The 72,089-nt window shown below is 41.4% G+C and overlaps 5 protein-coding genes across 8 annotated transcripts in view; 4 read left to right on the top strand and 1 right to left on the bottom strand.

The window, feature by feature from the left end:
- The first annotated feature begins 27,044 nt into the window (after positions 1-27,044).
- Positions 27,045-30,841, top strand: LOC124404700. The gene is made up of 5 exons (XM_046879029.1): positions 27,045-27,068; positions 27,200-27,419; positions 27,543-27,695; positions 29,002-29,597; positions 29,927-30,841. Exons 1-5 carry the CDS (start codon positions 27,045-27,047, stop codon positions 30,839-30,841), a joined length of 1,908 nt encoding a protein of 635 aa, XP_046734985.1.
- A 4,378-nt stretch (positions 30,842-35,219) lies between these two features.
- Positions 35,220-36,862, top strand: LOC124404699. The gene is made up of 2 exons (XM_046879028.1): positions 35,220-36,494; positions 36,590-36,862. The coding sequence occupies exons 1-2, from the start codon at positions 35,220-35,222 to the stop codon at positions 36,860-36,862; spliced, it is 1,548 nt and encodes a 515-aa protein (XP_046734984.1).
- A 430-nt stretch (positions 36,863-37,292) lies between these two features.
- On the top strand, positions 37,293-38,663 carry LOC124404697. The gene has a single exon (XM_046879027.1). It carries the CDS (start codon positions 37,293-37,295, stop codon positions 38,661-38,663), a length of 1,371 nt encoding a protein of 456 aa, XP_046734983.1.
- A 455-nt stretch (positions 38,664-39,118) lies between these two features.
- LOC124404696 lies at positions 39,119-40,226 on the top strand. The gene is made up of 2 exons (XM_046879026.1): positions 39,119-40,060; positions 40,161-40,226. Exons 1-2 carry the CDS (start codon positions 39,119-39,121, stop codon positions 40,224-40,226), a joined length of 1,008 nt encoding a protein of 335 aa, XP_046734982.1.
- A 27,020-nt stretch (positions 40,227-67,246) lies between these two features.
- Positions 67,247-72,089, bottom strand: part of LOC124404135 (neurogenic locus notch homolog protein 1) — an 8,220-nt gene continuing 3,377 nt past the window's right edge. For all 4 annotated transcript variants that reach the window (XM_046878029.1, XM_046878032.1, XM_046878028.1 and 1 more), the window contains exons 3-7: positions 71,974-72,089; positions 71,643-71,816; positions 70,685-70,938; positions 68,144-68,366; positions 67,247-67,778 (exon numbers count right to left, since the gene is read on the bottom strand). The exon at positions 71,974-72,089 is cut by the window's right edge and continues 10 nt beyond it. In XM_046878029.1, coding sequence (XP_046733985.1) covers positions 67,414-67,778; positions 68,144-68,366; positions 70,685-70,938; positions 71,643-71,816; positions 71,974-72,089 — 1,132 coding nt within the window. In that variant the 3' untranslated portion in view covers positions 67,247-67,413. The remainder of the gene's footprint in view (positions 67,779-68,143; positions 68,367-70,684; positions 70,939-71,642; positions 71,817-71,973) is intronic.

Genomic DNA, 72,089 nt, shown 5'->3' with positions numbered 1-72,089 from the left:
GAATGAAGCCAACAGACGAAGCTGAATATTTGAAAGAATAGAATAAAAATTAACACTATTTAGTTCATAGCGATTTTACTGAAAAACACTGCGCATGTAAAATACTTGTCTCCTTCGGAAGATATGTTCGTATTTATAACGGAAGGGCGCTCGAGTGCAAATATCGCGAAAATCGATCCAAAAATAAGGTATTTGGCCTCCGTTCAAAAGAAATTGAATCGGGCTGGTATAATATACCAAATAACTTACTTTGTGCACACTCGGCCGCTCTCCCCGATCTGATACACGCGCGCTCAAGATGCGCCTCACAGAAAAGGCGAAGAGACGCGTACTTAGCACCCATCGCTGTGCCGCTTACCCCGTCACTCACAATCAGTCTGGCCGCTGCCGTGTAGTACTTTCGCCCGGCCGCTGCCGTGTAGTATTTTCGCGCAGCCGCTGCCTCGAACCACTCACTATACTTGGGCCGGCAAACGCATCGGCTTGCAACTCGTTACCCACTGCCTGTACGTTTTTGACACAACAAAATAATAAAACGTGACAGTGTCGGGTTATTCTTTAGTTTCAAACTAGAAATTACGGGTAACACCGTTCATTCGTAATTACGCTAATAAATCCAAAATTTTCAAAAAAAATTCCTACTCAGAGTTTTTGAATCAAATAATTTGATTCAAGTAATTGTAATAATACGAATTTGCTCATTGAAAAAGATTTAATTCTCAATTAAATTTTAGATAAAGAGAAGAACTGATTCATTATTTAACGTCCCGAATAAAGAGAATGAAAATAAATTCCCATTAGAATTCTTTGAAATAAAGAGTGAGAAATAATTCTGAAGAATAAAAAAATTCTTACTGCCATTTCTTGGAGTACAAAAAAATAATCACGTCAAATTTTTTGAATCAAGAAATAAAAAACATCTTGAAATTGAGACTTTACTGCTACATTCAAGTAGTTACTGGCTTACTTATCAACGCTAATCTGTACAATTTACAAATAAAAAAATTCATAATTCGATATGTGTTTTAGGGGTAGCGTTGACTGAGGATATGTCCTCAGTCAACGGGGATAGTCAACCAGTTCCAACGAGCGGCTGTCGAACTCACGGGTTGAACTAGACTTGTTGAACTAGACGAACTCGTCACCTACGCGTAATTACACGTCTCTGTTCTCTAATTCTCTACGCAGGAAATGAGCGGTCAAAAAAATAGTAGTATCAACGGACAAAACCACTTTAGATTGATATCAAGCACTGTTGAGTGTGAAATTCTTATTCGTAGAAAGTTGATTCGAAAGTTTGATAAATGTTGGAATCGATAGTAATTAGAACTTAGAGAATAAAAGTCTAACCGCCGCCCTAGGCTTGCGCGCAAAAGCCGCCCTTTTCACGCAGACATGGGATAGGTGAAATGAAATAAGATACCTGACGGATCAAAAATGATTATTATTTTATATTTAGCTAAAGCTGCACAGCGTGAAATAAAAAAAAAAATTATTGCCCTGATTTTTTCTGTGAATTTTATACAATCTAGGAATAAAATCAACATGATATTAGAAACCATTCCCCTTCTTACATTATCACGACAATATGAGAAACTAGCGCCAATGCGATATAAAGTGAACTTTTAGAGTCATATAACACCCTAAGTTTTTATAGTTACTTAACATTTTTTGGAAAATATTTTTATAATCAGCATCATTTGCGTTGCCTACAAATTTAGAAACAACAGTTTTGAAGAAATTTCAGGAATATTTTTCTGAGCTTGTCATGGCAAATTACAGACATTCTCAATCTCTGCATCTTCATATCAACGGAGCAAACATGAATTCACTAGATTACTCTTTTGATGATGTTAGAAAATTATCTCTTCATGTATGTATGAATAACAAGAAATCACGATGTGATACGTAAAAACGGAGTTGATATTCTGAATCAGCAGACTTAAATGTTGCAGACCTGTGTATTTAATTGAAATGCATTAAATCTTCATGAACTGTACAATTTAGTAGAATTAGTAACTGATATTAACAATTATGAGAAAAATGTTAAATAATACTGTTTCCGGTAAAATTCAAATATTTTTAGACGTCATACAGTATTTTAAAAATGTATTTTCAATCACAGAAATGCAAAACTAAAGTAAGTACTATAGCTGCATCTAAATATTATCTACATATTTTCTGATCGGAATCACATTTCACGCACATTGTTTTTCACCCAATTTGGAACAAAATTTCTGGTTGCCCCATGAAATTGAAAAAAAAGGTGGAAAATACAATTAAATATACATATCCACCAATTTTATAGTTTTATTACAATGTCAATTTCGTATTTTAAACCACAAATAAACTCTCGACACTCTCGACACTCTCGTAGGTAATAATTTTATCACCTACTTCATCTACAATATAAAATACCCCGATCACAGCATTCACTGTTCACAATCCACTGAAAAAACAATAATGATTGACTACACGAACAGGCAATCACGCGGTCTTTCTACTATTTAATCACGTCTAATATCATCGACCATATGAGCATTTTAAATTGTTTCACGATTTGCGAAACGCAATACGCTCCTGGAGAGAAAAGTCTCGCTCCTCGCACATGATGCGAGATCGAACAGGCCGTGGCCCGTGACAATCAGCGCATACATTGTTATAAATATCGAGTTTTTTCGAACAACAATCTGGAGACATTGGCTTGAAAGCAACTGGAAATATTTGTAATGCACATACGAATGTGTTTAGTCGATCAATTTAATTATTTTTCAGGAACATTTTTATGACATTAACTTGAAAGTTTTTTTTATTTCTTTAAGAAAGATTTTGTTAAATGCATTTCCATACGTGTGGCGCTCAGCTATTTCCGTGTACCAAATTTACTTACGAGTTGAAAAAAAGTATCACTTCTAAGTTTTGCCGCCCCCTGATTTCTGCCGCCCTAGTCTATAGCCTACTCAGCCTATTGGCTAATCCGCCCCTGACAGGTGGAATAGATCTACATACTTGTAGAGAACGTTGATGAAGATATACCTATATCTTCCGTCAGGGATGAACAGGTTTTAGCTGGACCCATAGCGTAAATGCATACATTGTATGTGACGATACGGTGGTGTCAACTGATGCGCCCGCCGGCACGACTTTACTGGGTGCAGAGGCTAATTACATAGTTTCAATTTCATTGCAAATTTCGGGCTACAGTTTTTGCTTTGCTTCACCCGTTTTCAAAATCATGTATTTGCACATCTAATCTCCTGAAAGTTGAGTCTTTCGAGATGTATCAAAATTTTAAATTGCATTAGTTTGAGTCGAGGTTTGAGTAATATCTAGGGTGCAGGTTTCTGATGTTTCTCAGATTATTCGGATAGCTCTGCGAACAAAAACACGTCTCCGACATATCGATGGTAATAGCCAGCGTTCATAATTTTTTTCAAAGATCAGCAAGGGATTATTGGACGCAAAAAACTCAAAGCTTTCGGAAGATTTTGCAACCAATCATCAACTTTTTTCGACTCGTCAATCAAATTCCAAAGCCACGTGTGTGTACTTTTTGGGCTGACACGCTTTTCACTGAACAATAATAAAAACTTATCACGCGCACTTGTAACTCTTAATATCCCAGAAAAAATATTTTCATATGAGAAGGAAGATTATGGTCTGCGACAAAGTGATCTGTATGTTTAATTACGAATACGTACAAACAAATTCTTGGGTTATCCTTTTGCTATACTACTTTCGATTGCCGTTTTCGGTACTCTTTTTATTCTATAGGCGCTCACAAACCTCGTATTTCCTTTTGAACAGTTTCTTCAACTTTTTCAACACCACCTTTCGAACCCGTAACGATTTAGTCAAATTTCACTTCATGAAATTAAATAAATGTGCAACAGTGCAATTTACAATGAACCTCATCGTAGATCCATTTTAATTATTCGTTTTCATATTTGTTGAAGAACTTGCGTAATTTTTCACAATTAAAACCTAATGACCGCTTCTAAATTTTGGGAAAAAACTCATGAAATAGGTTCAGCCTTCGAGATATCTTCATAAAGCTTGTGGAAAAGAGAGAGAGTCTTTCAGAATTTTTTGGATGTTTTCAAAACTTGAAATATTGAATTTGTTCAATTCACAACTTTGGAAGTGCACAACAAACCGAAAAAGTTTTCGTAGGGACATTCTTGAAACGATTAGAATTAAAAATGAAGTAGTCTCAAATATTTCCAAAATGTTTGTATCTCAAAGTTGACTTCCTAAAAAAACTCTGAAAAAGTAAATTGAACATCTTAGAGATGCCACTGTCGCCTATAAAAGATTTGATATATTCAGGTATGTATGTACTGTAACGTGGCATTTCAGAATGGCTCGTTACAAGGCTAAAAATCTGAAGGAAACTACCGAAAACGCGTCGCTGGCGGGGTACTCCAAGCAAGCTCGATACGATATAAGCGAAAAATACTAGATACTAATGTTTTCTGTACAAATTTTGTAATCCCGCGCCTCAGCGCAAGCTAAACAGGTACCGCAACCACGATCATCGAGGGATCAACGCGTTTCTTTGATTCACCGAATGATCGACAACTACCGAAAACTACAGTTCCAGCTACCTACAAATTCAACTACCGTTCCGTAAACATGAATCTCCCGTACAACTTTGAATGCCTACTTTGTCGGATGCCGTAAGTTCGACATTAAGGGCAGACCGCAGCCTGTCGTTCACCGACTTACCGGCCAGGAGCCGGACCGAACCCAAAACACTACGTCCAAAGTTGATAAAGCCCTCGTTCTGAGGATCGACGCAGCCTTCCTGTCAGTAAGGGCTACAATCATTGTGAGTCATGGTCCACGGACGATGAGGTGCTGTAAGCCGCCGTGTGACTGCATGGTCTTCGTGATATATCGTGGGCAGTTGGCGACTGCCTAGACGACGAAGCCGGTGGAAGCGAACAATGTGGGGTTGCACTCCATCCGGTAACCTTGCGGAGGTAGCCTACGTACCTGCCTTCGTGGAGGGAATCCCCAATGACAGGCAACCTGGACCGTACAACGCAGCAGACGAAGAAAAGTACGTGTGATGTCAACTACGCTCATCTAGCGGTAATCGTCGACAACGCGTAGCCGATATTCGCCAGAGGGATGACCCAATTATGGTGGGGATTGAATGACCACCGAAGGGGAAGAAGAATCACCTGACGACACCGGCGAGATCGCTGATCCGGACTCCGAACTCTGCCTATTCTACGCTCAACCCGCCAGGAGACAGCTTCGCTACCACCTCGCTCTCGTTTAGTTAGAAATCCTTCAACCTTCCTCTTATATTCTTCTACTAGCGCTTATTCCTTTATCGCTATCGCTATCGTCACCTTTTTCGTACCTACTATCGTTTTGAATTTAGCTTCGCTCCTTCCTTTAACTTCAATTCCTTCCTTCTCTCGCTTTAGCTTTCTCTAAGTCTATTTTAAAATAAACTCAGTGTTACCTATTATCGTCGCCGACTAAGGTAAGGCTTTTCGCCTCTGTATCGTACCGTTACGAAGTTGCTCTAATTTCTGTTTCTCGTATCGTATCTTAATTATCGTTTTGGTTGCATCGAATGATGCCAGTTTTTTTGTGAATCATGGTCGACGGACATTGAGGTGCTGTAAGCCGCTGTGCGACTGCATGATTTACTTTCGTAATTAATTTCCGAAAACTATCGTGAGCGACCTCGTAACTACCGAATAACTATCTTTTGTATTTCTGAATTTCTTTGCTTAATGCTTATCTTTTGTATCTCTGATTTTCTTTGCTTCTCGTAATTTTATGCTAGCATTGCTTGTGTAATTTCTACTGTCTATTGCTATCGCTATCCTTACTTTTCTTACTAGTATTGCCTATCGCTTTGTATCGTATCGCTATTTTTGTATTATTTGCTTTGTGCATGAAATTTCGTATCGTATATCGAGCTACTTGGAGTACAGCTGAGCGTAGATTAAGCCGCTAAATACTACCACACCTTTTTCTATCGCTTATTATTTGATTTACATTTCTTATTACCTTATAGTATTTTCTTGCTTCCCGAATATCGTATTTCTGTGTTATCTTAAGTTGCTTATTGTAACCAGGTGTATTTAGTATATTATTTTTACTCTGCGATCCCGTCTCTAAATCTCTCAACCTCGTATAATTTTTGTATTCTCTCTCGTTACTATAATTTCGAATTTCCTTGTTAATTTAATATCGTAAATTTGACTGTTGTAAATTATCGATTCACTCGCCGTGAATAATTCTCTCGTATAAGCTACAGATATTTGTGAATTGTGTATCACTGTCAATCTTTCTCGCTAATTACCGTTTTATTATTATTATTTTTTTGAACTATCGTTCTAAGCTACCGCCAATTCTGTCAACTACCGATTTTCGCGAAAGTTCCACTCTTTCTTTAATTTAACGAATTAACAATTCTCGTAGTGCCGCTTTTGAAATTTGGGTAAAATCACGTCGCCCAGTGACGTCTGGTTTAAGTAGACTTTTTGTATTATATCGCTTCTCTCGACCTACGATTAATTTCTTTTGTTAACTATCATTTTTGTGCGACTTATCGCTTAGCTTCTTTTATCGAAAATCTTGTAAATCCCTCTCGTTGACTAATTATCTTTTGTTAACTTTCTGTAACAAATTGACTAACCTACCGCTTATGAACTGATCAATAATATACGACTGATTGACTTGTTAATTTACTTGACTCGAGCTTATTTCTTGATTTCTTTATTTCCTTATTTCCGTAACTGTTGTAACTGCCTTTGGATACCGCCACTCTACCAGTTCGTGTGAGTACCTGAGCCTAGCCAGCCATACAACGGGTTCTCTAATTATTATTATCGTATCGTATCTTTTCCTTTTCTCTAAAAATTGACGCTGAAGCGACTGGCGCCCAACGAGTATCTTTTCGTATCTGTAAATATCGTATCGAATAATTGGAGAATCGCGGCGTATATTATATAATAATTCCGGCGTACATATTTCTCGGACAGGACTTTCTCAACTTATCAATTTCACGATGATGACGGTATGTTACCAACGTTTTGCACGTGATAGTTGTTGATTATGAAGAACTTTTTTTACTGGCCTGGTCAGTTACTTGGTCGATAATACGTGAAACTGCTAATACCCCCAAACCCGCCCAGACCCGCCGAACTGTTACGAAAAATAACCCAGGGTTATAAGTCTTTACATATCCTCAGTCAACGCCTGAGGTATTGCAGCTGAGAATCGTAAATTATAGTTTAATGTGAAAATATATGTACCATATATGTTTGAGCCTTATTAATGAAATAATGGTGAATATTAGAATTATTGATCTAAGGGTAATGCATATTATGATGGTAATTGTGTATGTAGGTATTAGCTAAGCATATGGTAAGAGCGCGTAAAGCTCTCTTCGCGTCGATAAAGATAGGATGCAGGGAGGGCGCCGCCGTAGTTACCGGCTGGAACGTAACACCTCACCCGTTAAGACTCGAGCGTCCTCGCTCGAAGTAAGCGAGTGCTGTTATACCGACGTGAAGTTTCCGTAATTCGATTTGCTTATTCTGAGAGTAAACATGAATCATTTTATAACATTTTACATAGAAGTTGTGAATTCCCTAAAATTATAAAATTAACAATGAATTTTGATTAATTGTAAAGCATAATGTAGAAGATGTTGATTAACTAAATATAAGTGAGTATGCTTAGAGTGAATATAATAGTACTGGATATCTGATATTTACGATTATTCTATGAGTATATACGATTAAAGTAAGTAATATTGATATAAATGTCAATTATTATTCCACGATTAAGATATGAATTATATAAGGTTTGAAACATTGAATGAATATACTTAAGAGTGGTAATTGAAATTTCTTAATTTTATGAACTTTCCTGAGTTACTAGAATTCGATAAGATATTTATTGTGACGTGGCATTTTTTGATGCTCGTTACAAGTGGCTCCCCGAACCTTAGGCGGGACCCTAACAAGGGATTTCGCGACAAGAATGATTATCTAATTCGTAAATAGCGCCAGGACAAGGGTCACGCATCCGAAACACTGAGAGGGGACACTTTACAGGCTAGCGAATTGAGTATTACAGGGTCTTTTTGTTTAATTTTGTTTTGAGTATTTGCGACACCAACCAGGGAGATAGACGACGAATTCTAGAGTGTGAAACCGGCCGTAAAGAGAGACCTGAACGAGGACTGAACATCGGAGAGTCCAACGACCAATCTGCGAGCCGCGACAGCGGAAACCGACGTTAGCAATAAGCTAGAATTTAAGAGTCGCGTAATTTGATACCCAATAAGATACGTCAAATTTCGGAAACGTATCGCCTCGGTTTGAATTTTGGCTCGGCGTGACGGAGGAAAGCACTTGCGTCCTGGTGTTGAATCTAGCGAAGGCTGCAAAAATTTTGTAAAGATAGTTTTTTGGGTTATTGAGAGTTGAGCGAGTGGTGTTAAATTTTTGGGATTCGCGAAAGACGGGACTATTGTCCAATTATCGTGACGAAGATTTTCTGGTCTGGATTCATTGCGGTAAGCGCTATTGCTTCTTTGCGGACAAATTTCGAGAACGGTTTAGGTCGGCGCACCGGGTAACGGTTGGCCATGTTGAATTGCGTCAAACAATACTCGAAATTCGTTTGCCGATTTCCTTGGTTGGTGGCGGGAGCTTGATTTTTTTTTTTTTTTGCGATAGCGTATCGAGTCAATTTTGGCTATTGTATATGTTAAGTAGAGTCATTCGTTTCGTTATTTGCGAGCAGCCCAAATTCCGCAGCACAGGGTCAAGTCGCGTTCGCGTGTTTAGAAAGTGTCACCTCTCGTGTAGGTCGCGTATCGCTAAGTGTGAGCGCTCCGTTTGGCTGGGTTATTATTTCTAGTCTCCTTAATTAATTTATTTCGGAAGATAGTGAAGTTTCGGATGCGTCGCGATTAATCGCTTCGATTTAAGTTGTTAAGTAAGAATTACTGTCGAGTTACTTGTAGGGTATGTTTTGCGATTAGCGCGATAATTCTGTTTGGGTTTGGCGAATAGCGCCGACATTTATAATTAAGAGAAGGACGATCACGAGTAGCGTGTTCGTATCGTTGTCGATTTTCTATATTTTGATTTTTGTTTTGTTGATCTCGTTGAGACGAGGAACGCGACTAGCGCACGTAGATTTAAAGTCTAGTTAAGATTTGATTTTTTTTCTATTTTGTTTGTGGAATCGCAGAAGGCGAATTGAGTATCTGTTTCTTTTTGTTTTGTATCGCTTCGATTTTTGAATATATCATTTTATTTTATTTTGTTAAATTCTGTATCGGGTCGAGTGTCCGTTCTTTCCCTCGGCAAAACTACCCATCAGTAGATAGGATATGAGAGTTCTGGATTCTAGTTCCAATTTCCGCCACCAGTCCCCCTATTCCTACAGGCCGGGGCGACTGCAGCGCCGCTAGGGAGGAGGGGGAGGAGCGAGGGGGTAGCGTGGGTGGCGGGGGGGGGGGGGGGGGGGGGGATTCCTGTCGGGTCTTGTTCGACGGCGAGAGGCTCTAGGTTAGATAACGCTAGACCACTTGAAAAAATTCCTGGAAATGCTTCCTCTCAGCTCATGCCGATCATAAACGCAGTGGGATAGGGACGCAAGGAGGAAATTAAAACCATGAGTAGTAGAACAAGTAAAGTTCTGCGTATAGATTCCTGTTACCGACACTTACCGACATTTTCCCCAGACTCAAACCTTTTCCCCGCGATGACGTCACGGTCCGCTCTACCGACCGAAGATCAAAATGGCGCTACCTTTTTATCGATCGAAGGTTTGACCTTACCGACAGTGTTATCAGCCGAAGGTCAAAATCTTGCTGCTTTACCGACCGTTTTATCGACCGAAGGTCAAAATCACGCGGCTTTACCATTGGTCTCGCTGTCATCCCCCCTACCGACGGTCGAGGTATAGCGGAGACGCAAACCCTTCTGTTCCCAACGTACCCATCTCAGGAATGTTTCGGTTAACCTTGAGCGGCTTGCAGTCTGATATTCGACACCCTACATTCCTCAAATATCAGCTCCGAGAATTGTTTTCGATAACCCGATACCAACCACCTAACATTCGACAATTAATAGTTCCGAGAATGGCTAGGGTGAACCACGATATTTGACACCCTACATTCCACAATTATTAGTTCCAAGAATTGTTTTCGGTAACCCGATATCAACCACCTAACATTCGACAATTAATAGTTCCGAGAATGGCTGGGGTGAACCACGTGACATTCCGTTCCCACGATATCGAACCACGTGTCATTCTTATCAAAAGTCCGAAGTCTGAAGTGATTTTAACCATGTGACATTCTCTTCCCCTCTCCACCAAATTTCAAAACGCAAGTGGGGTAGCAGTGTTATAAAAGTTGGAACCGCAAAGGTCAGCGTCAGTTTGAAGCTGTTCTTCATGAAAAGTACTCCGCAACAACAACAACGTGAATTCAAGAAGCGTCTACAACTTTTAATTAAGAATATCGAAGAAGTAAAACAACTCCTAAAAATCAGATCCGAACTGCATCAACTCACAGAAGATTTGAAGCAATACGACTCAACAGTAACCATCATCATGGACTTCACAAAATTGAATGAAATCGCACGCTTGGAGACTTTCTTGCCATTGAAAAAGCTGGCAGACCTTGACGAATACTACGAGTACGGAGTAAGCAGTGTTCGTCGAGTGAAAACGAAGTTCGGCGACAAAGTATTTGCAGACTTGGAGGATTCCTTTACCATTTTTCTTCCAAACCGGTTGAATAAAGCCCTCCAAGAAGACGAAGAGCTGTTCCAGAAGGTGACCACAGCCAGTAAGGATGCACGATTGCGCATACGCTACCTTGGTGGACCGTATGGCCAACTTGAATTTATTTATGTATGATCTACACATCACGTATATCCACTACCTTGTAAAAGTCATGTGTTCAATAAAAAATTAAATGAAATTATTATGCGTTTATCATTTAGCGTAAAACCTTCCTCCTCCTGATAATGATATTAGTATGGGAGAAATTATACTCTAAACAGCGAAAGGTGAGGTATTAAATTAATGCATAAATATTTTAAAAAAAGCTTTATTGAAATTACTTTATAACATTAGTACAATAATTTTATTCAACAGTATCGTAACCAGGATGATATTTCCGCCAGGAATGCGGGATCGTTCTTGTAGATGCTTCTGCGCAGTAGCACAAATCGCTCACCGTCACCATCCGTACAACATGGTGATTCAGTAACCAATTTTGGAGTAACATGACGTTTCGAGCTGCACAGTTTGCGTTGGGTATTGTGTGCTCGTCACATCGTACATGTACAGCTGAAGTTTTTTGAATGGTTTGAAGCGATGGACAGCCTAAGTCCAGCAAATCGATGATTTGAACTTTGGGGACAATTTTAAGCAGCCAATCTCGTTTTTCTTCTCCCTTCACGTACACCCTGCGAGCTTTGCTCAGCTCGTATTCAATTGTCCATTCCACTTTCTCGAACGGTATATTTCCACAGCTCCAAGGTAGACCGTGAAAATTGCGTTGCAGCCATGAATTTTGGCTTTTATATTTGACGTGTAGACAGTCCCATTCGTAAGGTGGCTTGAAGAGAAACGTCGATGGAGGTGCTTCCGAGTAGATTGAAATTACAGCCAATTCTTTCAACGTGAAGGTGTTGTCGCAAGGTCTACGGAAGCCTTGTATGTCAACGATGAGCTCCATGTTTCAACTGTGAGAGGTGGTGGGAATTGGACAGCATTTATACCAACTTTTTCACCCCACCACTGAGTGGGTTGTATTCAACGATTCGATCGTGAACAATCAAGCAGTACGCCGATGTTTCAGCGGGAAAGTTGGCTTTAGCTTCAAATTCAAGGCGGATGTCAACGGGTCCGTACTTCAAGGATTTGTTTTGTTTTGAACAGTCAATAACGAATAAGGGAGCCTTCTGAAGAAATTCACTCCTTGTCAGCAACGGCTCGGGGTTCTTGTCGTAGCAGGTAGCTTGGAAGTTTGCGTACATCTCGTACAAGAGTGCGTACAGATTACGACTCATGTTTAGGTTCAGGTTACCGTACGGATAAGATTGTGAGTTTAAAAACAGCTTGACGTCCGTGACATTGCGATGATCGAAATGACCTGCGTTTTTGCCGATCTTGTTCTTTCGACTTGTTTGGAAGGCCAAAATTACATATCGAGGTTTTTCAAGCTGAGTGGAAGTTTTCACAGTCCAAACGTGTTTCGATGTAGTGGGAAGTCAACGATATTCGTACAATTCCCAACTGCGGAAGCTCATCGAAATAGGCGGGTCTTTCTCAACGAAATTCAGCAGGTCAACTTTTTTCTGATCCGCAAGTTTCAAATACGGTACGAGCCATTCCACTGTATTGATCACGATTTTGTATTCCTCCTCTTGACTCTGCACAATCGCGTTTACATCAGTTTTGGATCTCGTAAAAATCAACTCGTGTTTGGCATTGACAACGTTCTTGCGCTAGTCTTCAGCGAAACCCAGTATCGAGCTGAGCGGTATCAATACGTCAAAATTACCCTCGGCATCGGTTAATTTTTTCTTCTCTTCCACGTCAAGCCATCCTGCGTTCTCCATTAGCCAACTCTGACCAGGGTTCAGAGAAGCGTAACCCTTCATTAGACTTGTCAAGCCAACATTCTTGCTTCTGTCGATCTCAACCGCATTAATTTCGTAGCGAATTTCTTCAAATAAATGACAGATGGCGTTGTTTACGAACTGCGTGTTCACAGTCGCTGTTCCATCAGCTTTTAAGAGTCTTCCGTGGATATGGACCGAACTTTTGCCGGGTAATATGCATAAATCCTGATGCTGAACGGTGATTCGAATTTCATCGCTGTTGTTGAAAGTTGACGAGGCGTAAGGTTTGTGAGCATGAATTTCGTAATGTGCAATGGATTCGTCGAAAATGACCAGTGTTTGAATGTTTAAGATTTCTTCTTCCATGGTACGTAGCAGACGACGAAACAGCAAAATCGGATTCTTATTTACCGAAATTTCCTTTTCCAAAAGGTGTCAGTTTCAAGCCCAGAGCTATCAGGAACTCTACGTTCCGAGGTGTTAACGGTTCGTGAATCGATCGATGACTGACTTGATCGGGACATGTCGACTTACTGATATACCTATTCTTTGGATGTCTGTTATAAACGATACCCATCGTTTATTGCGATTTGATGTGTAGTCTCACAGTTATAACTTCACCACGAAAATTAACCAAGTCTCCGTCTTGATCCACTAACCGAAGCTGAACGTGATCTATGGTCCTGACGGTGATCGAAAGGTAAATGACGTGCGACGGCACTTCCTCGATCTTATATCCTGGTGAGACGGTTGGAAAAAATTCGTGAATAGTGTGTACTTTACGTCCATTGACATAGGCACCCGTTGTAATGCTGCACTCAACTCGCAACGCGTTGACCTTGAGTATAGTTACAGGCACGTCTGATTCGTGAGTTCTATCAGCCTCCAATACACGTGGTGTGAATCCCAAAAGTTGAGCAATGGAATCGTTCGGTTCAAAGTTTAGACTGCGGTTGCATGTGATTTCGCTGCGTAATGTGTTATTGTTGGGCTTAATGTCGAGCCTGATGCTAGTATTTCTTAGCACGTTTTGAAGATACTTCTCTATGTCTTCGATCTCGTAGCTGCCGGTAGGTATAGTGATCACTCTATCAGCCACGTAAATTTTATTGTGACCAACATCAACGTTGGGGTTTGAATTAAAGGTCAAAAATTCTACCAAACCAAGAGCATAACTTTTATCACAAGCAAGTTCAATTGGAGGTAAATATTGCGCTTCGAGAATCGAAGAGGTTCCCGAAATTGTTAACGTTAGTGAATCATCCATGGTTGCGAGTGATAGACTGGCTGTGTTGAATTACGCACCATACTTATATAGCTCACCGCTCAAAAATTTCAAGCACAAATGTCCGCATTCAAATGTATCATAATCCTGGTACCTTTCATGATTGTATATAACCAATACCGAGATATTTGATGAGGTCCGAGGGTGGTTGAAGGTTACCGAAACTGTCAAAGTAATCGATACTACTGTCACGTTTCTTGTACGCAACCCAGGGTGTTCCCGGACCCTCTTTGTCGTCAAGGTTGACTATAGCTGACTCGTTTTTTCGTAGACCGTTTTTGGGCATTTCGTTCCGCATAAAAACACCGCGGAAATACGGTATCTTGAAGATTTTTGCATATTTCAACAAGTCCCAATCGGTCAACGCTCGACGTGGTAGCTTCGCATCTAGTTTTTTGGAAGATGGAGGACCGAGACCCGTTTTATACGGTTTCAAATGAAGTCCTTTACCCAAAGCGATAGCTTCCGTAGTTTTGTTGTGCCGTTTGCTCTCTTCCAGTTCTCGTTTAGCAGCGCTCGCATCGTTCACAGCTTTTGCTATACCTGCCACACCACCAGCTATCGCGCCTGTGGCACTAAGTCCAGCGAAAATAGGAATCAAGAATGGTAGAAATCCACCAACTTTTGAAGGTACCGGTAGAACGCGCGGTGTTCGCACTTTACATTTACCACCTGCTTTTTGAACAGCGATTTCAGCCCCCTTGAGCGCAGACTCGATAGCTACTTTTGCATCGTTGCTCGGAATCATAGATCGTTTCGCAGCATTTATAATTTTTCTTAAGGTCACGTTTTTCAGTTTTCGAATTCCCATTCCTAGTTTCGATTTCACTTTCATTGTATTAGCTACCGCCCAAGCCGCTGCTTTCTCGCTCAAATTGGCGTTCGGTGCGAAGACCCGTTTCCACGCTTTTTCAGCCAATACCCTATCAGCCGCGTTCCTGACATCAAGATTTTCTGAGAAAAGAAAGACTTTTAGGCTCCTGGCTTTCTTCAAAGCGTTTTTCAGTCTTGTCACAGCAAGTAACTTTGCGTCTTCTAGAAAACTCTCTACGTCTTTATGTTTCAAATTGGTGATGGATCCGGTTCGTATTCTTCCCTCGAAAGCAGACTTCAATTCTTCCCAGTGTACGCGATCGCTTCGTCTTTGTTTCCGCGTACCGTCACCCGTTCTCCGAAGACGTTTGAATTTTTCCGCCAGCGATTTCAAGAGTCCGATGGTTGTGATAATTTTCGTTTTCTCACCCATCGTTGAAGCCTTTCGCAGAATTTTGTTTAAAAGCCGGATATTTTGCGTCCCAAATTTAATCCATTTCTGAATCTCCGTTGGCGATGATTTGTTCAACATTTTGTACGCAGATTCCATAATGTTGATCAATTTCAAACATTTCGCGGATTCCATCTTTCTTACTTCTCACGTGCTCTTGACAAGTTTAAACATGAATGATCGTTTGCTGTAATGGTAATCCTTTTTATAGAGCGAGCTATACGTGTGTCTATTGCGTGTGGTGTCGTGTCATTCAGTGAACATGGGGGCTGGCATACGATATCACATTTCTCCGTTTGCAAAACATAAACACAAGGTTCGTTACATTAGAGTCCTGGAGAGGTATTTGGTGGGGAGAAAGAACGTCACGTGGTTGATATCACTTCGGATTTGGGATTTTGATAAGAATGTCACGCGGTTGATAACACTCCGAACCTTGGACCCGAACAGAACGTCACGTGGTTCGATATCGTGGGAACGGAATGTCACGTGGTTCTCAAAACTATTAATTGTCGAATGTTAGGTGGTTGATATCGGGTTACCGAAAAAAATTTTAGGAACTCTTAATTACGGAATGTAGGGTGTCGAATATCAGACTGCAAGCCGCTCAAGGTTAACCGAAACATTCCTGAGATGGGTACGTTGGGAACAGAAGGGTTTGCGTCTCCGCTATACCTCGACCGTCAGTAGGGGGGATGACAGCGAGACCAATGGTAAAGCGGCGTAATTTTGACCTTCGGTCGATAAAACGGTCGGTAAAGCAGCAAGATTTTGACCTTCGGCGGATAACACTGTCGGTAAGGTCAAACCTTCGATCGATAAAAAGGTAGCGCCATTTTGATCTTCGGTCGGTACAGCGGACTGTGACGTCATCACGGGGAAAGGGTTTGAGTCTGGGAAAAATGTCGGTGAGTGTCGGTAACAGGAATCTATACGCAGAACTCTCCTTGTTCTACTACTACCATGCCGGAATATTTGGAAATGTGTTTATGCACCATTATGAACCATCGCAATAACCTTATGCAGAAATTTACCAAGCGGTTCAGTCTTGGCTAATCGTCGCAGAGTCGGATTCTCACCATCTGGGTGCAATAATTACTGACTGCTGCTACGTTTTCTCAAAAGGCTTTTCCCGAACAACCCTTTTCGTCAGGTCCCATAAACACAAATCACCCGGTCAAGAGTCTAGGGATCAGAATTCATCTCTATGCCGCTCGAAGCTGCTTTTCGCCAGCTGATTCTCCCACTGGGTATCTTCAACGTTTTTTTCACTGATAGGGGAGGGGTAGGCGTGTGCAGACTCAGACGTGATTGACCACAATTTTTATCTTGGAAGCTGCTGCTGCTGCAGAACACGGAGACCCCCCTCCCTCCCCCTCAGGATCCTTCGACATAAGGGCAACACATCCATTGCAGACTCATCAGTCTTACACAACACGTGGAAGTTCAGAATATCATCGTCACCAACGTCAAAGTTATGGCCGCCAAAGCATACATGGGACTCGTCGAGCAGATAAGGGAGGCGTACAATTTGTTGCGTGAGCAAACTCCTGGAGAAGGAAGTCACGTTGTCTTTAATCAATGGATTGGTATTGGAGTGGCAAATATACAAGTTTTGCGAGATATTCTTCAACAGCCGAGAATGAGTGTAGGGGCGAAACAGCAAATCCAACATAAGATCTCCCTCATACAATCCTGGGTGGCAAAGATCCAGCAGCAACAGCGGCAGCATGACCTGGTGACAGGCGGCAATATCGGCAGTTCTGCGGGTGTACAGTGGGATGATGTCGATAGCGCTTTTGCTAACCGGATTCGCACCGGCATTGTCACCAATTTTGGCCATAAGGATTTGGCGGTCTTTTTGAGCGATGCGCGGCAGATCATCGTCGGAAAATTGAAGCTGGCACAGCGTAATGAGGGGAATGTGAAGGTCAACATGATATTGACATGCGAATTTGAACACGTCAAGCATGACGAGGTCGCTGTGGAAGTTAAAAGCTTCAATACATCCAACGTGACGATCCTCCCATCGAGTGATATAGACGGCTGGTTCGCGGACGCAAAGAACAAACTGCTCGTCAAGGTCGAAGATTTCGAACAATGCGATTCCGGCTGGAGTATGATCGAGATTTTAAATATTGCCGTAAATATCAACCGATACCAGCCTCTCGCTGCAGGAGCTTCAACATTCGTTACGCTACCCATGGACATTCAACGCAAGAAGGCAGTTGTCAACGTCGAAAACGAGGATGAAAGTTGTCTTCTGTGGACCGTTACCGCAGCTCTCCACCCGGTCGACATCAATATTAGCCAGATGCATAGCTATTGCCGATATATTCGAGAGTTGGACTGCACAGGCATCAAATTCCCCGCTACTCTGCATGACTTGGAAAAGTTTGAGAAATTAAATAATTTGCGAATCAATGTATATGCAATAGAATCCGAAACTTTTTCGCATCGTGCAAAATCCGAGAAAAGCATCATCGTGCCGATTTATTTGAGTAAAAATCAGCATAGCGCAAACGTTGACACGATTCATCTTCTAATGCTTGAAAGTAACAATTGCCCCGAGCATGATATTAACCGCGAATTCACACCAAGATTCCACTTTGCTTGGATCAAAGATCTCGCGCGATTGGTTAGCAAACAATTGTCTCAACATAATGGCCGGCTGTTTTTATGTGACAGATGCCTGTGCCACTTCGCTGTGAAACACGCTTACGAACACCATCGGCAGGATTGTATTATGTTGAATAAAGTGCGCATGGAATTTCCAAGATCTGAAGATTTAAATTCAAAGTTTAAAAATTTCAAAAACAAAGGCACTGTCCCGTTTGTTGTTTACGCCGATGTCGAATGTATATTAAAATCCGAACCTGTAGACGAATTTCAAAACCGTAAAACATATGAAATTCAAAAGCATATCCCGCACAGTGTAGCATACTACGTACATTGCGCGTACGATGAGACCTTATCGGAGTTTTACGGTAAACGCGGCACCGATTGCGTAGATTGGTTCATGCAGCAGCTTAACGATTTATCGGTTAAAGTAGAGTCACGAATCAAAAATATAATTCCGATGGAGTCTCTCACCCAAGTGCAACGCGAACGTCACATGCGCGCGAAAAATTGTCATATCTGTGAAAAGCCGTTTACTCCTGAGGAGAAAAAGTGCCATGATCATTGTTACTTCACGGGTAAATATCGCGGTCCTGCGCATAATCGGTGTAATTTGAATTTCAGCGAGTCGCATACAATTCCAATAGTTTTCCACAATTTGTCCGGTTACGATTCACATTTTTTGATTAAATCTCTGGCCTTAACTTTTCCCGGAGCGGTTACACTGCTACCCATAAATAAGGAAAAATATATATCCTTCACGAAGCAGGTTGATGGGACGATGATGCATTTGAGATTCATCGACTCGATTCGGTTTATGGCTAGCAGTATTGATAAACTTTCTTCATATTTAGGCGATGTCGATAAACGTATAACATGTAAATTTTACAATAATCCCGCGCAGTTCAGCTTGATGACCCGCAAAGGCGTTTTTCCTTACGAATACGTCGATTGTTGGGAGAAACTCGACGAAACTCAATTACCTGCAAAGAATCATTTCTACTCACATCTCTGCAATTCGAATATCACAGACGCCGATTATGAGCACGCTCAAAATGTCTGGGAAGAATTCCGTTTAGAGTCTTTGGGGGCCTATTCCGATTTATATTTAAAGACTGATGTTTTGTTACTTGCTGATATTTTCGAAAATTTCCGGGTTAGCTGTTTTAAAACATAAGATTTAGATCCGTTGCACTACTACACGGCGCCGGGGCTTGCCTTTGACGCGATGCTTAAACACACAAAGGTGAATTTACAACTTTTCGATGGCCCTGAAATGGTTTTATTTATTGAAAGAGGCGTTCGAGGAGGCGTAGCGCAATGTTCTAATCGACACGCTCACGCCAATAACAGATTTATGGGCAAAGATTTTGATCCGAACAAGGTGGAATCGTATCTTATGTATTACGATGTGAATAATCTTTACGGTGCGGCTATGAGTGCACATTTACCAATCAACTCGTTCGAGTGGGAGCATGATCCTATCGATATAACAACTCATTCGGACGATTCGCCGATCGGTTACATCCTGGAGGTGGACTTGGACTATCCTACAGAGCTCCACGAGGAACACAAAGACCTACCAGGACCTACTCTTCTTTGTCTCGCACAGGCATACTTGCCTCCGGCTCGTATGCGTGGTCACCTACGACTCATATTGCAAATACTTGGGATGGAAAACTTAGTTTTACATCCTTGTTATAAGCGATGATATAAAAATAAATAATATCATTTGGTCATCACGTTGGCTATGCGGCTCGGGAAACGTGCTTGACTCTGAACGCTCCTATCAATCGCTTGAGCAGATGATGTCATGGATGCTGGTTTGGATGTTCCCGCTCTCATTGTTTGAGTATGTATTGATTGTTCGATGCATAAAATTTGAAATCGTATATTTGAAACTTCGATCCATTCAATACGACCTTGGAGGGGCGGCGTCTGGGTCTGAAGAAGGACTTCCCGAGGCGCCAAACGGGTATATCTACACATTTTATAGCAGGTAAGGTGCCGACTTGCTCCAGGTATGAATTACTTCTGGTCATTGCTGCTCAGTAGCTAAAAGGCCCCCTGATTCGGAGTTAGATCTTTCAGCCTACCGAACCCCCTGACATTGTGGGTTAAAATAAACGGCTTAGCTGATTGATGAAAATCTTTTTCTATTTTAAGGCATTTTCTCATTTAACTAGTATGCAGAATGATTTTTTTTCGAGCCCTTCTCAATGTTCTTGCTTATTTATTTAGATATTTATATTTTTTCATGTACTCAAAATTTCACCACAGACCGACGGGTTGAGATGATAAAGAGGAAGTGACAAGGCGGGGAAGGAGGAAGGAGGAAGGGAAGGAGGATGGGGGGGGGGGGCGAAGACGGGCGGCTGGACATGATAAGCGTTGGCGAGGGTTTGTATTTTTCATGAGCAGATGATCGGTGTAAGTAGCATCGCATTAAGTGAAATGATTCGATGTTATGCAATTAATGTATACGCCCACGTGGATGACGGAAATATTCACCGTGAACGACTTGAAAAATACCAATCGACCGACGTACAAACTTACCGATTATCAAGATCATCCCATCGAAGGAGGCTTCTATGAGGAGGAACTCAGTATCGTTAAATACCCCAATGGCTACCTAGTGGGAAAAGTATTACGCAAGCGTGGGGATCAGCTCCATGTGACGTGGTTGGGATTTGACAGTTCACACAACAGTTGGATGAATAAAACAGACGTGTAGCATAATTTGTATTTATTCTCCAGAATAACAATAAAACACACAGTTATACAAAATATTTCGTCAATTCTTTTTCATGTATACATATAGATCATATCCGTGATAACAGTAATAATAATGATGCAAGGAATTTTTTTCCATCCGGCTAATACACATATTTATTTTTGAAAACTTTTTTTTTCATTTCTGGAAAACCTTTTTTCATAGTAGGAAAACTTTTTTTTACGTGTTAATCAAATGGGGATATTGTTTTCTGAAAAACTTTTCTTCGTTTCCGGAAAACTTTTTTTCATTTTCTGAAAACTTTTTTTCGTTTCTAGAAAACTTTTTTTCATATTCGGAAAACTTTTTTTACGTGTTAATCAAATGGGGATATTGTTTTCTGAAAAACTTTTCTTCGTTTCCGGAAAACTTTTTTTCATTTTCTGAAAACTTTTTTTCGTTTCTAGAAAACTTTTTTTCATATTCGGAAAACTTTTTTTACGTGTTAATCAAATGGGGATTTTGTTTTCTGAAAACTTTTTTTCGTTTCCGGAAAACTTTTTTTCATTTTCTGATACCTTTTTTTCGTTTCTGGAAAACTTTTTGTCATATTCGGAAAACTTTTTTTACGTGTTAATCAAATGGGGATTTTGTTTTCTGGAAACTTTTTTTCATTATCTGAAAACTTTTTTTCATTTTTGAATAAATGATTTGACAGAGGATCGTCCAAGGTGTCGAACGTAAGTATTCGTGGCAGTTTTATACATACAGCTAATCCTATAATCACTTTATGGGGCAGCGGCAAACCCCCAAGGTATGGTGTCGGTCTGCCCAGGTATCAATTGCCGCTTGTCATCTTGCCAACTCAGAGCCAATTTCTTCTGTACGATAGTGGTTACTTGATGTTTTTTGCTACGAATTAGACATTGCGATCGAGCCAATTCCTTGTAAGCCAACAGGCAGCGCTTATAATCGTCAAACGTGATGGTATTCAGCGTTGAATTCTTGACACCCTTTGCGCGTTTGCTTACTTTCTTACCATTGACGTGTTTTTTCTCATCCCCGCCCATCGTTGTGAATGTGTACAGCTTCGCTCGCAACCCAATGAACTCTGTCATAATTTTCCCGTTGTTCTCGTCCTTCATTATGCCCAGACGTTTCTTGTTCTTGAGCGGAATACCGTACACATTGTCGGGAGGGTAGTCCGAGGTGTCAAACATTGAGTCAACATCACGTTTGACGATATCGTAGATGTTGGGCACATTAAATTGGTCATTAAGGCTGTCCGTGTCGGTGTACAACAGTTTAGCTTTTTTGTCGGGAAAATGCGGCTTTATATAATTGTAATGAAAATCGTACAGAATAATTTTTGATAGGTCTAAAATCGCCGCACCGATATAAATTGTTTTATTAAAGTAAACTTTGACACGATTCATTTCTATAAGAACCATATCAGTCTCGAATACGGTGCAACTATGAAAGTTTGCCCTAGCGATAAGCGCTCTCGCACCACCTCTTCCCTTCCATTTTGTAACTAATTTGACATCCGTGTGATTTCGCACATTCTCCATAGTCTTACCAAACACAGCGTTATTCATCAATTTGTAAAAGTTTTTCTCAAATTCGTTTCTGGACTGTTTGCGCATGTTGGTGTTGAGCGTGATGTAAGGCTCGAGCCATGGAGATTGTGCAAACTTTAGAACTCTATACACTTTGACTAATTTCAAACCTAAACTCGGACATTGCTTTAAATTTCTATAGTGTAGTATATACTTCGTTTTGGGGAGAAGGGTGGTGGCGAGTTTAGGGATTTTACTACCTGGCGGCGTGAAATGCTCAGAACAGAGAGGTAGGTCTTTGTGTTCCTCGTGGAGCTCTGTAGGATAGTCCAAGTCCACCTCCAGGATGTAACCGATCGGCGAATCGTCCGAATGAGTTGTTATATCGATAGGATCATGCTCCCACTCGAACGAGTTGATTGGTAAATGTGCACTCATAGCCGCACCGTAAAGATTATTCACATCGTAATACATAAGATACGATTCCACCTTGTTCGGATCAAAATCTTTGCCCATAAATCTGTTATTGGCGTGAGCGTGTCGATTAGAACATTGCGCTACGCCTCCTCGAACGCCTCTTTCAATAAATAAAACCATTTCAGGGCCATCGAAAAGTTGTAAATTCACCTTTGTGTGTTTAAGCATCGCGTCAAAGGCAAGCCCCGGCGCCGTGTAGTAGTGCAACGGATCTAAATCTTATGTTTTAAAACAGCTAACCCGGAAATTTTCGAAAATATCAGCAAGTAACAAAACATCAGTCTTTAAATATAAATCGGAATAGGCCCCCAAAGACTCTAAACGGAATTCTTCCCAGACATTTTGAGCGTGCTCATAATCGGCGTCTGTGATATTCGAATTGCAGAGATGTGAGTAGAAATGATTCTTTGCAGGTAATTGAGTTTCGTCGAGTTTCTCCCAACAATCGACGTATTCGTAAGGAAAAACGCCTTTGCGGGTCATCAAGCTGAACTGCGCGGGATTATTGTAAAATTTACATGTTATACGTTTATCGACATCGCCTAAATATGAAGAAAGTTTATCAATACTGCTAGCCATAAACCGAATCGAGTCGATGAATCTCAAATGCATCATCGTCCCATCAACCTGCTTCGTGAAGGATATATATTTTTCCTTATTTATGGGTAGCAGTGTAACCGCTCCGGGAAAAGTTAAGGCCAGAGATTTAATCAAAAAATGTGAATCGTAACCGGACAAATTGTGGAAAACTATTGGAATTGTATGCGACTCGCTGAAATTCAAATTACACCGATTATGCGCAGGACCGCGATATTTACCCGTGAAGTAACAATGATCATGGCACTTTTTCTCCTCAGGAGTAAACGGCTTTTCACAGATATGACAATTTTTCGCGCGCATGTGACGTTCGCGTTGCACTTGGGTGAGAGACTCCATCGGAATTATATTTTTGATTCGTGACTCTACTTTAACCGATAAATCGTTAAGCTGCTGCATGAACCAATCTACGCAATCGGTGCCGCGTTTACCGTAAAACTCCGATAAGGTCTCATCGTACGCGCAATGTACGTAGTATGCTACACTGTGCGGGATATGCTTTTGAATTTCATATGTTTTACGGTTTTGAAATTCGTCTACAGGTTCGGATTTTAATATACATTCGACATCGGCGTAAACAACAAACGGGACAGTGCCTTTGTTTTTGAAATTTTTAAACTTTGAATTTAAATCTTCAGATCTTGGAAATTCCATGCGCACTTTATTCAACATAATACAATCCTGCCGATGGTGTTCGTAAGCGTGTTTCACAGCGAAGTGGCACAGGCATCTGTCACATAAAAACAGCCGGCCATTATGTTGAGACAATTGTTTGCTAACCAATCGCGCGAGATCTTTGATCCAAGCAAAGTGGAATCTTGGTGTGAATTCGCGGTTAATATCATGCTCGGGGCAATTGTTACTTTCAAGCATTAGAAGATGAATCGTGTCAACGTTTGCGCTATGCTGATTTTTACTCAAATAAATCGGCACGATGATGCTTTTCTCGGATTTTGCACGATGCGAAAAAGTTTCGGATTCTATTGCATATACATTGATTCGCAAATTATTTAATTTCTCAAACTTTTCCAAGTCATGCAGAGTAGCGGGGAATTTGATGCCTGTGCAGTCCAACTCTCGAATATATCGGCAATAGCTATGCATCTGGCTAATATTGATGTCGACCGGGTGGAGAGCTGCGGTAACGGTCCACAGAAGACAACTTTCATCCTCGTTTTCGACGTTGACAACTGCCTTCTTGCGTTGAATGTCCATGGGTAGCGTAACGAATGTTGAAGCTCCTGCAGCGAGAGGCTGGTATCGGTTGATATTTACGGCAATATTTAAAATCTCGATCATACTCCAGCCGGAATCGCATTGTTCGAAATCTTCGACCTTGACGAGCAGTTTGTTCTTTGCGTCCGCGAACCAGCCGTCTATATCACTCGATGGGAGGATCGTCACGTTGGATGTATTGAAGCTTTTAACTTCCACAGCGACCTCGTCATGCTTGACGTGTTCAAATTCGCATGTCAATATCATGTTGACCTTCACATTCCCCTCATTACGCTGTGCCAGCTTCAATTTTCCGACGATGATCTGCCGCGCATCGCTCAAAAAGACCGCCAAATCCTTATGGCCAAAATTGGTGACAATGCCGGTGCGAATCCGGTTAGCAAAAGCGCTATCGACATCATCCCACTGTACACCCGCAGAACTGCCGATATTGCCGCCTGTCACCAGGTCATGCTGCCGCTGTTGCTGCTGGATCTTTGCCACCCAGGATTGTATGAGGGAGATCTTATGTTGGATTTGCTGTTTCGCCCCTACACTCATTCTCGGCTGTTGAAGAATATCTCGCAAAACTTGTATATTTGCCACTCCAATACCAATCCATTGATTAAAGACAACGTGACTTCCTTCTCCAGGAGTTTGCTCACGCAACAAATTGTACGCCTCCCTCATCTGCTCGACGAGTCCCATGTATGCTTCGGCGGCCATAACTTTGACGTTGGTGACGATGATATTCTGAACTTCCACGTGTTGTGTAAGCCGGATGAGTCTGCAATGGATGTGTTGCCCTTATGTCGAAGGATCCTGAGGGGGAGGGAGGGGGGTCTCCGTGTTCTGCAGCAGCAGCAGCTTCCAAGATAAAAATTGTGGTCAATCACGTCTGAGTCTGCACACGCCTACCCCTCCCCTATCAGTGAAAAAAACGTTGAAGATACCCAGTGGGAGAATCAGCTGGCGAAAAGCAGCTTCGAGCGGCATAGAGATGAATTCTGATCCCTAGACTCTTGACCGGGTGATTTGTGTTTATGGGACCTGACGATAAGGGTTGTTCGGGAAAAGCCTTTTGAGAAAACGTAGCAGCAGTCAGTAATTATTGTACCCAGATGGTGAGAATCCGACTCTGCGACGATTAGCCAAGACTGAACCGCTTGGTAAATTTCTGCATAAGGTTATTGCGATGGTTCATAATGGTGCATAAACACATTTTCAAATATTCTGGCATGGTTTTAATTTCCTCCTTGCGTCCCTTTCCCACTGCGTTTATGATCGGCATGAGCTGAGAGGAAGCATTTCCAGGAATTTTTTCAAGTGGTCTAGCGTTATCTAACCTAGAGCCTCTCGCCGTCGAACAAGACCCGACAGGAACCCCCCCCCCCCCCCCCCCCCCCCCGCCACCCACGCTACCCCCTCGCTCCTCCCCCTCCTCCCTAGCGGCACTGCAGTCGCCCCGGCCTGTAGGAATAGGGGGACTGGTGGCGGAAATTGGAACTAGAATCCAGAACTCTCATATCCTATCTACTCCCATCCCCTCTCCGCGGTACTGACCTACCTGGCATAGAGAAGGACAGCCGAGGAATTGCGAAGGTAAAGATTCGAGGCGTGTTTACCACGCCAGGCGCCCAACAAAATTTCGCGATAGCTTTTGTAAGTTTCAGATTGCATTGCGGGTTGCCGAATCATTGTGCACCAGGTTAACTCTTGGGAACTTCTCCGGGTGAACAAGAGCGGCGAAAAACCTCGTCACATTATATAATATTGTTACATATGAGGGTGTAATAAATAGTCAGGAGATTCAAAAAGACTGGGGTGGTTTATTTAGGACAAAAGTACAAGGAGATGTGTCGCTTTTAAAGTCCGTTCAAGGAATGCCAGAAGGATCCTCATCGATTCCAAAAGACGACCGTTGTCAGGGAACATCAGATCTTCATTTTGATTAATTAAATCAATACATGCATATTCGAAGGGGGAAACCGTAACAATATCATTATTTAATTATGTACTTAGTTCTATGATTGTACTACGTAGTCTCGCCCTCTGAGATCAACTTGTACTAACGCCAGTTGCATGATCGTATCACAGCAATTTCAAAGAAATGAAAATTTGCGCTCCAAATCGCAGCGGCTCCGTCATTCCTCTTTTGTTCATTACGTTTTGCTGTGCGATCGTAAACACACGCGCGTGTTACTCCGTTCGTTTTCATTTCTCCATTTTTATTGCTCATTATTCTTGAGGATGCCTAATGATCCGATAGATCAGGGCGCCTCATCATCGTCGGTTCGGCCAACCGAAAAGATGCTTCTAGACGCCTTAAAGTGTCTACAAAGTGGGGTGGCGGACCTAAAAAGAGAGCGTGCCGGGTACGGACAAGGATATCTCCGTCGACGAGAAAATGCGGATTCCAGGAGCCCCTCGAGGTACTCAGACTCATGCTCGGATAGTGATTGTTCCCGTCAACACAACTCACGTCCCCGTTCCAGTCAGGGACGCCAAGAACATTCTTGAGAGCGAGGACGCCATGAACGACGCCATCGCCATGTTGGTTCATCTCGAAGCCGATCACCATCACGGCTATCACGCAGGGCAGCTCATACCGAACATCGCGATTCCCGTTCGAGGAACTCGCAGCACTCGAGAAGTGGAATTCGAGACAGTGTACTAAGAGATGGTGTTGATCGTCACCCGAGAGGTACGACACATCATTGGGTACAGTCGAGGTTCATGTCTTGCATCATATTTTGAGGCTAAAGTCTCGTGCAGTCAAGGCTCATATCTTGCATCAAATTCTAAAGCTAAAGTCTCGTCAAAATTTGTTGACAGCCAATCATCTGGTGCGTAATTCCGTTTTTTATAGTTGAGGCGCAGAACCAGAGGCCCCTGCTAACCAAGTCCCTAGCCAGCCCGGAAAAGGATCCAGAAATGGACAATTTATCACGTGAAATAGCGAGTAGATTCATTGGTCAGATGCAGATAGAAAGTGCATTAGGCCCGGACCTATTCACTCCTCTATCCGAAGCCTGGTCCAACATTATCAGGGTCGGTATTCCAAAGGACCAAAATCAAGCCCTGATATCAAAATTCCCTACGCCAAAAAACTTTGATTTATCTCGAGCTCCACCGACGAATAAAGAGATATAATCGGCATTACTTTCGTCAAAAGCAGGAATTATCACTAAAAGAGATGGGTACCAGGTGGACATTCAGACTCAGCCGGGAACTGGACTCTGTGCTCTTGGACAAGTTTTTTCAGACCTGTTGAGAAAAGAAATTGATAAAGACTTTGACCTAGATTTCACCAAACTTACTACAACTCTGGGTGAGGCAGGCAGAATTCTAGTGGACGTACATCACGAAATTTCTCTCTCCCGTAGAGATTGTATCATCCCGCACCTGAGCCTTACAGCCAAACAGGTGTCTGAAGGGGGTGAGATTGGCGCTTTTCTCTTTGGCGAGGATTTTTCGGACCGTTTCAAAAATACCCTCGCTATGGAAAGATCAGCTAAAGATCTTATAAAAACGACGCAGGCTGCTTTAATATCTCGAAAAACAACAGGTTGACAGGATATTCGCCAACACATTGAACCTTTAAATGCGAAACTCCCTGGCAAGACGAACAACAATTACAAGAAATTCGGCACATTGTCAGGGGGACGAAAATTTCAGAGCAATTATCATCAATCTCCAGACCGCAGCCCTCGTCGCAACCATTACAACAAACGTCGTCATTAGACCAGGTACAGCTCATGGCTGGTTGTCTTGATTCCTTTTATGAAAACTGGCTCAATATTACGTCAGATCAGGCCGCCCTTGAGACAATTTCGGGTTATAAAATACCTATTATTTCTAAGCCAATCCAATACAAGATTTCTGAAACTCAACCCTTTTCTCCACAAGATAGGTTAGCTTGTATAACTGAGATACAAAATTGATTGCGAAATGCGCGATCTCAACTTGTTTACCGGTCGAGGAAGGCTTTATATCATCATTTTTTCTGATTGATAAACCCAATGGAGAGAAAAGATTTATCTTGAATTTGAAAAAACTGAATAAGTTCATGGTTGCTCCACATTTCAAACTTGAGGACTGGAAAACTGTAATTAGATTAATCTCCCCAGACTGCTTCATGGCCACAATTGATCTTGAAGATGCTTATTTCACGATCCCAATAGATACACATTTAAAAAAAAATTTAAGATTCAAATTCGAGGGCGTTATTTACGAATTTAATTGCTTACCCTTTGGATTGTGTACAGCACCCTACGTGTTCACGAAAATTATGAGGCCTGTTTTATTTTCACTAAGATCACAAGGTTTTCAGTCTGTAAACTATTTAGATGATTTTTTACATTCAGTAAAACCTTCTAGTCAAAAATGCCAAATGAACGTCTGTGCTACCAGGGAACTCTTACAGTCTCTAGGGTTTAGGATCAATTTAGATAAGTGTCATCTATTACCAGCGACTGAACAAAAATTCTTGGGATTTATTATAAATTCTCAGTTGATGTCAATTAGCTTGACAGCAGAAAAACGAACAAAGATCCTGAATCTGGCAGTGAGTTTTAAGAACAGAAATTCTTGTCGTATTAGGGAACTTTCCCAATTCATTGGAATTTCAATTGCAGCCTGCCCAGCAGTTAAATATGGCTTCCTTTACACAAAGATCTTGGAGAGACAAAAATTCTTAGCATTGGACAAATTTTATAGTAATTACGAAGCTAAAATGACCTTAGCCCCCCTGTTAGCTGCAGATCTCAATTGGTGGATCAATAACATGAACAGTACTTCCAGCACAATCAGAGACGACTACTACGAGTTGGAAATTTATTCAGATGCATCTCGTTCGGGTTGGGGTGCCGCTTGGGAAAAGAAAAAGACCCGTGGATGGTGGAATTCGGTAGAGAAAAATTATCACATTAATTTTCTCGAATTAAAGGCAGCCTTTTACGGGTCGAAGTGCTTTGCGAAAGATCTCAAGTCATGCCAGATACTTTTAAGAATCGATAACACCACTGCTATTTCTTACATTAACAAGATGGGTAGCATTCAATTCCCAAACCTGTCGACTCTGAGCAGGGAAATATGGCAGTGGTGCGAAAAGAAAAACATTTGGATTTTCGCATCTCACATTAGTTCGAGCCAAAATTTTATTGCCGATAAAGAGTCAAGAATTTTATCGGAAGAGACTGAGTGGGAGTTGGCGGATTATGCATTTAGGAAAGTTAACCTTATTTTTGGGAAGTTTGATGTGGACTTATTTACCACCCTTAATAACACTAAATGTTCGACCTTTTTCTCGTGGTTCCCAGATCCGTCAGCTGCAGCAGTAGATGCATTTACGGTCTCGTGGTCCTGTTTCTTTTTTTATGCTTTTCCCCCGTTTTCTCTCATTATGAGAACGTTGAGAAAAATTACTAGAGATAAGGCGGAGGGAATTCTTGTAGTCCCTCATTGGCCCTCTCAAGCTTGGTTTTCTCTTTTTAAGAGCTTATCTATATCTGAGCCTGTATATTTCAGCCCTGATATAGACTTATTATCTTCTCCTTTCAGACAATCTTTTCCAACATGACGCTCACTTTCCCTGGTAGCGACCAGATTATCAGGAAAGCCTTCCTCCTCCAAGATGTACCGAGATCGGCCCTGGATACTACTATGGCCTCCTTAAGCCAGGCAACATTAAAGCAATACGAGAGGCCAGTCTCACTTTGGTGGAAATTTTGTCAAGATACACAAGTTTCGGTTTTCTCTCCACCTCGAAGATCGGTGTTGGAATTCTTGACAATATGTACATCAAACTTAGGTTCTTACAGTTCGTTAAATACATATCGTTCTGCCGTTTCCTTGATAACCATGACTAACGTAGGCCAGGATCAGTTTGTAAAAAGATTTATGAAAGGATTTGCAACTCAAAAACCATCCAGACCCAAGTATAACAAAACCTGGGATCCAAGTAAAGTCCTGGACCACATTTCTCGATTTTACCCAAATTCAGAATTATCATTCGAGAAATTATCCAAAAAATTGGTTGTTCTTTTAGCTCTTATTACAGCTCAAAGAGTTCACACATTGTCTCTTATAAGAGTCGAGAACATTCGGTTTTTAGAGGATGAAATACGGATCGAAATCCCTGATAGAATTAAGACTTCAGGCATGAATCGTAATCAACCCCGGTTGATCATTCCGGCATTTAAGGAGAAACTTCAGCTTTGTCCAGTACAAACCCTACGTGACTATTTAGATAGATCAAAAGCCCTTAGTTCGCCCAGGGATCCTTTTCTGATTGTCATTACTAAAGCGCCTTATACTCATGCCTCTTCTCAAACGATTCGCCACTGGATTAAAAAAGTCCTCAACGACAGTGGCATTGACAGGACCTTTGCGGCCCATAGTAGTAGACATGCCTCTACATCAGCGGCTGCACGCCAAGGTTTAAATATGGAAACAATTTATAGAACAGCAGGCTAGTCAGGGGTGTCACAAATGTTTGGCCGTTTTTATAATAGGCCACTAGCAGACAAATCTTCGTTTGCAAGAGCCGTATGCAACTCTTAGTTAAGAATAAGTTCAACGTATTTTGCAATATTATGTTTCCGTATTGTGTGATATTTATTGTTATGAATAAAATTTTAAATGAAATTATTATTCATAGCGGGGTGTCAAGTCCCCCACCTTCCTTTTTGATTTCAAATCAAATCTTTGAACATCTACAAGTTGATCTCAGAGGACGAGACGACGTAGTACAATTAAACGATTAAACGAACTTACCAAGTGAAATTCGATCGTAATTGTACGAGTAGTCTCGTCCGAAGGAGATCAAACCCTCCCTACCCATTTTTTCATCTGTCCCAATCTTGATTTGAAATCATCGCTACCTTTAAACTGAATGAACAAAAGAGGAATGACGGAGCCGCTGCGATTTGGAGCGCATATTTTCATTTCTTTGAAATTGCTGTGATGCGATCATGCACCTGGCGTTACTACAAGTTGATCTCCTTCGGACGAGACTACTCGTACAATTACGATCGAACTTCACTTGGTAAGTTCGTTTAATCGTTTAATTTATAATGTTTTGGTATCCTTGAGGTTGCTAGCTTCTATGATCGATTGATTAAAATATTGAACTTGATTAATAAGCTATCTTGGCTCTATCGCAGTGAACAATTTTACGTTTATTTTTTTTTCAACTCTATTTCTATATCATTCTTTTCTGGAAATATTTCTGTGATTTAGTACGGTCCTCTGTAATTGTCGTCTAATTTTCCTGTCTCTTGATTTTTTACTAGATGAATGTTTTGTCCTACTTTGAAATTGACTGGATTCAATTTTCTGTCGTAATATTGTTTCGATCTAGCTTTGGCTTTTTCTAAATTCTCGCGTGCTGTATTTCGAATTTCTATAGTTTGAAGCATAAGATTTTTTACGTAGTCGTCATAGGTCAGGACTTCGTCTAGGGGTGGGAATTCTGAAGGCATACGGGCGTTGCGTCCGTAAACTACCTGAAACGGGGTGTGGTTTGTTCCTTCATGCTTGCTTGTATTATAAGAAAATGTCGCATGACACAACCATTCATCCCAATCTTTTTTCGTTAAATAATGCTTCAAGTAATCTACAAGTACTTGATGACTTCTTTCTAATGAACCATTTGATTGAGGATGGAATGTTGTAGTTTTAAATTGCGTGATTTTAAATGCTTTTGCAACTCGTCTCATTACTTGACCAATAAATGCTGCTCCTTGATCAGTTAAAATTGTTTTTGGACATCCGTATTTACATATAAAATTCTTCACGAATGCATCTGCGATATCTTCAGCAGTTGCATGTACTAAAGCTATTGCTAAACTGAATTTTGAAAGATTATCTTGCATGGTTAACACGTACTTATAACCGTTCTGAGATGTTTCGAAGGGTCCTACTATATCTAGTGCTACCTTATCAAATACGTCTGCGGATGTGTCTGTGATGACCATAGGCTGTTTTGTTTTAATACGCGTGAGTTTCTTCTTTTGACAGCTGACGCATTTCTTTATAAAATCTTCAATTTGTTTTTTCATATTATCCCAGAAATATTTCTGTCGAATTCTATTGTATGTTTTCGTAATACCTTTGCGTCCTGCAATCGGAGATTCGTGATTTTCTCGTATTATTCTGAGTCTAATATCTGGAGTTGGAATGATAATTTTGTCTTTACAGATCGTTATGACAATTTGTGTTCCAAATACTTGTCTAATGATGTTCTTTATCTCAACCCATACAAGGTTATTAATACCACTTTTACCTTGAGATATAGCTGCTGTTTTAATATTTAGATCTTCCATATTTTGCTTCAAATTTACGAATGCGTCGTAAAAGTTCTTTTCTAAGGGTATATCTTGTTCGTGTTCTTGAATGACTAATGCTATTATTCTTTTCTTCGATGTTCCTAATATAATTGTGTATCCTATCTGATATTCTTTTATCGGCTTAATGTTTTTTAAGTATCCTTTTTCAGTAAGGAGTTTACCTATTTGACCTAATGCTGTTCCATTAGTGGAAATGAAGCATAGATAGTTGTCTTTTCTCATTTCTAAATTGTCTCGAGTTTCTAACGAATTTTTCTTTCGAATCATCAGATACTGAGATATCTGATATACTGTCTAAGTTGCTTAATTCTACTGAATTGTCTGGTAAGTTCTGCGAATCATTGATTTCTAATACTGCGTCTAGGTTTTCTAAAGCATTAGAATTATTCATTGATACTATGTTTTGATGGCTTTGAGAATCTAGAGTTAAATTTATTTTCGAAGGTTCTATGTTGACGTTTTCGAGTGAAACTGGTGTTTTCGGAGTCGGCAATACTTCTACTACCTGCTTCCTAATCTTTCGACTGTTAATTTTATTTCTCACGGGCTTAGGTTTAGAAGGTTTATTTGCATGGCTGCCTTGGTGATCTCTTGAGCTTTTGTAAAATGCATACTTGTGCGTTGGTTTATGTTGTCTCGTCGTCCGTCAGGGTTCTGGTATTTTTTTCACGTCTCTGCTAGGTATAATTTTCCCTGTAACTTCGATATTTTACTTTGACACGGGTGCTCTTGGTTTTATAATTTCTGTACATTTTTTCTGTTCGTCTGGCAAATGTCGTACTGGCGTCTGTTCTATTGTCCGTTTAACTTCAGTGTCACTTCCACTAGAGGGTGAATTTTTTGTCCGATTTCGAAAGTCTTGGAACTTGTCGTCAACGTCCATCCTTTGTGTGGTCCCCGTTAGCCTGAATTATGGTTGTGATCGGTTCATCATATTCCGAAGCTGATTTAATGTCTGCAGTTATAATTTGTCTTTCTGTACTTTCTTCGTCCAATTCTATGTCGTCATGCAAATTCGTTTGTCTAGAGATTAGGTCGTCTGTCTTTGATGTAAGGTATGGAGTAATTTCGTCTATGTTAGTCATTACTTTCGAGTTATCTGCAATAGTTTTTCGTCTTGTTCTAAGAGATGGTGAAGGTGGGAATTCGGCTGTTCTTGATGAACGCTTATTCAATGAATCTCTAGCTAAGCTTCTTTGAAAATTATTTTTCCTATCCGTCAAAGGCGTTTTTGAATGTGTCGATGTGTCAGTCACACTTGACACGGATATAGTCTTGGGAGTGTGAACAGGCGTAACTAAAGAAGGCTGTTGAGTTGGCGTTAAGGGTGATTCAAGATGTTCGGAATAGTTTATTTTTCTTATTTAAAATGGCGGGCGAATTTGATTGGTGAGAGCTGGCAGCCAATAGGGTGGCGAGGTAAGCCGAGTGGAGGGAGTCGACCGTTGGCCACGAGTCGAGCAAGACGTGCGAGAGAAATTTATGTACGTGAAACAATAAATAGTATATTACATACCTAGGGCAGTAAAATAAGAAAAGTCGGCTTCGCCTCGACCAACAATTGCATGTGATCTGACGCTTTCTTTTTTACTGCCCAAGGATAGTATACCATTTTTCTGCCCGACAGAGCCGGAAAGTGGTAACTTCGTTTCGCGCAGGCGGCAGAAAGTTGCCACTTTCTGCTCATCGGACAGAAAAACCATTTTTTCTATCTATCAAACGGCTGAAGAATTATTGTAAGAACCTTCTTCGAACATTTGGCGACCGTGACAGGACATTGGTGTTGCAATAATCGACCGTGCGCCATGAAAAATGGAAGGTGCAAAAAAGTTAAGAAAAATCGCGCGTAGCGCGTTCACGAGGGCATGCAATAACTTCGAGAGACTCGTCGAAAACGCGCAATCGGATCCAGACGATATTCACGTGATTTACGAGATCGTGAGAGATGGTGCCGCGGATCTGGAGATCGCGAATAAAAAGGTTTTCAATGAAATGGTGGCTGCAAACTGCGCAGAGGAGGATTTCGAAACGGAAAGTATATCTGAGGAGGAGTATAAAACGAAATTCTTACGAGCCAAACTGAAAGCCACGGAGAGACTCGATTGTCGTAACATAACCACCGTGAACGGGAACAATCTCGGTAACTGCGTGACAAACGACACTGGCGCGAGCCGAAGGAGTTTCAAGCTACCAAAGATCGAGCTGAAAAAGTTCAGCGGAGAAGTCAAAGATTGCCTGCAATTTTGGTCTCAGTTCAAAAAGATCCACGACGATGCGACAATCGGAACGGAGGACAAATTTCAGTATTTGTTACAGGCTATGGTCACTGGATCTCGGGCGAGCGAATTAGTCAACAGTTTCCCGCCAACCGGTGAAAATTACGAAAAGGTAATCAAAAGCTTAAAAAGTCGTTTTGGTCGAGACGAATTCTTGTCGAAGTTTACGTCTGAGAATTATTGAAACTCGTTTTGCAAAATGCGGTGAAATCGAGGGTGAAGCCCGCGATGTCCAGTCTCTACGATAAACTCGAATCACACATACGAGCCTTGGAAACGTTGGGAGTTACGACCGATAAATGTGCTGCGATGTTGTACCCCCTTGTAGAGTCTGCGCTTCCTGAGGAAATATTACGGGCCTGGCAAAGGAGTGTCGTATTGGGAAATGATGTCGAGTCGAAAGAGCGTTTAACCTCACTTTTGAATTTTCTAACGAATGAGGTCGAAAACGAGGAAAGAATAGCCATGGCCGTTCAAGGATTCGGAATATCATCTGAGTCGGATAATGCGAAAAAAATCGATCCGGAAAAAGCGAAAAAATCGAAACCAAAATCCGAGACGAAGGATATACCGACAGCGACGACGCTGCTGACGACGAAGGACGACAAATCAATGTGCGTTTTTTGTTCCGGGGTGCATAAAAGTCCAGATTGCATCGAGGCCAGAAAAATGACGCATCAGGAGAAACAATCGAAATTGAAACAGCAGAATGGTTGTTTCAACTGTACGAGGAACGGACATACGGCTCGAAAATGTCGAGTTAACCTGAGTTGCAATAAGAGACACGTTGTCGTCATGTGCCCAGAGATGTCGGAAAAAGGAAAAACGATTGATGAAAAAACGAAATACGAGACGAAAATTGATACCGATAGCAATTTAGCCAATTTCGAGAATGTCCCTGAAGTTCTTTTACAGACGTTGCGCGTGAGGCTACGCGGCGAGAAAGCGGAACGAGAAGTACGAGCTATCATTGACACCGGGTCGCAGAGATCATACGTGACAAGAGAGGCTGCAACAGCCGTCGGATGTACGCCCGTTGGGTGTTTGAGACTAACGCACAATTTGTTCGGAGGAGTCAAATCGCAAGAACAAGAACATAATCGGTATCAGTTTAGAATGATCGATCTTGGAGGTAAGTTTCCCTGTCGTTTCGAGGTATTGGAAAACGAAGAAATATGTAGCAACATTCCCAATGTACGAGTAGGGCTGTGGGCGGCAGAGCTGAAACGTTTAAAAATCGAGCTTTCCGATGTTCACGATGTTTCCGAGCCCATTCAGGTACTGATCAGAGCGGATGTTGCTGGTAAGTTAATGACGGGCAAGACTCACGTACTGAAAAGTGGTCCAGTGGCCGTTGAGACACGTTTGAGATGGACATTAATGGGAAAAGGGACGGAAAGCCGTGAGAGATCGGACGCAGCGTTGACGGTGATTTCAATTTTCCAGGCAGAGGTGGAGGTTGAGAAATTGTGGGAATTAGGTGTGCTCGGCATATCAGACCCAGTTCGAAAACAGACGACCGAAGAGCGTTAAAAATTGTCGAAGCGGATTTTCGGCGTACTGTGCGACTGAACGACGAAAACCGTTACGAGGTTCAGCTGCCGTGGATTAGTGATCACCCTCCGATACCGTCAAACCGAGCAATGGCAGAAAAACGTCTGGAAGCGACGACAAAAAGACTGCGAAGCGGCGGATATCTCGACGCGTACGACGGGGTCCTGGACGAATGGCTGAAAGAAGGAATAATCGAACGCGTGCCCGATACAGAGATCGAAAACTTCGGACATTATCTCCCTCACAGACACGTTATCAAACAGGATAGTACGACGAAAATCCGGCCGGTTTTCGATGCTTCGGCGAGAGAGAAGTAATTTCCGTCTTTGAATCTATGCCTCGAAAAAGGCCCAAATTTGATTGAACTGATCCCCGCGATTTTGGTGACATTTAGATCGTCGAAAATTGGCGTTATCGCGGATATAAGAAAGGCTTTTTTACACATCAGCATTCGCAGAGAGGACCGCGATTTTCTTCGATTTCTGTGGTGGAAACGGGGAACGAGTCGAGAGATCGTTATATATCGTCACTGTCGGGTCGTTTTTGGCGTGTCTTGCAGTCCGTTTTCGCTAGGAGCAGTAATAAAGCTACATCTGGAAAAGGCTTCAGAAAACATCGAGGATATGGAACGAGAGGCGTGTACGAAATACACGCTCGAGAAATTGAAAAGAAGCTTTTACGTGGATGACTGCATAACGAGCGTAAATAAAGAAGCTCGATCGGTTTGTAGAAGAATCGACTAAGATCATGGGGACTAGCGGATTCGAATTGAGAGGGTGGGAGAGGTCTGGACAACACGAAAATGAGCGAACGAAGGTCCTGGGACTTGTCTGGAATAAGAAGAACGATACCCTCGAGATCAACATGACGAGTTTGAAACAGGAATTACCGGCGAAAATAACGAAGAGAGTTATTCTATCGATAGCACAAGCTCTTTTCGATCCGATCGGTTTTACCGCGCCCGTAACCTTGTTTCCAAAAGTTTTACTCCAAGAGGCTTGGGCATCGAAGATCGACTGGGAGACGGCGGTGAACGACGACTTGACAACGAGATTTGTCGCGTGGTTCGAAGAATTGCAAATGTTGGGCGAAATGAAAATATCGAGACATTTGTTCGATGGTACCGAAAAACCAGAAAATATGAGTCTCCATGTATTCTGCGATGCTAGTCAAAAGGCATATGCGGCCGTAGTCTACATACGTTCTGAAACCGTCGAGGGTGTAACCCTACGACTCGTACAAGCAAAATCTCGAGTGGCGCCGAAGAAAACGACGATTCCTCTTCTTGAACTGTTAGCGGCAACGATCGGCGCGCGTTTAATGGCATCGACTATAAATGCTTTGGAGTTAACTGGAATTTTGACGTCTTTTTGGAGTGACTCGACTACGATCTTGTCCTGGATACGAAGAGAGTCCGAATGGAGCGTGTTCGTTTGGAATCGAGTACAGGAAATAAAAAAATTGACGGATTGGAAAGAGTGGAGACACGTCCCTGGCGAGATCAATCCGGCGGATTTGCTCTCGAGAGGATGCTCTGTGGAAGCGTTGATTGCGTCAAAATGGTGGGAGGGTCCAGAGTGGCTGTTGAATCCCGCGCGAGATTGGCCTAGACAGTCATTCACAGCTGACGAGACGGAAGTACGTACGGAGCTGAAGAAAACAGCGACGATAATGATGGTCAACGATTCTCGAGAAATCCCATCGAACGATTGGATTTATCAACATCGATCTGGCTATCGAGAAACCATACGTTTGCAGGCGTACGTACGGCGGTTTGTGAATAATTCTCGACGTTCTAGGGAAGAACGGAAAATCGGAAATTTGTCGGTGGCAGAGATCGAGGAAGCAGAAATGCAAGTTCTTGAGTCGGTTCAAGAGGAATCGTTTAAAGGCGAGTACGACGAGAGATTTGGGTCGTTGAGTGCGTTCAAGGACGAGGACGGTCTCATTCGATTGAATACGAAAATTGCGAGACGTTCAGATGCGTACTCTTTTCGTTTTCCCGTTGTTTTGCCGAGCCGCCATCCGATAACGCGTCAATTGGTTTTCAAGAAACACGTGGAATTATGTCACGCCGGAGTACAGACTGTCCTGGTCAACCTTCGAGAGGATTTCTAGATCGTCGGAGGACGAAGAACAGTCCGTTCGATCGTTAAAAAGTGTATAATTTGTAAAAAACAAGAAGTCAAAAGTTTCGAGGCAAAAACGACATCGTTGCCACTCAACCGTGTGAGAGAGGCGGGCGTCTTCGAAATATCGAGCGTAGATTTTGCCGGCCCGGTATTTTTAGTGGGAAAACAAAAGGCGTGGATATGTCTATTTACCTGCGCCGTATACCGAGCCGTACATCTGGAATTGGTAACTTCTCTGGCAACCAGTGCGTTTTTAGAAGCATTTCGACGATTTGTAGCAAGACGCGGACGCCCACACACAATGTACAGTGACAATTTTGCAATATATTAACGGATACTGGTTAGCAGTGGGTCAGGTATAGGGAGAAATAAATTCCAGGGTAACAAGCCTTGATACTAGTCGGGTCTAATACAGGTGGGTATTTATTGTTGACTGTCTACATGGCGACTGACTCTCGACGATACAATTTCGAGGCTCCCGAGTGTCGAGGATGCTCCACCCATTACACATACTATCGTGGTGATAGAGTATCATGTATCCACTTAAAGGATGTTGGTGATTGTCTTACAACAGACAATGGGACAAATTTCGTGGGGTCGGAGAACCTGTTCAAAAAGATCGATTGGAAAAGAGTCTCTGATTATTCAAGAGCTCAGAAGATGAGATGGAGCTTCAATCCACCATCTGCTCCGTGGTGGGGAGGATGGTGGGAGCGTCTTGTCGGGCTCGTTAAACGATTGCTTCGTCGAATATTGGGTAAGGCATGTTTGACTTATGAGGAGATGATGACGACGCTTTGCGACTGTGAATCGGTCATAAATTCGCGACCGATGACCTACGTATCCGACGATCCGATGGATTTGGTTTCGTTGTCGCCATCTATGTTCCTGCAGGAAACCAGAGAGATTGGCGTACCCGATTGCGACAGTGTGGATCGTAATAGCATGGTAAAGAGAATGCGCCACAAACAAAAATTGCGAGACGATTTACGACGTCGGTTTCGAGCCGAGTATCTCGGTCAATTGATGCAGCGCAATAAGTCAAAAACGGACCAGCGTATGCCCAAAGTGGGTGATACTGTTATGATTGGCAACGACATTCATAAACGACTAGAATGGCCGTTGGCGAGAGTTCTGGAAACTATCGCTGGGAATGATGGAGAAATTCGGGTCGTTCGTTTGAAGACGGCTTCAGGAGAAGTCACGAGGCCGGTGCAACGAGTGTACCCTCTCGAACTGAACGATAACGAGAGTGGTGAGATGAGAAAGAGACAGATCGACATTCTCCCGAGAGCAGAAGCCGCTGAAACGGCACCCCAAGACGAGAAACCGAGCTCGAGCTCGACTGTTCCAGAAGAAGCAACCATAACGCGAAGAGGACGGGTCGTCCTGCGACCTGAACGTTACACAAATAAAAAAAAAAAAAAAGACTTACGTTATTTTGAACTTCTGAATTTTAATTTTTGCGTTGCTTTCATTTTAGTCCGATATTTATATTCGAGATTTATTGAGACAAATCTCGGGTGGGAGGATGTTCGGAATAGTTTAATTTTCTTATTTAAAATGGCGATCGAATTTTATTGGTGAGAGCTGGCAGCCAATAGGGTGGTGAGGTGAGCCGAGTGAAGGGAGTCGACCGTTAGCCACGAGTCGAGCAAGACGTGCGACAGAAATTTATGTACGTGAAAGACAATAAAAACCATTTTTTCTATCTATTAAACGGCTGAAGGATTATTGTAAGAACCTTCTTCGAACACAAGAGATTGTCTGCTTTCCGCATTGACTATAGCTAATTTTTCTCTTGGCTTACGCGTATTTGATTCTGTGTTGCTTTTCTCGGTTCGACATTTAACTGGATTTAATACGTAGGAATCATCACTATCCGATGATGAGGATTGAGTGTCTATATAGTCTGGAAGTATCGTGGATTGTGTGACGATATAGCATCATTTAAATAGTGCGCGCTCTGAGTGGTGCCTAGATTGTGTGTCGCGGTGCACGCTTGACTGATTGCGACACAGCCACCTGGAATCGGATCGAGGATCGAGGATCGAGGAAGAAAGACTCAGCGAGAAGACGCCAGGCCGAACGGTCAAATTCCTCGCACTCACATTATAACTTATTTCGTGTAATGTCTCATGGATGATTTAATTATTAATCTAATATACCAAGTGGTATTTAAAATTCAACCAGTATATCGTGGAGATTTAATTATCTCAAGTTCAACGGTGGCGCTAACGCCAATAATTTTTGAAGACGCTCCCAAAGTTCGGCAGTAAAGAAGCTGAATTGAACATCGAATCAACATCCATCTTACATCAACGGCATCTCACCAGCTATTTCAACTGCAATCATCATCGTCGAAGGCCGTTGCCGCGAGCTGCTCACTCCAACAAACCTTTCATCTGCTTGAGTATCAGAAATTATGTGACATATCAACTAATTCGAACCCTCCGAAATATCACGAATATCTAACTTTCTTTTTTGTGTATGTAGTAAAGAGACATGTGAATGCTAAATCATAATATGTAAATTGGCGTGATTTTAATTTGTTAATTTTAAGTTTAAATATTATAATTGATTTTTCTTTGAGTTTTTATTTACCGAAGTCGAAGATTGAGAATTTGATTCTATTTCTATGATAACTGATTGTTGATTCTCATTCGATTTATTGATAACAGATGTTCTATGATTTTCTGGAGAATCTGGTAATTCGTCTGATGACGAATCTTCGTATTCAGATCGATGTCTGAATGGTATATAACGTTTATTATTTGATTTTCTTTCAGTAAGGATTTTTAATTTTCCTTTCTTACCGATTTCTTTTGAATGTGAATTTTTGTCTGTGAATTTAGATTTAAGACGACTGGCAATAGGTTGATCAGGCCTACCGTTATCCATCGCTTGTTTTTTGTCGTAGTCGGAGTTCGAACCTAATCGTGATGCTTTCGGATTTGTCACGTTTTTAGAATTTACTTTCTCGAAATGTTTATTACCATTCGGATTAGGGAAACCTAAAAAGTCTTCTTCTAGAAGAACTGCTTAAATTTCGTCGCCTAATCTTCGGGCTTCTCCGTGTGAGATTTTGAGTGGAATCAGATGACGATCGTAGCCTGGCTATACCCGGTGCTACGTTAAGGGCAGGGTCTGTCGACCGTCTCCACCTGAATTTTATGGGGTATACGTCCCTTTTTTCTATATCAACAGGGTTTCTTGACAACGCATCCGCATTTGTATTCATTTTACCTGCTTTATATAGGATTTTGAATTCTAATTCTTTTAAACGTTCTCTCCATCTCATTACACGTGACGTAGGGTCATTCGTAGAATTTACCCATACTAACGATCTGTGATCGGTTAACAAAGTAAATTGTCTAAGTACCATAGAGATATGGTCTAAAAGTTTTAATTGCATAAACGATTGCTACCATTTCCTTCTCAGTTGTTGAATAATTTTGCTCATGTTTGTTCAAGACTCTAGAAGCGTACGCGACGGGTACGTCTTCGCCTGGTTTTCCTTGCGACAATATGGCTCCTACTGCGAAACCAGATGCGTCTGTTGTAACTATGAACTGAGACGAAAAATCAGGGTATTGAACTATAGACGTTTCACAAAGTTTGTCGCGCAAGATCTCGAAAGCTAATTGCGTTTTCGAATTCCATTCGAATTTCTTATTTTTACTTATTAATTCCGATAAAGGCTTCGCGATTTTAGCAAAGTTTTTAATAAATCGACGATAATATCCAGCTAGTCCTAAAAATTCTTTCACATTTTTCGGGTTTTTCGGAACAGGAAATTTCTTTACAGCTTCGATTTTATTTGGATCTGGTTTAACTCCGTCAGATGCTATAATGTGACCTAAGTATTTAACTTCTGTTCTAAGAAATTTGCACTTGTCTGATTGTAATGTCAAATTAGCTTTTCTTAGACGTTCAGCAAGCTTTATAAATTTAGTTACATGCTCTTCATCGATCGTGCATAAATTTCGATGTCGTCGAGGTATACGAATAAATCTATTCCCTGTAAACCTCGTAAAACTAAATCCATAAGCCGTTGAAAGGTTGCTGGTGCGTTTTTCAGTCCAAAAGGCATTCGGTTAAACTCGTAATGTCCGTAAGGGGTTGTAAATGCTGTCTTATGTTTGTCGTCTGGGTGCATAGCAATTTGATGGAATCCTGAGGCTAAGTCAAATATTGAAAAATATTTAGCTCCACCTAGTTGATCTAAAATATCTGATATCCAAGGTAGTGGATATGCGTCTCCAATCGTTTTTTCATTCAATTTTCTATAATCGATAACTAATCTCTATCGTTTATTACCTTTCGAGTCTTCTTTCTTTGGTACAATCCATAGTGGAGAATTGTACGGTGAATTTGATGGTTCTACGATATTCATTTTTAGCAAATCTGTGATTTGTTTCTCGATTTCTGGTTTTTGGAAAGAAGGATGTCTGTACTGTCTAGTGTTGATGGGTATCTCGTCTGTAGTTAGTATACGGTGCATGCATGTGTTAGTAACTCGCAGGGGTTCTCCGGAGATGTGAAAAAGATCAGCTTATTCATTGATTAAATGAACCACTGCTTTACGCTCTTCCGTGTTCTAATCGCAATAAGTTGAGTACTTCATTAGCACGGTTTCCTCGCGTCCGAGTATTTGTGTGCTCTAAACTCTCGTCCTTTATGCAATTACTATCCTCGTCTACGCTTGTATCGAAAGGGTACAAGGGAATTACGGGAACTTCCACTTCAACGTCTTCATCCAGTGTGTTAATTGCGTATAAATAAGCTATTCCGTTGTTGTTCGATACAATGGTTTCACCTATGTATATTCTTTCCTGCGTATCTAAACGCGGTACGTAACCCTCTAAAATTTCCGTGTTCTTAACTCGAATAAACATCGCGGTTTTCTGTCTGGCCAGGAGCAAAAAACTTTCTGTTTCTGAGAACGGTATATTGATGTTATTTAGGGTAACGAACTTTGTTCGATAATCGATCTTTCCGTTATTGTCATGCATAAATACTGATCCTATTATACCTGCATAATTTAATAGAAAATCTTGCGGAACGACATTGAATTCACCTAGAATATTATTAATCCTGATTGTAATCTTTCCCAATGTTATAGGTTTGTCGAGTTTTGAAACTCCGTCAAGTTCGTAAGTAATCGAGGTATCAATCAATTCCGGATTCTTCAATTCGCTTATTCTTATTAAATTTAATTGAGATGCTGTGTCTACTAAAAATTTTCCACTTTTATATTTGAGATCTGTTGATTCTATGATGATAGCTGGTGATCTATGATTTGGAGATATTGAACCTATATTAATTTCAGCAATACGAGTTTCTGATACGTTTTTATGTTTTGTCTCGGAATTTATTATTCTGCTACTTGACGCTGGGTCTCTGAATTTCCCGTCGCCGCGTCTGTTCGAGGGGAAGCTTGAGCGTTTCCCGTCTGTGTATGAGTGCCGTTATTAGTCTGCGTCTTTGTGTTCTCACGCTTACTATTACTGTAGGCGTGCTTTCTACAATTCCGAATGATATGACCTGTAGTTAGGGAGCTGGCTGCCATTTTGGTATATGATTTGTTCGTCTTTCATATCGATAGGGATGAAAGTTCAGATCAATACAAATCGATTTGGTCGAGTTAATTAAGGTCCTACGTCCCTGCGTTTTTGAGTTACAGCGCTTCAAAAATGTAAAAAAAAAGGGTACTAAATCATGTGTTCGTGTCTGCCTCTTGGACTGATGGTCAGAATCATCCTCAAAACGTTGAAAATCCAGAGGCAGACATGCAGGGCCCTGCATTATCGTTGTAAAAATGTAAAAAAAAGCTCTACTAAATCATTTGTTCGTCGTTCTAGTTGCGTCCATTCGATTCAATAGGACTGCCCGAATACAAAATAAAAGTTGGCAGACATTTTCGTCACTGATTTTGAGGTGTACCATTTTTTGAAGTTCACGCAGAATCAAGGGAAAGCGGGTATTATGGCTATTTATTGTTGGTATTAATAGTTTTAGTATTATTATATTAATTAGTGTTTTTTATTGGGTCCAATAAAAAGAAGAAAAAAAAACAGTTTATTACAACGTCAGAAGACGCAAATGAATTTAAGGATGTATGTCATGGATCGTCCCAGCCAAAAATTGTATACGATCAGACTTTTCGTACTTTGTTACTTAATAAAAATCCTAAAAAATTCATCAACATTCGGCATGCTATGAACAACAATTATCAATAATAATATTTCTCAAAAGTTATTAACAAAATATTCAAATGGTCTGCCTTTGGAAAATCAGGGGTCTGGATGTCTGCCTCTGGATTTTCAACGTCTTGAGGACGATTCTGAGCATCAGTCCAAGAGGCAGACACGAACAAATGATTTAGCACACCTTTTTTTGAATTTTTGAAGCACTGTCAATTGACAACGCAGACCTGTCATGGTGGCAGACCATTTTTCTGTGGCCCTTCACATTGTTTTTAATCGAACAATTCAGGTCTGCCGAGCGAACATTTCATATACACGTTTTTAAATCATAAAATTTTTTTTTTTTATTTACTACTACAAACGTCAGAGGTCTGGATATCTGCCTCTGGATTTTGATCGTTTTCAGGATGATTCCGACCATCAGTCCAAGAGGCAGACACGAACAAATGATTTAGTACACCTTTTTTTTTACATTTTTGAAGCGCTGTCAATTGACAACGCAGGTCTGTCATGGTGGCAGACGCGGTCCTTAATGTTTCTTATGGTACAAACATTGATATTAATAATGTCTGCCAGACGAACAAATCATTTAGAAATTTTGGCAGCCAGCTCCCTAACTATGGTTTCTTACAATAATTGCACTCTAGATTAGCGTATGGATTTGTATTTTGATTCGTTACTGTGCTGTTTTTATTTTTTAAGAAACGACATTCGTCTGTCATATGATTATTTCTTTTGCAATATTTACAATACTTCTCTGTTTTTTTATTTGATTGTGATGTATTTCGATTTGAATTATTTTGTTGATTGCTATTGTTTCGTGATTTTGGATTTTTTTCCGGTTCATTGCATTTGAACTGTCAGTCTGAGCAGTAAAACAATCTTTTTCCTCGGATTCTGTCACTGTCGTATAAACTTTGTCTACATTCCTAATGTTCTTTTGTGTTTTTTCTATTCGCAAGGCTTCGGTTACTACTTCTTGCAACGTTTCGTATTTGTCTTTTGTTAACAAAAGAGAATATCGTGGAAAAATTCCAGAAATGAACGCATTGATTGCGGATAAAGTTGCCCATTTCTTAACTGTTTCGTAATTCGCGTCTCCGGTGTTGTCTGTCTCTACTAGCGTCATTTGTAAATGTAAGCCTACTCTGTAATTAAAATCTATAATTCAGTCGTCGGGTCGTTGTTCAAAATCACTAAATTCTTTTATCCACATCGATATATCTTTGTCTTTTTTGAAATGAGTCTTCAAAAATTTCTCGAGCTCATCTATGGTTTGTATATCGGCGCTAATTACCCTTTGTAAAGGTTCTCCTTTACATTTTGAACATAGCATTTTTACTATAAAATTTTCTCCACATTGAGGAACAAATGGTCTTACACTTTTGAATTCTTTAATAAATCTTTGAAGTGAGCAACCGGCAGGAGTACCATCGAATTCTGGGATTATTTTAAAAACGTCTTTGTAATCAAATTTGTGAATGTATCCTGAACCGTCTACTCTAACAGATGTGTTTGAATTTGTCATACTTGAATTTTGTTGACTGCTAACGTCCATTGGGACTTTAGTATCGTTATCAGGCATTTTGAGAATGATATGTGACTACTTTATGAAGGATATATAGGCAATAATCGGTGATTTGAAAGGTTGGGAGGAAGGGCGAAGTTGATGCTCTGCGAAGTAGATAGGATATAAGAGTTCTGGCGCACAATGGCGGCGTTTTGAGGGGGGGGTTCCCCCCATTGCTACGGCCTGGCCGGGCCGGCTGCAGCGGCGCGCGGCGGCGGGGGGGGGGGGGGGGGGGTCCGCGAATGGTGCGCGAGGAGCCCGCGGGGGGGGGGGGGGGGGAGGGGGGTCCGCGAAGGGCGCGCGGGGAGCCCGCGGGAGGGGGGGGGGGCATTAGGCGCGCGGTAAGTCCCCAGCGGCGCGGGGGGGGGGGGGGGGCGAAATCCTGTCGGGTCCTGTTCGACGGCGGGAAGCTCGAAGTTAGATAACGCTAGACCACTTGAGAAAAATTCCTGGAAATGCAGCCTTTCAGCTCATGCCGATAATGAATGCAGTGGGTGGTAATGTAAATAAATCTGTACATACTAAATTTTATCATAAATGCCGGATGCAGCTGTTGAAATAAATCTGTCACACATAAAAGATTCTTCAAAAATTATTAAAAAATACCAGATGTCGGTTACGGGAGGATGGTGGGAGGAGCAAGTCAATTTCAAAATAACAATTAGATACACTGAACAGATGTTTTTATTTATCCTCAATTACATTTAGCTTTGCAGCTTCTATATAATAATTGATCGTATTATTAATAATTTCAACAATTAACCTTATACATATTATTTTCTACATTCTTACATTTAACATATTACTCTAAAAATTGGCTTATACTAATTTCTTCACCGTGCCACTAATCGGACTGTACTCAACGACCCGATCGTGCAAGATCATACAGTAGGCTGCGGTGTTTCGAGGAAATTCTACGCTTGCTTCAAATTCCAGCCGGATGTCCACCGGTCCGGTTTTCAACGATTCATTTTGTTTTGAGCAATCGATGACGATCAGGGGCGCGCGTTTTATAAATTCACTTTTCGAGAGCAGAGGTTCGGCTTCCTTGTTGTAGTAGGATGTTTGAAACTGGACATACATATCGTACAGAATGGCGTATTGATTATTGGAAATATCTAGATTTAAATTCCCATAGGGGTAACACTGTGAGTTGAGAAAGAGTTTTACATCTCTTATTCTACAATGATCGAATTCGCTAGCATTTTTCAATGCCTCGTTTTTCCTTGCAGTTTGGAATCCCATTATGACGTATCTAGGCTTCTCCAGCTGTGTCGATGTCTTGACCGCCCAGACATGCCGCGTCGTTGATGGCAGCATCGGATACACGTACGTTTCCCAAGAACGAAAACTCATGGGAATGGCCGAGTCCTTGGCGATGTAGTTGAGTAGCTGGATTTTCGGCTTGTCGGCTAGTTTGATGTAGGGCAGCAGCCACTCGACTTTTTGAGGGTAATTTTAAACTTCTCGGTAGTGTTTGTCTGAAGTACAGCATTTAAATCGGTGTTAGTGCGTGTGAGAATCAACTCATGTTTGGCATTAACGACGACTCGGCAATAATCCTCGGCGAATCCCAGCAGATAACGCAGCGGTATAACGACATCAAAATTTCCAGCATCATCGGCCAGGTTGATATCGGCAACGCTCAGCCAACCGGTGTTCTCCAAGCCGCGCTGTTGCCCTGGGGTGAGGGATAAGTATCCCTTCATGATGCTGGTGATGCCCACATTTTTATTTCGATCAATTTCCACACCGTTCAACTCGTACCGAATTTCCTCAAACATATGGCAAACAGCCATGTTGACCAATTTTGTAGCGGCCACCATGGAATAATCTTCTTTTGTAACTTTCCCGTGAATGTGCAGGGAGCTTTTTTCCGGTAGCACGCACTCGTTCTGATTTTGAACGGAAATTCGAATTTCATCGTTATTCCCAAAGGTCGATGATGCAAATGGCTGGTGAGCGTGAACCTCAGAGTGTGCGATCGATTCGTCGAATGTCACGGGTTTCTGTATTCTTATTATTTCCTCCATGGTAACACGCACAGGATGCAGCGAACACGAATTTTTATTTTCCAAAATTTCCACGTAATCGAAGACCTAGACTCTGGAGAAACCGAGCGTTCAGAGGTGTCAGCTTCAGCGGAGATGTCAGCTTCGTCAATGGTGCTGGACGACTGATGATATTTGGCCATGACGTCTCGCTTTTATAACTTTTGCCTGACTTTTTCGTCTCAAATACAATCCCCATTATTTCACCGATTTTACATGTAAGCGTACCGTTATCGTTTCTCCGCGAAAATTAATCAACTCGTCGTCTTGATCGACTATCCGCAGCTGTATATTCTGTATCGACTGTACGGCGATTGGGAGGTAAATGATGTTGGCGGGAACTTCAACAATCTTATATCCAGATGGGACGGTGGGGAAAAATTCGTGAATCGTGTGAGCCTGACGTCCGTTTATGTACGCCCCGGTGGTTATGTTGCACTCAACGCGTATGGTATTAACTTTCAGTATGGCTACCGGTAATTCGGACTTATGCGTAACGTTCCGTGCTAGCTCAACCGCTTTAAACCCCAATAATCGGCCAATGGAATCCTCGGGTTTGAAGTCTACTACTTGATTGCACGTAACTTCACTGTTTAGCTCGTTGTTGTTGGCCTGCAGACTAAGGGAGATGTCGGAAGGTAGTTCCTTGTGCAAAAAACTTTGAATATCTTCAATTTCGTAGCTGCCTGTGGGTATCGTAATGACTGCCCGGCTGTTGTCCGCTCGCTCCAGGTAAAATTTATTACACTTCTCTTGAATATTGGGTATTGAATTGAATGTCATGAACTCGACGAGTCCGAGAACATAGTTTTTCGTCGACGATAACTCGATTGGGGGAAAATATTGAGCCTCCAGCAGGGATGAGGTGCCCGACAGTGTTAACGACAATGATTCCGTCATGACTGATGCTCGCCAATGTGACACCGCTCTTTTTATAGCTGCCCGCTGAGAAATTTGAGGCACAAATGACCACAAATCACAGTATCGTATTCCTGATACCTCTTATGATTGTATTTTACGCTACCAACACCGAGATAGTTCATCAAATCCCTAGGTGGTTGCAAATCACCAAAACTATCGAAATACACAACGTGATCACCGTTTTTCTTATATGCAACCCAATGTGTCCCGGGGCCGTTCTTATCATCAAGATTAATAATTGCGGATTCTCGCTTCTTCGGTCCTGATGATGGTAGACCATTCCGCATGAAAACGCCGCGAAAATGTGGAATTCTCATATCTTGAGCATATTTGTGTAAATCAACGTTGGTGAGTGCTCGGCGTGGTAGCTTTATTAGTTTTTTGCCGGTTGTAAGTACAGACCCATGCCACTGCGGTACGGTCTTAGGTATAATCCCTTGCCCAACGCAATCGCCTCCATTGTTGCATTGTGTCGTTTGGTCTCACTCAACTGATGTTTGTTGGCGCTAGCCTCGTTGACTGCTTTAGCTATGCCTGCAGCACCACCTGCTAGAGCTCCCGTTGCGCTTAGACCAGCCAAAATTGGAATGAGGAGGGGTAGGATGCCGCCAATTTTTTCGGGCACGGGTATAACACGGGGCACACGAACATTCTTCCCTGCCTCACGCGCAGCCGCACGGGCACCGGCCAACGCCGACTCGATAGCTTTATGACCTGGTCGCATGGAGGCCTTTGCCACCCTAATGATAGATTTAAGATTTATTGTCCTCTTCTGCTGTTTAGTCTTCCCACCCGTTGAGGGTTTTTTCTGTGACTTCGCACCGGCTCCAAGTTTCGACAGCTTCCTTGCTAAACCCATACCGAGTTTAGATTTAGCTTTCATGGTGTTGGTGACTCCCCACGCGACAGCTTTTTCACCCACACTAGCGTCCTTGGCTAAAACACGATTCCACGCCTTCTCGGCAAGCACTTTGTCGGCCAGATTTCTCGCAGCGATATCTCGATTCCTTGCATATGCAATGTCGTGATCTTTACATGCAGCGTCCAATGGATTGATACCCGGATCACCGCGTGCCAACCTCTTGACCAATTTTGTTCCGGGTCCGCAGTACTGATACCCAGGCACGTGCAATTCAACTGGGAGATGATTGATGATTTTGTTTAGCAAACCACCACCGCGTCTCTTACGTGTGCACATCTTCATAGTCGAACAGCAACTAACGCGAGTTCTATAAAAGGATGAATTTATATGCGGTCATCTTAGTTCTCGTTGTCGCTTGAACCGAGCATCATGAGATTTCAAGATCAGACTGAGAAACTACCTGTTGCAAATTTCGACAAAATGGTTCGTCGGGGGAGGAAGAGGAAAGAGAAACGTCATGGAAAATTACTACCAAATACCGTGAGGGCAATTTTTTGCGGCCCATCGAATTGTGGTAAAACGAACGCTCTCCTCTCTCTAATCACCCATGGCAACGGATTGAGATTCGAAAATGTCTACGTTTATTCAAAATCCCTCATCCAGCCAAAATATCAATTTTTGGAAAAGTTACTAGAATCCGTGCAGGGTGTGGGCTATTTTCCGTCTGGTGAGAACGATCAGGTTGTCAAACCAGAAGAGGCCCACCCTAACTCTGTTATGATTTTTGACGATGTGGCGTGTGAGAAGCAAGATAATATCAGAGCTTACTTCAGCATGGGCAGGCATCGCGACGTCGATAGCTTTTATCTTAGTCAAACGTATGCACGTATTCCGAAACACCTGGTGCGTGACAATGCAAACTTATTGGTGCTATTTCGACAAGATGAAATGAATCTGAAACATATCTACAACGATCACGTGAACACCGACATGACATATCAACAATTTAAGGACTTATGCTCGGCATGCTGGAATGACGGTAAATACAGTTTTGTCGTAATTGACAAGGATAGTGAAATCAACGAGGGAAGATACAGGAAGGGGTTTGACTGCTTTATAAGCATAAACTAACGCAAACTCACGCAGTTCAATTGTGACGATCAAGTCGGCAACATGGAGAGTGTCAAGATTCGTAAGCATAGCGATACGCTGAGTGAAATATCGAAAGCAAGCGATGTCATACGTCGGAAGCACAAGATGATCAAGTTGGACAAAGACACGACCGACCAGGTTATGGGAGAGGTGTTCAAGCCCCTCGTAACACCGTTGCAAGAATTGGTGGATACTTCGAAGCAGCAGCAGCAGCATATTAAAGAAGAAATTAAAACAGAATCGTCTGATATAGCAATGAAAAAAGAAGAAAAAGATGATGCGAGTACCGAGGATGACGAGGATGAGGATGAGGATATGGATGATGAGGAGGATTTCAAGGATGCACACGATAAAACACTGAAATTTGGTGAAATTTCCACTACAAGCACACCAGTGAGGAAAACAGTGAATCCCGTGGCACGATATTTGAAAATGTTCAGCACAAGTAAAAAGAAGGATTTAGATACAGCATATGGCGTTCGAAAGTTGATAAACAGTATGATGATTGGTGATTCACAAATTAGTTTCGTCGATAATCTGATCAACGTGGGAGATGCAAGTTACCAGAGTACGCCAGGGTTACTCGAATTATTGTTTAAAAAATCACCCGATGCCACGGTTGTGAATGATACGGACAAGAATAATTACATAAAAATTGTAAGGATGACAAATGCACATCGGAAACGATACCAAGCCGATGAAAGTCTTCGCGATGATGCAAAAAGTGCAAAGTATAGAAATTTCATTGCACAACATCTTGGCTCGCCGAAAAAGTCCGGTAAAGGCTTACCCGAATATAAGATTGCGCGAAAGGAGAGGCAAGAAGTGGATTACGTCTACTGGGATGATCCAAATGAAATTGTAGATCGTCTTCGGCTACTTATGGCGTCGCAGGCTGCGGGAAATACCAGCCATTCCAATGAAATAGTCGCCATTATTGAAGAGCTGCGGGAAGCTGGAATCATTTATTAGCGGTAGATCGACATAGATTCGTCATTCCTTCGGTGACCACCTAGCGATGAGCATAGATATATTTGGACGACAGTTGGGCCGTGGTGGGGGTAAAAAATTTATTCGTGGACCTCCAGGCGTCGGATTTAAAATCACTCCCGACAATCAGTACGATTTGGACGGTAAACGATTGTGTAACATAGCCGATCCTCAGCAACCTAACGATGCTGTTCCCCTGAAAGTTCTAAATAGTTTAAGAGAATCGTACGAAGAGCGCATAAAGAGAATCGATGAGATCCTTAAACCGGTGCGCGCGCGTAACAGGAGTAATCACGATTACGTAATTGGATTATCGGAGATCGTTCAGAAGCTTCATGCACGAGTAACGTTACTGGAGGAAACCAGCGCGGTATCAGTTTCGGTCGAGGAACAAAAGCGGTTGGAAGAAGAGTTGAAAAATCGAGCGGCAAAGAGCAAGGAACAATGAAGGTGACAATAGCTGCTGAACTTCACAGACCGGCTCGACGCAATTATCCGCGCCGATTCGTAGATGTACGCGGACTCGATGAGACCTGGCAAGCAGATCTCGTTGACATGACCGCATATAGCTCGCACAACAAGGGCTACAAATACCTGCTTACAATCATCGACATATTTTCCAAGTACGCGTGGGCGGTACCGATAAAGTCCAAGAGTGGAAAAGATGTGACTACCGCCATGAAATCCGTACTAATACAGAACCGCATACCAAAGCATCTACACGTCGATCAGGGCAGAGAATTTTACAACAGCGAATTCAAGACACTCATGAAGCGGCACAATATCAACATGTATTCGACATTCAGCAATTTAAAGGCGTCTATATGCGAGCGATTCAATCGAACGTTGAAAAATAAAATGTGGAAGCGGTTTACTCTCCGAGGATCTCACAAGTGGATTGACATTTTGAGCGATCTAATAAAATCATACAACAACACCAAGCATCGCACGATTCGAATGAAGCCGGTGGATGTCAGCACAGTCAACGAAAAACAACTATATCGAAGCGTTTACAAGCCCCGCCAAATCAAGCGGAGTGATCGGAAGCGGAAATTTAAAGTTGGCGATCGAGTCCGGATCAGCAAGTACAAAAATGTATTCGAAAAAGGCTATACGCCCAACTGGACGACTGAAATATTCACCGTGAGCGAGGTGAAAAATACCAACCCCCCGACGTACAAACTTACCGATTATCAAGATCATTCCATCGAGGGAGGCTTCTACGAGGAAGAACTCAGCAAAGTAAAATATCCCGATGGCTACCTGGTGGAGAAAGTATTACGCAAACGTGGGAATCAGCTCTATGTGAAGTGGTTGGGATTCGACAATTCACACAACAGTTGGATAAATGAAACAGACATGTAACATAATTTCTATGTATTTTTCAAAATAACAATAAAACATACAGTTATACAAAATATCTCTACAATTCTTTTCCATATGCACTTATATATATCATATCCGTAGCAAAAATAATGATACAAGATATTTTTTCCTTACGGTTAATACACATTTTTATTTTTGGAAACTTTTTTTCATTTCTGGAAAACTTTTTTTCATTTTCGGGAAACTTTTTTTCATTTCTGGAAAACTTTTTTTACGTGTTAATCAAATGGGGATTTTGTTTTTGGAAAACTTTTTATCATTTCCGGAAAACTTTTTTTCGTTTCTGGAAAACTTTTTTTCATTTTTGAATAAATAATTTGACATAGGATCTTCATTTCTGAATAAATGATTTGACAAAGGATCGTCCAAGGTGTCGAACGTAAGTATTCGTGGCAGTTTTATACATACAGCTAATCCTATAATTAGTTTTTATGGGGCAGCAGCAAACCCCCAAGGTAAGGTGTCGGTCTGTCCAGGTATCAATTGTCGCTTGTCATCTTGCCAACTCAGAGCCAATTTCTTCTGTACGATAGTGCTTACTTGATGTTTTTTGCTACGAATTAGACATTGAGATCGAGCCAATTCCTTGTAAGCCAACAGACAGCGCTTATAATCGTCAAACGTGATGGTGTTCAGCGTTGAATTTTTGACACCCTTTGCGCGTTTGCTTACTCTCGTACCATCGGCGTCATCCTCGCCCATCGTTGTAAAGGTGTACAGCTTCGCGCGCAACCCAATGAACTCTGTCATAATTTTCCCGTTGTTCTCGTCCTTCATTATGCCCAGACGTTTCTTGTTCTTGAGCGGAATACCGTACACATTGTCGGGAGGGTAGTCCGAGGTGTCAAACATTGAGTCAACATCACGTTTGACGATATCGTAGATGTTGGGTACATTAAATTGGTAAATAAGGCTGTCAGTGTCGGTGTACAACAATTTAGCTTTTTTGTCGGGAAAATTCGGCTTTATATATTTGTAATGAAAATCGTACAGAATAATTTTCGAAAGGTCTAAGATCGCCGCACCGATATAAATTGGTTTATTAAAGTAAACTTTGACACGATTCATTCCTATAATAACCATATCAGTCTCGAATACGGTGCAACTATGAAAGTTTGCCCTAGCGATAAGCGCTCTCGCACCACCTCTTCCCTCCCATTTTGTAACTAATCTGACATCCGTGTGATTTCGCACATTCTCCATAGTCTTACCAAACACAGCGTTATTCATCAATTTGTAAAAGTTTTTCTCAAATTCGTTTCTGGACTGTTTGCGCATGTTGGTGTTGAGCGTGATGTAAGGCTCGAGCCATGGAGATTGTGCGAATTTTAAAACTCTATACACTTTGACTAATTTCAAACCTAAACTCAGACATTGCTTTAAATTTCTATAGTGTAGTATATACTTCGTTTTGGGGAGAAGGGTGGTGGCGAGTTTAGGGATTTTACTACCTGGCGGCGTGAAATGCTCAGGACAGAGAGGTAGGTCTTTGTGTTCCTCGTGGAGCTCTGTAGGATAGTCCAAGTCCACCTCCAGGATGTAACCGATCGGCGAATCGTCCGGATGGGTTGTTATATCGATAGGATCATGCTCCCACTCGAACGAGTCGATTGGTAAATGTGCACTCATAGCCGCACCGTAAAGATTATTCACATCGTAATACATAAGATACGATTCCACCTTGTTCGGATCAAAATCTTTGCCCATGAATCTGTTATTGGCGCGAGCGTGTCGATTAGAGCATTGCGCTACGCCACCTCGAATGCCTCTTTCAATAAATAAAGCCATTTCGGGATCATCGAAAAGTTGTAAATTCACGTTTGTGTGTTTAAGCATCGCGTCAAAAGCAAGCCCCGGCGCCGTGTAGTAGTGCAACGGATCTAAATCGTATGTTTTAAAACAGCTAGCCCGGAAATTTTGGAAAATATCAGCAAGTAACAAAACATCAGTCTTTAAATATAAATCGGAATAGGCCCCCAAAGACTCTAAACGGATTTCTTCCCAAACATTTTTAGCGTGCTCATAATCGGCGTCTGTGATATTCGAATTGCAGAGGTGCGAGTAGAAATGATTCTTAGCAGGTAATTGAGTTTCGTCGAGTTTCTTCCAACAATCGACGTATTCGTAAGGAAATACGCCTTTGCGGGTCATCAAGCTGAACTGCGCGGGATTATTGTAAAATTTACGTGTTATACGTTTATCGACATCGCCTAAATACGAAGGAAGTTTATCAATACTGCTAGCCATAAATCGAAACGAATCGATGAATCTCAAATACATCATCGTCCCATCAACCTGCTTCGTGAAGGATATATATTTTTCCTTATTTATGGGTAACAGTGTAACCGCTCCGGGAAAAGTTAAAGCTAGGGATTTAATCAAAAAATGTGCATCGTAACCGGACAAATTGTGGAAAACTATTGGAATTGTACGCGACTCGTTGAAATTCAAATTACACCGATTATGCGCAGGACCGCGATATTTACCCGTGAAGTGACAATGATCGTGGCACTTTTTCTCCTCCGGAGTAAACGGCTTTTCACAGATATGACAATTTTTCGCGCGCATGTGACGATCGCGTTGCACTTGGGTCAGAGACTCCATCGGAATTATATTTTTGATTCGTGACTCTACTTTAACCGATAAATCTTTGAGCTGCTGCATGAACCAATCTATGCAATCGGTGCCGCGTTTAATGTGAAACTCCGATAAAGTCTCATCGTACGCGCAATGTACGTAGTATGCTACACTGTGCGGGATATGCTTTTGAATTTCATATGTTTTACGGTTTTGAAATTCATCTACAGGTTCGGATTCTAATATACATTCGAGATCGGCGTAAACAACAAACGGGACAGTGCCTTTGTTTTTGAAATTTTTAAACTTTAAATTTAAATCTTCAGATCTTGGAAATTCCATGCGCACTTTATTCAACAATAATACAATCCTGCCGATGGCGGTCGTAGGCGTGTTCTACGGCAAAGTGGCACAGGCATCTGTCGCATATAAACAGCTGACCATTATAATTAGACAATTGTTTGCTAACCAATCGCGAGAGATCTTTGATCCAAGCAAAGTGGAATCTTGGTGTGAATTCGCGGTTCATATCATGCTCGGCACAATTACTACTTTCAAGCATTAGAAGATGAATCGTGTCAACGTTTGCGCTATGCAAATTTTTACTTAAATAAATTGGCACGATGACGCTTTTTGCGGATTTTGCATGGTGTGAAAAGGTTTCGGATTCTATTCCATATACATTGATTTGCAAATTATTTAATTTCTCAAACTTTTCCACGTCATGCAGTGTAGCGGGAAATTTGATACCTGTGCAGTCGAACTCTAAAATATGCCTACGATAATGATGCACCCTCTGAGCGTCTTTGTTAACCGGGTGGAGGGCTGCAGCTGTGGCCCAGAGAAGACATCTTTCGTCTTCGTTTTTCACGTTGACCACCGCCTTCTTGCGCTGAATGTCCTCCGGTAGCGTGACGAATGTTGAAGTCCCCGCGGCGAGAGGCTGGTACCGGTTGACGTTTACAGCAATATTGAGAATCTCAATCATACTCCAGCCGGAATCACGCTGTTCGAAATCTTCAACCTTAACGAGCAGTTTGTTCTTTGTCTCCGCGAACCAACCGTCTATATCACTGGAGGGGAGGATCGTCACGTTGGTTGTATTGAAGCTTTTGACTTCCGCGGTGACCCCCTCGTGCTTCACGTTTTCAAATTTACACGTCAGTATGACGTTGACCTTCACATTTCCCTCATCACGCTGCACCAGCTTCAATTTTTCGACGGTAATCCGCTGCGCGTCACTCAGAAAGGCATCCAATTCCTTATGGCCAAGATTGGTCACAATGCCGGTGCGAATTCGGTTAGCAAAAGCACTATCAACATCATCCCACTGTACACTCGCAGAACTGCCAATATTGCCGCCTATCACCAAACCGTGCTGCCGCTGTTCCTGCTGGATCTTTGCCACCCAGGATTGTATGAGGGAGATCTTATGTTGAATTTGCTGTTTCGCCCCCACACTCATTCTCGGCTGTTGTAGAATATCTTGCAAAACTTTTATATTTGCCACTCCAATACCGATCCAATGATTAAAGACATCGTGATTTCCTTCTCCGGGAGTTTGCTCGCGCAACAAATTGTACGCCTCCCCCATCTGCTCGACGAGTCCCATGTATGCTTCGGCAGCCATGACTTTGACGTTGGTGACGATAATATTCTGAACTTTTAACTTTCACGGGTTGTGTAAGACTGACGAGTCTGCAATGGATGTGTTATCCTTATGCCGAAGGATCGTGAGGGGGGGGGGGGGGGGTGTCTCCGCGTTCTGCAGCAGCTGCAGCCTCCAAGATAAAAATTGTAGTCAACCACGTCTGAGCCTGCACACGCCCATCCCTCCTCTATCAGTAAAAAAAGATAAAACGTTGAAGATACCCTGTGGGAGAATCGGCTGACGAAAAGCGGCATCGAGCGGCATAGAGATGAATTCTGATCCCTAGACTCTTGACCGGGTGATTTATGTTTATGGGATCTGACGAAAAGGACTGGAGAAAAGTCACATGTGCAACCTATCTAGTAGGGAAAAATCACTTGAGGAAAGGCGGGCAGTGCAGATCCATGTTACAAAGTTTTACGATGTTTGATGGGAAAACCTTCCGAGAAGAGTTTTTTTCGGGTAAAGTGTTTTGAGAAAATTTTTCCGCCCACACATCTCGTGATAATGAAGATGATTTTATGGATTACTTCGGGGAGTAAAATCATGTATCACAAAAATTATACAATTATTGATCATATATTTTCACACAAATGAAATTCATAATATTTACATTTATTTCACAAAAACGGATAAAAGTTATGAAGATATGTGTATAATTGTAATGAATCCAATAATAATCTTATTACATATAACATTTTAATTCTATGTATGCGCTAGGATGTAATTACAATCAGTTCTATTTTTCTAAATATGTAAATAATTTTATTGAATACTGCATTCTTATTATATGTATCAGCGGGGATGTAATTGTTGTAAATTCTATTGATATTTTCAAACATATTGCCTACATTTTTTAGGCAGACGATTGCATTCCAAACAGTCTTTAACCAGAGGGTTTGGGCCGTCCACTGTATCGCCATCGGGTCCGGGTATATAATGCAGGGTACATCTGCGGCAACTGTAGATGCTGGCGTCCATTTTCATATTCTCAGGCAGCTTATCCCACACATCATTGATGGAATTTGATGCGAACATGTAGACGATTTCTTTCGGCAAAAAAGCGATATCCTCAGACCTCATTGCTCTTAAACCAGTCAATTCCTTGTACAAGCGGAGTGATTTCTCGAGAGAGCCGGCACACTCCTTCAAATACCAACTTCTCAGCCGCTGCACGTTCTCAAAGGCACAGTTGTATTCCGGGATGTATTCAGGGTTGTCATCATACCAAATCGATCCTTCTTCCACGTATTTACAAATATCGCCCGATGGAAAGTATCCGTGGTTTAGGTCGTGCATAGGTGCCACTTCCATATATTTCAATTTTACCAGTGTAGGGGGCTCGATGTGTAAATCTTCCATATTAATAACTGGCGTGGTGTCACCGAGGATCTCCGTCAACCATGCTTTATTCTCTGCTCCTTCGACGTATACGTAACACGAATTTCTCACAATTTTTCTCAGAATCTTCGGTACTTCATCGTAAGATTTGTTGCCAGCATTCCATGGTATCCCGTGATGATTGCGCGTTAACCAGGCGTTAGTAGCTCTATATTCGATTGGTAGGCTGGTTAAATCACAGGGTGGTTTAATGAGAATGTGTTCCAAACCCGAACCGTTTATGTAGATGGCTGCGACTTCTTTGGGCACAAGCTGGTTGTCTTGACCGATGAAACATTGCACGTCCAGGATCATCTCCATGTTGCAGAGGGATGCCAAGCTCGTATTTTCTCAAATATCCGTAGAAGATTGATTATTCGTTCCCGCACACCAGCTTTTATCCCCTCGCATTTGATGGAAGTGGAGGGGATGATGTAAATTATCTATGGCACGTAACTGCACGAAAATTCAAACTTGTTGAACTCTCCGCCGAAGTATTTCAACTGTAGACGATTTGCCCCAGCCATATCACACATTTCGGTCAGCTGATTCGAATCTTCCTGCAGAACTTTCGCGATTCTTGGTGGTAGGAAGACGTTGTATTCCCCCTCAATCTCGGCCAGAACACGTAACCCGAATTTCGTTTTGACCAGTCGTAGTCCGGTGACGTTATACACCTCTCCAATTTCGAATTCTGACATCTTCTTGGTCGGCAGATTCTCCAGGCGGCTGGCGTGGTTGATTTTTCCCAAATCCATTGCGTTTTCGATGAGAGTTTCTTTTTTCACAAGTACGAACAGTTCACGACGAGAAGACGATGAGAACAGAGTGACTATCGAAATGAATCCGTATTTTATATACCGTCCATCCCCACCACGATTCTTCCATCAAACAAGACTCGACCTGCATATCGTGGGGAAATTTTTTATGCACCGCCCCCGCTCTCCATCCTCCCGTAACCGACATCTGGTATTTTTTAATAATTTTTGAAGAATCTTTTATGTGTGACAGATTTATTTCAACAGCTGCATCCGGCATTTATGATAAAATTTAGTATGTACAGATTTATTTACATTACCACCCACTGCATTCATTATCGGCATGAGCTGAAAGGCTGCATTTCCAGGAATTTTTCTCAAGTGGTCTAGCGTTATCTAACTTCGAGCTTCCCGCCGTCGAACAGGACCCGACAGGATTTCGCCCCCCCCCCCCCCCCCCCCCGCGCCGCTGGGGACTTACCGCGCGCCTAATGCCCCCCCCCTCCCGCGGGCTCCCCGCGCGCCCTTCGCGGACCCCCCCCCCCCCCCCCCCGCGGGCTCCTCGCGCACCATTCGCGGACCCCCCCCCCCCCCGCCGCCGCCGCCGCGCGCCGCTGCAGCCGGCCCGGCCAGGCCGTAGCAATGGGGGGAACCCCCCCTCAAAACGCCGCCATTGTGCGCCAGAACTCTTATATCCTATCTACTCTGCGATGTGAAGATCTGCGATGTGAAGGTCTGAGATGCAGAGCGCTGTGATGTGAAGGTCTGCTAAGCGAAGGTCTACGATGCGGAGGTCTGCGATGTCACGTTCTGCGATGTCGTAGTTGTCGATGACAGTTGTTGGAGATGTTTTATCAACAATAAATGTTGATAGGGTTTGTAGAAGTTCGATTCAATGATGATTTAGTCACAGTTATTTATCATTTATGTCGTCGATGTGTATTTCCAAAGGTTGTAAAAAAATTTCTGAGATTTTGGTAACGTTGATTTGTCGATAATTTTTATTTATTATTCCCGGTTGGCTCTCGCACACGCTGCCACCATTTTATTAATAGGTAGAGCTGTTACGTCCTGAGAGGGACGTCGTGAGAAGGTTTGATTCGCTGCGTGATTCAGGTTATGTTCTTGACTTACGTAGTGGTTGATTATGAATCTGGGAAATCTTCTGATCAGCGTTTCGGGTTTCCACACTCGACTCACCTACCAATTCTGAGAGTTTGTTATTTTGAGCTCGTGCCAACCATCACTATGCGTGACTGGAATAATTCATTACTGACGACAACCCTTGGTTTTTATACACATTTATTGACACAGACTTCACAGGTTTCAACTGTAAAGTTTACAGTGGTTAATAACTGTTGATGTTTACTTATAACAATGATAAACTGTTTTAAGCTATTGGTGATTGAATTAGTTGTTCGATAACTTGATCTGCGATTTTCGTTTGAGTTCTGATTTGATTGAGAGTGTGATAGATTCTCACTGAGTCTAAACTTTTCTATAATTTAGAGTTGTTCAGCTTTCTATGATGTCTCAAGTTATTCTACTCTCTACGATGTATATAACTGTTCTCTATGATGTCTGGATTTATTCTGATCTAATTTGAATTAGGATTGAAAAAAGGGGTGGAAAAAAGTAGGAGGAGCTGAAAAGAATCCCGGGTTCTCGTAGGTCTAGGATGATTGGATGAGGATGTTAATTAATATGGGGGTAAGATTTCTGATTAGTGCGTAGGATCTTGGCGGGGAATTAGCGTGAGGTGGTTGGTATAGAAAGCAAGCGGCGATACGCTAATTGGCCGCGTGATCATTAAATAAGGGCGCTATCCCTAATTCTGAGAATGAGGTTTTATCTATTTCTGAGTCATGTATGGTTTCTCTTTCCACGTTTCCAATGTTTAGTCTACTCAATTATCTTTATTGAGTGTTAAGTTTGAAATTTTAGTGCAAGTGTTTATTACCTGAGGTGTTGCAGCTGAGAATCGTAAATTATAGTTTAATGTGAAAGCTAATGTTGAAAGATATAACGGTCAAAATGTGAAAATATATATACCATATATGTTTGAGCCTTATTAATGAAATAATGGCGAATATTAGAATTATTGATCTAAGGGTAATGCATATTCTGATGGTAATTGTGTATGTAGGTATGTAGCTAAGACATATGGTAAGAGCGCGTAAAGCTCTCTTGAGGTAACTGCGCGTCGATAAGGATAGGATGCAGGGAGGGCGCTGCCGTAGTTACCGGCTGGGAGGTAACACTCTGGCAGAGGCAGGCTTGTTAGGCCATTCTCGTCCCACTAAACAAACTTCTATTATAGACTCAGAGTTTATTCCGTTGCTGTAACAGTAAGGGCAGGTAGGCTTATAAAGCCGTTTTCGCTTCCCTGCCTAAATTCCTATCTGCAGTTTATCAGTGTTAGTCAACGAGAAAACAAGTATTGCAGTTTAGAATGTAATTTAATCAAATAAATGAATTTTAAACGAAATTTCAAAAAGTAAGACCTGCCCAATTCATACGACAACAGAAATCCCAAGCGTTAAAATGCTTAATCATTAACTGGATGCGAAAAAGACGATTAATTAAATGTCGTAATTTGTAGATTGAGCTCCGGGTTGAATTTAGTAGTTTCATGCTATTTGAATATCTTGTCCACTTTCCCTACTCAGTGGCGTAAACTGTTCAAGGCCCGTGGCAAATGAATCGCATGGGGCCACGGTCTTACATACAGGTCTTGCAACGAAGGTAGTGGGGGTGGTTCATTTCACGGGCGGTTATTCATTTCACTTTGTGGCCGCCAGGACGGCGTTATGATCGTAGGATGGATAATCAACGCGTGCGCAATACAGCGCCAATCTAATAATAATATTATTGTTGTTATTACAAGCAATGAATTGTTATGAATAAAAGTAGTTAATACAGTATGATGCACGCGCTGATTTTAGGTTATATGCTTCATTTCAAATATAATTTTGGTGGCACATTTTCATCCCTACCCCACGTCATCCCTAGATAGCAGCGCCGCGACATGGCTATTTCAAACACTTAAAACACGGACAACAAGAGAACCAAAGAGGATTAGGTAGAGTGGAAGGTTCGCGTAGCCGCCGCCGTGAGCGCCATCTGGCGAGTTGGGTGTCACAACACCCGTAGTTGCTTGGTGAAGGAGAGGGGTGACGATCGTCCCTTGGCGCGTCCATTTCGTCCATTCGACTAACGCGTGTTGTGAAGATTAGGTGCGAACTTTGGCAAAAACAGTGTGCTGCATAAAAAGCGATTAAAACTAAAATGGTTCATGAATGTGGGATATGCACCCACGTCACACATATTTTCGTATTCCGCGAGATCCGAAAATGTAAGTATTCAACGACGAATAACATAACCTAGTCCAGTTCACTTGATCACGCTTTGTTTTGCAATACAGCAGTATGTACTGTCTCAGTAATCTCTTTTGTGTTCATTACAGACGTGCAAAACGGCTATCATTTGCTGGTGTTGAAAAAGTCTGATCCAGAGTTTCGTATTTGCATAGATCACTTTGATCCTAAGTGTATATGCAAACGGTATCCACGCTGTTTACTGACTGGAAGCGGCATTTCCACTATTAAGCCCACCTTGATACCGATGGGCTCATTCACGCTGCAGAAAATATATTCAAACCCATACTTGCTTGGGAACACCATTACAAGGCAATTATACGAAGCATAATGCACACAAGTAACATCACCATGGTGGTGGAACGAAAACTCATGGAGACGTGCACTCCTTTACATTTATGCAGCGCAGAAAGCAGTAGGGCTTTTATGCTACTTTTCATACGAGTCAGATGTCATTGGGAAGCTAGGTTCTTGCGGCGGAAATTAAAAGAAGAAAGTAAAATACAAACTGCAGCTCAGGCTGAGCAGAGATAAAAAAATTAGAAAATTTGGAACGAAAAAAAAATAGGAATAAATAGAGGTTAACAAAAAGAAAACGTTAATACTGTAAATATTATAAATATCAAAACTGTAAATAGTGTAAATAGTATAGATATTGAAACGGACTTACGTTTCGAAATAAAATGTGATTACTAATACACGTATTACTGTGATTTTACATTTGTGTTTATATTTTTCACTCGTATAAATATCTAAGATCGCAATATTCGAATTTAAATCTACCGCTACTGCGAAATTGGAGAGTGGGGGGTTACTAATTCGCCCCCCAACTTACTAGAGGCGCTGCGAAACTGGCTACGAAATTATATATGGGCGCCTTATGGGACCTTCCACTCTACCTAATCCTCTTTAAAGAGAACCACGCCGCTCTGTAGAAAATTGGCTTCGTTGCAAAACCTGTATGTAAGACCGTGGATGGGGCCCTTTTCCACCCAATATAAAAAAGGGCAACCAACGTTAAAGTTTTTTTTTCGTTTTATAATGAATCAGTACGTGAAGTAGGTACATAAAACGTTATTATAATTAGTGGATTTTCTAATAACTTTTAATTTGAAGATCGTACTGGATTCAAATCACAATTTTTATTTCAGTACATAATGTTTATAATTAAAATTCCTTTTTTCGGGCTTTCTGTTCAGCAAAAGTATTAATGACATCATCAAAGTTCAAATATCAGGCCACGGAATGTTCGATGGATAAAATAGCCAAGTTGCGTAACCTTTCTTGTCCCATGGAATTTCTTATCTACCGGATACGTTCTCAAACTGACTGGGTGATATCTTTTCCAATAAATGCATTGTAATTTTTATACATTTTTTGTTTAATTTGTGTAAGCACGTAGATAACTTAAATTAATTGAAGATAAAACTAATAAATTTTACTAAATGTTCGGATTCTCCTGTGCCCACGGCCGGGGGCCCCTTCGGGCTGGGGGCTCGTGGCATTTTGCCCGTCCTGCCACCCTATTGTTACGCCACTGTCCCTACTACATCGGCAAACATGCAGCCGCTTTGCATAGTTCCCTTTTTTTCTGACTTGACTCTAACTCGAATTGGCGCTTTGCTAAATAGCGAAACACAATAAACCGAAAGAGTATGACCGAGTGTCTAGTCCAGTCAATCTGTTGCAAAAACGGTTTAATTTGGGTACATCACTGATTCGATCCATCTTTATTACAAGTATAGGTCATCATCACAAGTATAACAGGTGCAAATAGTGAAGTGGGCTTCTTAGGCAGTTCCGAGAAATTAATTAAGAGAATTAATAATTGATTAATAATCAAAATTTAAATGAAAATTGATACTCAAAATTTCAGTACGTTTATGTACATTTTACCTCAACGTCAAGCTACTAACAATAAGAGCGTGGCGCAGCGGCAAGAGCCCCATTTCGTAGGTACGAGATCGCTCGATCGAATTCCGCCGGTGAACTTGTTTTCTTTTTTTTTTCCTTCAACTATTTCACATGTCTTACAAATTTAAGTGTCTTGAATAGTGTTTATTTTAGAATCGATTGTAATAACTTCTTTTTTAGTGGGCGAAGGGATTCTAAAAAAATCGTACAGGAGTTTGTGGAATTAGTACTTTTATTCCCAGTATTTTGTACTATTTCTTTGACCATATTTTTTGTTCACTATCATGCTGTTCGAGTGACGAATTGCTGCACAAACTGGAATGATATCGATCATAAAAACACAGAAAACAATAATTATTACGGCATCTTGCGCAAGTTATAAATGATGTATTTTTGTATATGCATGGTTTTTTTAAAACTTCAGTCACGAAGCAAACTTCGTTCATGTTCATGAACGTATCCTGTCATCAGACAATTTGGCCGCAAACCACGCCTACTTTATCATTTTATAGAAAATTGGTGCTGACAATTGATGGTGTACCAGAGACTGAATTTCGATAATCAGTTTTAATTTTTAATTTTGATTACTGATCAATTGATAATTAATCCGATGGATTTCTCGGAAACGGCTGAGAAGCGCACCTTAATACTTGCACCTGCTATATATACTTCTGGTCATGAACTACACGTGTAATAAAGATGGATCGAATCTATCACGCAAGCATCTCACCCTCCCCTTGTTAGACAAAAAACTATACAGACCTTCGTTCTTCTAAATTAAATTTTCTAACTTATTGATTCCAGACTCTTGCACAAACTTACCTATTTTTCGCCTCTATCTCCGTAACCATTCACTTTTATGGAATTTCACCCAGTATAAAACTTGTAGATCTTTTAATTATCTACATTTTTTGCCCGAAACTTTTTCTCCTACTAACAATAGCTTTGAAGTTATTGCGCAGTTTGTGGATCGAACTCCGCGCTATCAACGTAATACGACATCAGTGTGTATTATGCAGTACTGGAAAAAAATTAAAGTATTTGATGATCATTTATTAGTCAACCTACCTGTACAAGACGGTAAATCGAATGAATAACTTGATCTGAGACAGCCATTTTTTCGTAACAATTGTTTAAATATTATTTTTATAAATTTTTTCTACCTGTACGATCTACCTTCGTACAGGTAAGTTGACTAATAAATGATCATTGAATATTTTAATTTTTTTCCAGTACTGTAGAATACACCTCGATCTACATACTGACGTCATATTGCGTTGGTAGCGCGGAGTTCGATCGATAAACTGAGCAATAACTTCAAAACTATTGTTAGTAGGAGAAAAAGTTTCAGAAAAAAGATGTAGATAATTAAAAGATCCACAAGCTTTATAATGGGTGAAATTCCATAAAAGTGAATGGTTACGGAGATGAAGGCGAAAAAAAGAGAACAATAAGAAAGCTTGTGCATTTCGGACCAAATAACTCGGAAAAAATAATTAAATTAGAAAATTTAATTTAGAAGAAAAAAGGTCTGTATAGTTTTTTTGTTTAAGATGCACCATTCTTGAGATATCGGATCAAATACGTTTCTCGCGATAGTGGCGCCCCCCGCACTCCGCGGAGCCCGCAAATCTGGCATTATGCTCAGAATACAGCCCCTTGCCGAATATCACTATCAAATAAATTATTAGCGTTTGATGTATCGGCGTTCGGCTCCGGTCGGACGGCTGAACCCGTAAAAATATAAATAAAGCATAAGTCTTTTTAGGTGTAAGGTAATTTCTTTTTATTCCAATCCCTGCACACATGATCATATTGTGGAAACTGTAATGTTTAACCATGAGTAAGAAGTAACTTTACATGTTTCGGTCGGATTGTTGTTTGGGTAAACAATAAACATATGTTTACTTTAATTTATACTCAAGTAATCGAGCAGGATTACTTATATCTGTAGTATCTGGCGTAATTGAAGACCGATCTTGAATCAATTGGGTTACAAGTGACAAGCGCATCGCCTCGTGTGCCGTCCGGACATGTGCACACAGCGATGTGTCGTCTCGGGCTGCAAGTAGCACTCGGTCCGCATTGTCTTCCTGTACAAGGATTCTGACAAGAGAAGTCAATGCAGGCACGATTATCGGGGCATTCGTTGTCAGATAAACACTCTCCTCGCTGACAGCTGGTTAATGCATCTCCAATGTATCCTGTAGGACACGTGCACACTGGCCTTTCTTTGCCAGTGTTATCATGGCCTGGCGTACAAACTGCGTTAATTCCGCAAGGATTCGGCTTGCACAAGTCAGCTGAGAATAAAAGTTACAGTATTAGATAAGAGTATCACTGAACGAAGTAGAGCCCTACCAAATAGAAATCGTCGGCTCATTTTTTTGCTTAGCATTCAAAACAGCAATAGTTTCCATAGTGAAGGAACTCATTCCACGATTCTAAAACCAGTAATGAGTGAAATTATATTCCACAGTACTATTATCTTGCACTTCGATACCGAGCAAATTAAACTACCAGTTTAATAAAGATTTGACTGGTAGGTACACCATTCAAAACTACGTTTTGCTTATTTTTTAACCCTGATCATGTTTCCGTAAGAATTATATTCGAATTTTTCTTTCATCGTGTAATGCCGGAATCACACATGAAATCTTATACTCACCAGGTTCGAATGGTCTACAGCTGACGAAGGGATTACCAGTCATATCCTTGGGACAGCTGCAGATGGGAGTTATGTCACGAAGTCGACAGTCGGCGTTGACACCGCACACCCCTTCGCAAGGGTTGGTACATTTTTGGTTAAGGCAAGCCGGCTGACTTTGCGGACAATCCGAATGATACGTACATTCTGGACGACATGCGACGTATGGGCTTCCTAACCAATTCTATGTCGACAAAGTTTGCAATGTAAGCGTTTGTATCAAGATATGTTGGAACACTTTTCAATTACCATATAAATTGAAGTTGGTATTTATTTAGCTTATTAACTTAGGTGATTGATAAAGTATATCAGGTCCCGATGGACAGTATTGGTATACCGTGCGTATTTAGTGAACTGTCATGACGAGAATGGTCGCTACACTTGCAGGTCGGCAACTAAAGTTACATCTAATTTATTCGCGTCTGTGGGATAGCAACTATGGGACCCCTGCACGGGCTCTTTTTACAACTCTGTTTGAATCATCGAAAAGTGTTTGCTAGAGTTATACAAAGTGAGAACAAGGTGGAGGCCAGTTGCTCTCTATTTCTAAGAATTGTATTGACTGTGTCGATTATTGCGTAGAGCGCGCTAGGGACGTAATAAATAAGAAAGCCCTCCGCTGCCGTATTATAACGGTCACAAAACGATTTGAGGTGCGTTATTATAAATCCTCAAACATTTTCGAGTACGAAAAAAAATTGTTGATCATCGGTGTTTGGATTGTTTACCCATGCTTTATTTGTAAGCAAAGATCAGACAGATCAGAAGATTTATCAATCCAGAAGTAAGTTATTTACGTCATACATATAATGTATTCAGATTATGGTTATGACTAATTTGGAAACTGATAATTTGATTGCAAATTTTGGATTTCTCGTTCACTCGCATATTCGATAAGAACGGTTCGATACCGTAGGAAGATCTCATGCGCGCCAAACTTTGTGCTGGCCTAATGCGTTAAGGGGATATTCCATATTTTCGAAGTTAAAACTTTTAAGAATAAGCATCTAAGAGAATTTTTGGAAATTCGAATTATTTTCGGAGTTGCAGTTATTTTTGTGACGCGCCAAGTAAACCAGTCCGGCTGGATCGAATCAATACTAGACGGTAGGTAATCTCCGACTACCTGAATGGAATCCACGTCCTATTTGTCGCAAACTTGAAGCGCGTTTTCCTCGAAACTACTTTTTTCGATACAGTCAACATGATATCTCAGGTTCTGATGGACCGATCTACTTGAAATTTGGTACAGACAAGTTTGTGAAAATTTGTACTTTTACTATTATTAAAGATTTCCTAAAGTTGTAAAAATGAGGCAAAAAAAATTACCTCTTTTTTTACATGGACGCTATTTTGAGAATTTTTTTTTTCAAACCGGCTACGTTCGACTAATTCTACATCCTTCCTTTTTAAGAATTCACCAAAAATCAATGTTTCAGATCACCAGGAGGGTTGGATCACGTCAACCAGGAGACACCTTTTTTTTTTTGAGTCCCCACTTCGCCGGCCCGTATCAAGTTCAATCTTTAATTTTTTTTTTTTTTCTAAATACATTTTTATACTTTTGAAATGTCAATAAAAAAACTGCTGAAAAAATGGATATAAAAAATGATTCTTGTTTTTTTTTTCAAAATCTTCAAAATCAAGCCTCTCGACCAGAATACCTCCTTAAGGTTCCTAAATCATATTGCCACGCTCCTGAATAGAAAAAAACGAAGATTGACTCCACCAGTCGCCATCTCTTTCTAGCAGTCGGCCGTATTCTACCAAGCGTAGTTCATACCATCGACGTAGAGAATGAACTGCGAAAGCAGGCCAAAAACATGTCTGCAGAATAGAAAGAGATAGATAGTAGTACAAATCTATTCGTGCCCTTGTTTGAGCTATGTCGATGAAATATTCAGCCAAGAGCGGTCTCGTTTGAGCTATGTCAATGGGAATATTGAGACAATAACGGTGTTAGAAAGAGACAGCGAATGGCAGTAACAATCCTCTATCTCGCTTGCATTGCGGCGGACATATTCTGTGCATGCTTAAGTAGGGAACACGCAGTCCATTCTTTATGTTGATGGTTCATACTTATAGATCGATTACAGGTCTTATCGTTATCAGCCTGCAGACACAAATAAATCGGATGTAACTTCAGTTGCCTACTTGCAGGCGCAGTGACCATTGACATCATGACAATCCACCAAATACGCACGGTACATTATATATCTATGGATACCAAACAGCAACTATAGAACATCCATATCAAACAAAATTTTGTATAATAAAAATTTCAGACCATGATTATTACTCTTATAATGTACGAATTGATTTATAATTCAGTCACGAATACCGTACTTGCACAGGTGGTGCAGAAATTTTCCAATACAAATTGTTTTGCGGATTGTCCCGGGAAATTGATGTAAGACTAAGACGTAAATAAGGACAAAAAAAGGATCGGGCCCGGGGAAGCTGTATTCAATGTCTTACAGCACAGATAAATAATTCACTCACGTTTGGGCAGGTACACTTAGGCCGATGATTGATTACTTCGCAGTTGGCTCCGTCCCCACATTGGCATGGGTTTTCGCACTTGAAATTACTTGAGCAAGCTAAATGGTTCGAACACTCTGCATCGCTCTCGCACTCGTGCCGACATCCAGACAACGGGGATCCTTGATATCCCGGCAAGCAAGTGCATCTTGGAACCTCATTGATCACCTCGCACTTTGTGTTAGGACCACATGGACTGGGCTTGCATGCAGCCTCTGAATACGAGAAAATCAGTACATTCAACACACAAAAGCGATCTATTGTAATATACTCGGTTGAACTAACGAAATGTGGACATGGCTGAGGTGTATAGCGTCAAAGGAACTCATCACATTGAGTCGGTTCACGATAACGAACCGAAAAAATACATTCAATTTTAAATACTACTGTTTTCATGATCGAAATTTTCCGTTCGAAGATGTCGTATCCTAATATATTTCACACAGTTTTATTATTCAGCGCAAGGGGTAACCCGAGGGGATATTCACTTATAAATCCGGTGACAAGCGATTGCGTTGATTTCCATGGTTTCATACGATTTCATCTGTGTTTTCCCGCGACTTTGAAGTAACTGCTTTCCAAAGTGGTTTTCGATTTAAACAAGTGAATACCCGCTCGGGTAAACCACTTATCAGTATGTGTGTTCACCAGATTGCAAGATTGTACAGTAATCGAACGATTTCACAAGTTTTTATAAGATTTTAAAGAATTTCCAGAATTTCATCTGTTTTCAAAAATTTTGGGATTATTGATATTTCAGATCGTTTCAAGGGATTTCAGCCATTTAAACAATTTCATAAAATTTTATGAGTACAGGTGTACACCATATTTCAATGATGGTCAATCCCTCAGACGTTTTTAACTGACAGTAATGCTCAAGCTCCCCGTCATTAAGACTAAACATCGAATTTCGACTTACGAGGATCGGCGATGCGACACGACGTATAAGGATCCCCGGTGTATCGGGAAAGACAAGTACAGGAGGGAACGTGGTCCCTGGTCTGACATTCTGCATTTAGACCGCAGAAACCGGGACACGGATCGATACATTTGTTGTTCAAACAAGCTCGGTTCCCCAAGCAATCTTCATTAACTGAGAAATGGTGGAATACAAAAAATCATTATTTTTACTATTGGTATTATGAAACAGAGGTGAAAGAATAACAGTAAAGCAGATTTTATGAAATTTACTCTTATTTGGTAGAGCAATTTCAGTCATTTCTAAACAATTTAATATATCTGCTACTTACTTTGACACTCGACTCGTACGCATTGGACGAGAGGATCTCCCATGTGGAGATTGAGACAAGAACAAACCGGGCGGCCTTCGCTGATCGTACACTTTGCATTCGTTCCGCAAGTGTAG

The sequence above is a fragment of the Diprion similis genome, chromosome 3 (genome assembly GCF_021155765.1).
Source record: "Diprion similis isolate iyDipSimi1 chromosome 3, iyDipSimi1.1, whole genome shotgun sequence".
NCBI lineage: Eukaryota > Metazoa > Arthropoda > Insecta > Hymenoptera > Diprionidae > Diprion > Diprion similis.
The sequence above is the reverse complement of the archived record's forward strand: the minus strand, read 5'-3'. Positions and strand labels throughout refer to the sequence as shown.

Bases quoted from the DNA above. Each gene is read 5' to 3' on its own strand.
- LOC124404700 (XM_046879029.1), top strand. From the start codon at position 27,045: ATGGTGTTGATCGTCACCCGAGAG. The intron at 27,069-27,199 runs GTACGACACATC...ATTTGTTGACAG, and splicing joins TGTTGATCGTCACCCGAGAG to CCAATCATCTGGTGCGTAAT. The intron at 27,696-29,001 runs GTGAGGCAGGCA...TTTCAATTGCAG, and splicing joins CAAACTTACTACAACTCTGG to CCTGCCCAGCAGTTAAATAT.
- LOC124404699 (XM_046879028.1), top strand. From the start codon at position 35,220: ATGTCCAGTCTCTACGATAAACTCGAATCACACATACGAGCCTTGGAA. The intron at 36,495-36,589 runs GTTCGAAAACAG...TACGAGGTTCAG, and splicing joins TGCTCGGCATATCAGACCCA to CTGCCGTGGATTAGTGATCA.
- LOC124404697 (XM_046879027.1), top strand. From the start codon at position 37,293: ATGGGGACTAGCGGATTCGAATTGAGAGGGTGGGAGAGGTCTGGACAA.
- LOC124404696 (XM_046879026.1), top strand. From the start codon at position 39,119: ATGGCGACTGACTCTCGACGATACAATTTCGAGGCTCCCGAGTGTCGA. The intron at 40,061-40,160 runs GTCGTCCTGCGA...CTTTCATTTTAG, and splicing joins CCATAACGCGAAGAGGACGG to TCCGATATTTATATTCGAGA.